The sequence below is a fragment of the Monodelphis domestica genome, chromosome 2 (genome assembly GCF_027887165.1).
Source record: "Monodelphis domestica isolate mMonDom1 chromosome 2, mMonDom1.pri, whole genome shotgun sequence".
In the NCBI taxonomy this organism is placed as follows: Eukaryota; Metazoa; Chordata; class Mammalia; order Didelphimorphia; family Didelphidae; genus Monodelphis; species Monodelphis domestica.
Genome location: NC_077228.1, coordinates 17,203,752 through 17,275,840, shown reverse-complemented (window position 1 = coordinate 17,275,840; position 72,089 = coordinate 17,203,752). Strand labels below are relative to the sequence as shown.

At 37.7% G+C, this 72,089-nt stretch overlaps 1 protein-coding gene across 2 annotated transcripts; it reads right to left on the bottom strand.

Annotated features, from left to right (window-relative positions):
• Positions 1-20,506: 20,506 nt before the first annotated feature.
• Positions 20,507-61,449, bottom strand: LOC100031902 (cytochrome P450 2J2-like). Of its 2 annotated transcripts, XM_056815031.1 has the most exons (9): positions 60,871-61,449; positions 58,680-58,842; positions 43,194-43,343; positions 41,062-41,222; positions 38,844-39,020; positions 33,793-33,928; positions 29,063-29,250; positions 23,449-23,587; positions 20,507-21,934 (listed from the first exon to the last, which is right to left on the bottom strand). In XM_056815031.1, the coding sequence occupies exons 1-9, from the start codon at positions 61,081-61,083 to the stop codon at positions 21,735-21,737; spliced, it is 1,527 nt and encodes a 508-aa protein (XP_056671009.1). In that variant the 5' UTR covers positions 61,084-61,449; the 3' UTR covers positions 20,507-21,734. The 2 variants fall into 2 exon arrangements, with proteins under 2 accessions (XP_056671009.1, XP_056671010.1); XM_056815032.1 differs by lacking the exon at positions 58,680-58,842 and having other exon boundaries at positions 60,871-60,991.
• Between the last annotated feature and the right edge of the window lie 10,640 nt (positions 61,450-72,089).

Sequence of the window (72,089 nt, the reverse complement as noted above, 5' to 3'; positions counted from 1 at the left end):
GTTCTCTAGTGTTTTTGTTAGAAATTGGTGTTATTTTGTGACAAAAGCTTTTTTTTCCATCCATTGAGGCAATAATATAATTTCTGTTAGTTTTCTTATTGACATGATCAAGTATACTGATAATTTTCCTAATATCAGACCAGTACTACATTCCTGGTATAAATCTTACCTGTTCATATTGAATGATCTTTGTGATATATTGCTGGAGTCTCCTTCTTGGTATTGTATTTAAATTTTTGACATCTATATTCCTTAAGGAAATTGGCGTATACTTTTCTTTCTTTTGTTTTTGCTATTCCTGGCTTGGATGTTAGCACCATACTTGTGCCATAAAAGTTTGGTAGAACTCTTTCTTTGCCTGTTTTTCAAAATAATTTATGTATTATTATAATTAATTGTTCTTTAAATATTTGGTAGAATTTACTTATGAATTCATGTTACCCTGAGTATTTGTTTTCTAGGGAGTTCATTAATGACTTAAGTATCCTACTTCCTCTTTTGTTAATCTGTGAAAGTTATATACATATATATACATATATATGTGTGTGTATTATATATAATGTAGATGGATATAAATAGATGATTATTTGTCATATATACATATATTGTAAATAAGTATCCATTTCATTTAGACTGTCAGATTTGCTGGCATATAATTGGGCAAAATAGCCCCTTATGATATTTTAAATTTTCTTTTCATTGGTGGTAGATTCACTCTTTTAATTTTTATACAGGTTTTTCATTTTCTTCTTTCCCTTTTTAAATAAAATTAACCAATGCTCTATTTTATTCATTTTTTTCTTATGTCAATTCTTAGTCTTATTTATTAGTTCAATAGTTTTATTAACTTCTCTCTTTTATTCAGGATTTCCAATTTGGTCTTTAATTGAATATTTTTAATCAGTTCTTTTACTAAAATTTTTTAGTTTCATGTCCAATTCATTGATCTGCTTTTATCTATGCTATTCGTGCAAACATTTAGAGAGATAAAATTTCCCCAAGTACTGCTTTTCCTATATTTCATAAAATTTTATATCCTGCCCCATTGTTGTCATTCTCTTGATTCTATGATTTGATCTTTGATACACCCCTTTTGTAGAATTAGAATCTTTAATTTGCAATTAATTTTTAATCTGTCTTTCCTTAGTCTCATTGATTATAATTCTTATTGAATTATGGTCTAAAAAGGATACATTTATTATTTTTTATTTTCTGTATTTGGTTTTGGGATTTTAAGCCCTAATACATGGTCAATATTTGTGCAAGTGCTATGTAGTGCTTAGAAGAAGGTAAATTCCTTTCTATTCCCATTCAATTTTCTCAAGAAATTTATTAAATCTAACTTGAAAAAAATATTCATTGTATTAACTTTTTTCTTGTTTATTTATTTGTTTAGATTTACCTAGGTCTGAGAGGGTAAAGTTGAAGTCTCCCACTTATATAGTTTTAGTATTTTTTCCTATTTCTTCTTTAATTTCTCCTTAAAAAGTTCTTCTTAATTTCTCCTTAAAAATTCTTCAGGCTATACAATTTGAGGTATAGATATTTCATATTGATATTGCTTCATTGTCTATAATAATGTTTATGAAGATGTAATTTCTTTCTTTACCCCTTTTACATGTGGTTGCTTGGATCTCATTGTCCCCTATTGACTTTGTGCTTCACTCATTTTCACTATAGAAATGTTCTGCCTTCACTGAGGGGTGGTGCCAGGGGTCTGGGACTTGCAATGGATGTTGGGTACTCTGTTGTTGATGTAGCCAGGGTCCCAGGATCCTAAAGTTGACCTATGCCCTAGGAACCTAATGCCATAGGTGGGGTGAAGGGTTGGGGAATGGTCAGCTGGCTCTCCTCTGTATGTAGTTTTGTTTCTTGTTCCCCCTTATCTGATGAAAATCAATTCTCTCTGTCTTTTCAGTTGTATTCAGCAGAAAAGCCCCTTCACTCCTTATTGTGGTTGGTTTTTTACTCTCCACATTTTGAGGCACTTTTTAAAGATGAGTATGTAAGGATTGTTGGAGTGGTTTCAGCTTTTGCTGCTACTAAGCCACCATCTTGGCTCCACTCCTGAAATGTTTATTCCTAACCTTTTTCAATTATCTCTATTTTTGCTTTAGATTGTCTGAGATTGTGATTACTCCTCCTGCTTTTTTCTTTTTTACTTCAGCTAAAGCACAATAAATTCTGTCCAAGACCCTTACCTTTATTCCGTGTGTATGTCTCCCTCCCTCAAATATGTTTCTTGTAAACAATATACCTTAGGATTCTGGTTTTTAACCTACTCTAGGGCACTAATGCAGTGTTAGTGGAAAGATGAATGAATACAACTGTTCTGGAATACAATATGGAACCTGGCTCAAAGAGCCATAAAATTATGCATATCTTTTAACACAGCAATACCACATCTGGGTCTATAACTCAAGGAAATCAGAGCTCAATGAGAGGGTAAGATTCACAAAAATCTAAATAGATTAAAATGTTTGGATGAACTTTTTCCCCCAACAGAATATAACCTTCTTCAAGGCAAGGTTTTTGTCTGAACAGGAACAGAACAGTTTGTTCTCTCTCTCTCTCTCTCTCTCTCTCTCTCTCTCTCTCTCTCTCTCTCTCTCTCTCTCTCTCTCTCTCTCTCTCTTTCCCCCTCCCTCTCTCTCTCTCCCTCTGTCTCTGTCCCTCTCTGTCTCTCTCCCTCTGTCTCTGTCTCCCCCCCTCCACACACACATTTCATATATATATATAATAAAATAAAATTCAAATAAATTTAATATGTCACACACAAGTCTAAAAACTCAATATAACAAACCCAAGATAGAAAAGGTATGACTAGAGCATTGGTTTGAAAAGAAAGAGCTGGAGATTAAGTGGAGTGCAAGGTCAATATTAGCTAGTCTTTTTCTATGACAGCCAAAAAATCTGAGACAATCCTATATAATATTAAGAGAGGCATGATGTCCTTAGCTCAGAAGGTGATGGCTGTCCTGGGTCCTCTATCCTGTATAGATTTACTCTAGGAATAGTTTTTATTTCTGAGCACCTACAGTTTCAAAAAGGACATTGGCAATCTGTAGAGGACATAAGAAAAGTTTATAGGCTTATAGTTTTAGAATTGGAAGATATATTAGTGATATCTCTTCTAAGCATTTCATTTTATAGATGAAGAACTGAGGCTCAATAAGAGAAGTGACTGGCCCAGACTTACAGGGTAACATCGGAGCAAATATTTGAACCCAGAGCCTTTGACTAAATCCAATGATATTTCTACTGCACCAATCAACCTCCAGATAATAAATAATCCTTCAGATCATGCTATAAGAGAAACTGTTAAAGGACTTAAAGATGCTTGGTCTGGTCAAGAATATCTGTATTTGAGGATAGAGATTTGGCCTTGGAGCCGCCTTCAATGAAGGATGGCCACATAGTAGAGGGATTAGCTTTGTCTTGGTGCCAGAGGGCAGAATTAGGAGCGATAAGGTATTTAACTTGATACAAAGCAGGAAAGTACAAGCATATGACTAGAGATGTCCAAACAGATAAACAAAACAAGGCAAAACTAAGTGATCACCACCACCAACTTCCTTGCTGTTTTCATTAAATCATGCTTCTGATTTTTTACTTGTGCTTTCCAGGTAAGAGAATTATTGAGCTAATTAGTTTCTATCTTCCTTTAAGTCAACCCATTGATCTAACATGCTGATTTGAAATTGCTATTAATCACACTGAAACCATTGAAAAAAATTAAAACAAATTAGAAAATCTGTACTTAAGCATTTTTATAAAATATTCAAATCTTAAAAAAATTTTTTTTGTTAGCCCCTAGGCTTCATTTTGGGAAAAAAAATCAACTTTCTTTTCAGATAACTGCTAATACAGATGGCTTCATATTTTCATTAGCTGATATTTCAAGGCATAATACAAATTATCATTAGCTATGATATAGAGTCTTACTTCAGATATTCTTAATAATTTCAAGTGTTTTGATGTCTTGTTAGATTAGACAAAAACCCAGTGAATTAGGCTGATGAAAAGCTTCTCTCTCTCTCTCTGTCTCTCTCTGTCTCTCTCTGTCTCTCTGTCTCTCTGTCTCTCTGTCTCTCTCTCTGTCTCTCTCTCTCTCTCTCTCTCTCTCTCTCTCTCTATATATATATATATATATATATATATATATATATTTAGTGAAGATTGGATCTGGCTATCCCCTGATTGTAAAAATGACTGTACTTAGCTCTTCCTTTATTGTGAAGATTAAATTGTAATCTCCTGATTGTAACAATGAAAGTATTTAGCGTTTCCTTTATAATGAAGATAGAATTGTAATCCCCAATCTATTTTTAGATTTTAATGCCCAAAAGGTGAACTAACCAAAAAAAGGTATTAACTAACCACAAAAAGGTGTGAACACTGATTTCATGCATTGAGTGGGAGGTCTGTGAGCCATGTGTGAATGAGTGGGCAGTCCTGGAGAGGAGTGTCTGCTGTGATTGGTAGACATGAAATTTAGGGGAGGTGACAGGAGAGGAAAAGATCTTTAAAAAGAGGACCACAGAAGGAATTGATGGACATCTCTGACTCGGAGTTGAACTAGAGGATCAGTCTCTCCAGCTTGGAGTGAAGAAGAGTCAAAGAGTCACCTGGAGGAGAGACTGGAAGACAGACACTTGGACTTGGAGTGAAGACACTTGGCTGTGGAACTGGACCCCTGGAGGAGCTCTTGCAGGAGACCTCAGACTGCTTTCTTTTTAGATGGTCACCATTGGTGAGTGAAAGGCTGACTTAGTGACCCTACCTTTCTCAAAGGTGTGAACCTCTGAGAAAGGCCCATTGTCTTGAGACTTTTTTACTCTGGCTGGGCCTTAGAATTTCTATAACTGGTATCAGAGGAAGCCAGAGCTCTATCTCTCTCTCTGTCTCTCTCCCCTTTTCTCTTTTCCTTAATATCTTTTCTCTACTGTAAATAAACTACCAAAAATTCCATTTAGTTTAATAATTCATTTAGGGATTTAGAAATTAAATCCCCGGTGACCACCAATTTAAATAATTCAAGTCCCAACCACAAAAAATATATAATATATATATATATATATATACATATATGTATGTATGTATATGTATATATATAAATCGACTTGGCTCTGATTTATTGGCAAATCGAGGTATTAGTGTGATCTTTGATCTGTGGAAAGTTTTTAAGTCTCCTGTCTATTATATGAGGCTCAGTTCAGTGAAAACTCAATAATGTTATCCTTAATGTCATGACTTAATCAGATCATTAACACTCAAACGTCCAACTCCCTGACTTTTTCCTCACTGTTCCTCTTGGCAAAAATGGTCTTTCTTCACCTCTTGGTTTCCAAGGATTTCTTTCAAGATTCAATTCAAACTATACCCTTTGTATGGGACTTTTCCCTGCCTCAATGATCACCCTTTCTACCCCCTACTGCCAGTGCCTTTCTTTCTGAGATTATTTCCCATTTACCTTGTATGTATCTTCTATAGACATCGTTGTTGGCATATTGTTTCCTCCTTTAAAATGTAAGCTCCTTGAGGACAGGGATTGTCTACCAGTGCTTAGCACAGAACCTGTCATCTAGTACATACTTAATTAGTGCTAGACATTTTTGAGGAAAATAATATACTGAAAGTGGTTGAATCTGTAATAACTTGACTATTCACTCCCTCTGGGTTGTGTAATCCTTACTCTTTGGCTGTGTGTCAAGAGAAGTTATCACAAAGTTATCAGCTCATATGTTAAATATCAGCAAAACTTAATTCCTTTCTGAAATTCAAGTAAAAATAAATAGAAGTTGGAATATCTTCTTTCCATCTCCCAACGGATCATCTAAGAAGCTTTGGGGAGGCATAGATCCCACTTTGCAGATTATTGCCTAGGGAGTGATATAGACAACCAACACTGCAGGCTCTTTCCAGTTGTGATTTTTATGCTAATCCCCATCAGCTCTTACAATGATTGCTACATAGAAGGGACTTAACAGATGCTTGTAGAATTAAACTAAATTACCTGAACTAAAAGGAATTGAATTGAATAAGTATTCAGAGAAAAATGAAGCCACTGTTACCTGGTATAGTTGGTTCTATCTCTAAAGATCAGCAGAGATGATTATCCCCATATTTTTCCTTTAATTTTACCCTTTGAATTAGGAAACTCCTTTCCCTTTCCTCATCTATAAACTGTTCCTGCCTCTACTTACCTCATGGGGTTGCCACTATGGTGGTTGAAATGTGTGAATAACAGTAACTGAGGCAACAGAGTTCTGAGTATGATCAGTTTATTTGCAATTTGCTGCTAAAATGGATCCAAGTCTACCTCCACTGTTACAAGGAACTTGATGTGGAATTACAGAGAATTTTTTTGGGTATAAATGAGGAACATTAGAAAAGGGAACATAAATCATTTCATCAACATATTGGTTAACATGAGCTTTTATGCTTCTGATGGCCTCAGGTTTCATAAAAGTCTCAATTTTCATCACAAATATATAACTTGTATAAGCATCTCTAACAAGAACTGAGAAATTATTGGAATGATGAACATTAAAGGATTAGTGATCAAATGGACTATTCCTATTCCTAAATGTTCCCCATTACTATATACTAATCTGATCATGCCCAGGACTTTTCGCCTCAGTTTCTCTTATTCACAGATTTCAACCATCAGTTATAATCACACAGAGCAGGAGATAAGCAACCTAAAACATGAACAAAATATCCTTTCTCTGGCCCGACTGCTCAAAGTAGGGTAAAAAAATAGTCCTTTCTCTTTTCATACTATCACAGAGTTTTAGATTTAGAGCTCAGGGGGACCTTACAGATCCTCCTCCTCATTTTACATATGAGGAAACTGAGGATGAGAGAGATTGAAGTGACTTGCTGCAGATCATTTGGTAATAAGTGGCAAAATTGGGATTTGAACCCATGTCCTCAGATTCCAAATTCATTGAAGACCATTTGTGCTTTCTTTTGGCTTATGTTAATGCTTTTAATTTTTCCAAGAAGGAAGGTTCAAATTTGGCCACAACTACCTTCCTTATTCTTTTTCTTCTCCTGTCCTTGACTTTCTTCCTTTTCCCCACCCAAGCAGTAAAGGGCAGGGTGGGTGACCAGGGAGGATGAGGATTGTATCAGGTCCTTCCCCCTGTCCTCATAAGGCTCCCCTAAAGGCCAAGCTTAGGCTGGGACTCTTGAGGAAGGGCACAGATTTTGTAGGGGACAGGAGAGATGGTCAGGCCAACTCGGAAGTCCAGACTCAGCTGGGTGTCTGGGGGAGCCTGGAATGTGAATCTCTGAAGCAGGCAAGTGAAGAAAATGAAGAGCTCAGTGCGAGCCAGCTGTTCTCCCAGGCAGACCCTCTTCCCTGAAAGGCAAAGAGATCAGGAAACAATCAATCCACCAAAGCTAGGCACAGTAGAGGGTGTAAAAAACCTTACCCACTACTACCCTGTCCTTAGCTGCTAAGATCGCAATGATTCCAAATGGTCCTCATTAGCTTAATTCATACTAATAAGGATCTCCAGGACCTATATTGGAGAGTGTCATCACCTGGACCTGAATCCTAGCATGGAGATGATCCTTCAAGGTCATCTGGCCCAACACCCTTATTGACCAATGAGGAAACCGAGCCAATTAAGTGACTTGCCTGTAGTAGCAACTTAATAAGACTAAGAGGTGGCATTTGAATCCCAGTCTTCTCCCCTCCAGGTCAGGCACCACATCTACCATGCCATGCTGCTGCCAATCTCAGACTCTTAGTACAGCTGAAATAATGCATCTGGAAGCAGAGGATCCCAGTAGAGACCCTCTGGAATGGAAACATTAGACAAGTCACTTCACCTGAATGAGCCCACGTTTCCTCAGGTGTGAAATGATGCAGGACCTTCCAGCTCTGGATCCAGGATCCTCTGACTTGTGACCTTAGGGAAGTCACACGCCTTCTCTCAAAATCAGCTGGACAGGGCAGTGGAGAGGTGTGGGCCCTGGGCTCAGGGAGAACCTTATTCAAATCCTACTCCTGATACTTAGAAGCTGTGTGACCCTGGACAAGTCAGCTAAATGCTCTCAGCCTCAGCCTTCCCATATGGAAAATAGGGATAAAATAGCCTCTACCTCATAGGGTTGTTGTAAGGCTAAAAAATGGAAAGGGCTGCAAACCTTAAAGGAGTATATACATTCTAGTTACTGTGATGACTATTATTAATATTATTATCTGAGAATACAGAGAATATTAATATCTCCCTCAGAGGGGTGCAGTGAATGCCAAGCAGGATGTCAGCATGACAGACCAGACCTGCCCTCGTCAGCCATCAGCATCCTGGGAAAGCTTCTTTTCTTGGCTTCAGAGCAACCAGGTCGAGTCTCAGCCTCTACCACTTAATAGGTGGGTGATGTCTGGCAAATCCCAACCTCTCGGGGCTTGGTATAGAAGCAGAGAAGGTGCTGATCTGCCTCAGGAGGACCTCAGGTTTGGCAAGTTTTCCCAAGGAGAAAGACCATGATGGGTATTGAGTCTGCCATATCAGAGCCAGCTTGACTCAAAGCTATTGACTTTTAATGAAGGAGGAGGAAGAATCTGGATGGACCCCATGCACTTGTGCTCCCTCGTCAAGGGTCCCCTTCCCTCTGAGTGTGACTCACCTGCTAATAAAGGCAGAAAGGACTCTCTAATTGACCATTCTCCAGAAAATGTTCTGGGTTGAAGGTTTCTGGAGTATCCCATTCACTGGGGTCCCTGTGCAAGGCAGTCAGGTTGGTCACCAGTAAGGCTCCCTGGAAACAAAAGAACAGCACTGCATTCAAGAAATTTGGAGGTGGGAGGGATCTGGCCATGCTTTCATTTTACAGACTAAAGAACTCAGAGAAGGGAAGAATCTCCAGAGGTCACAGCATTTTAGTGGCCAAGAATTGTAGTACTCAAGACCTCTTAGAACTATGACTTTCAACCTATGTGGGGTAACAGACCCTCTGTGAAGGTCTATGGATCCCTTCTCAGAGCCATGGTTTTTGGAGGCATCTGAATGGCTCAGTGGATGGAGAGCCAGACCTAGAGAAAGGAGGTCCTGGGTTCAAAACTAACCTTAGACACTTCCTAGCTGTGTGACTCTGGGCAGGTAATTGCCCCATTGCCTAGCCACTACCATTCTTCTGCTTTACAACCTGTAGACCAATATCTTATACCATTCACTAAGGTAAGATAAAAATGGATACATGATCTATTCATAAAAGGATATATCATAAGCAAGAACAGAGAACATATTGAGTATATTTATAGACAGGATATATAAACAAGAGATGGAGAGGAGTGTGAGATATACAGTGGATGATTTTGAGTACATTAATTTGGAAACAAATGTTGCCAAGATTGGAAGGAAAGTAGAAAACTGGGGAGAAATTTTCATAGACAGTCTCCTGGATAGAAGAAGTGTCATATTGAAAATATTTAGATATCTTGGTTAAATGTAGGGGAATAAGAGTTACCCACCAATTGATAAATAGGCATAAGATATGGAGAGATAGTTTTCGTACAAAGAAATCGAAGCCATATATAGGTACATGAAAAAAAAAAACATTACTATAGATTAAGGAAATGCAAACCTAAACAATTCTGAGGTAGCATCTCATACCCATCAGATTGGTTAAAATAACAAAAGAAGAAAATGACAAATGTTGGAGGGGATGTAGAAAAGTGGGGATATCAATAGGTAATAGGTGGAACTGTGCACTGATGCAACCATTTTGGAGATGTGAATCTTAAAACTGCTCAGACTCTACTTCAGAAGATCTGATTAAGGTATTCCCCATTTTCTACAATGGAGGTACTTGATCAGGAATGTAATGAGAACTTTTAAAATTTCTCCACCCTGTTCAGACAGTGCCTTAGGGGAAGATAAAGTTGTAAACTCCTGATGGAACAATGAAAGTCCCTAAATCATACTTATAGTGAAGAAAAAACCCTAAGCTAGGTGGTCTATTTTTAGATCTAATACAAAAAGGTGCTAAGTACCTATAAAGGTTAAATTAATCACTAAAAGGTCAAGCAACTTACAAAAGGCAAGGTTAACAAAAGAGGTGTGAAGTTTTAGTCTAATAAGAGAAGGTGAGAACCAAAGAAGATATGAACTAAGAATGGGAAGTCCTGGGAAAAAGCTTCTACTGTGATTGGTAGATGTGAAAATTTAGGGGAGGTGACTTAAGAGAAAATTTCTTTAAAGGAGAATTCAGCTTAGTTTGAGTTAGTTCAGTTTGGAAGCTGAATTAGAGACGGTTCAGTAGTTAAGAGGAGGGTCTCTGAACTCAGTTCAGGAGTTGAGGATTTCAGTGGAAGAACCCAGCTTGAAGACAATTTTGTGGTGAGTGATAAAGACTGACTCACTTTCTACTATTTTTCTTTCTCTCTCTCTCTATCTTCCCTTAAAATTCTTTCATTTGTATTAATTAAAATCTCCATAAACCCCAGCTGACTTGGGTATTTTTATATTTGGGAATTTTCCCATGGCGACCACTTATTTTTTATTTAAATCAAGACACTAAAAATTATCTTTACAGTTTGGCCAAAACCTTTACAGTTTTGGCAATTCACAGTCTTGAAAACCCACATTTTTTGCGGTTACATAGAGCAATTTGGAATTAGGCTTTGAAAGCTATAAAATTGTCCATATCCTTGGGTCTGTTTCTGAAGGAAATCAGGGAAAAAAGGAAAAGAATCTATATGTTCTAGAATATTTAGAGTAGTTCCCTTTGTGGTGGCAAAAATGAAAATAGAGACAATGTCCATCAATTGGGGAATGTCTAAACAAATTGTAGTATATGATTGTGACAGAATTGTACTATGCAATAAGAAATGATAAGCAGATTATTTTTTAAAAACAGTGAACACATGAGATAATGAAGGGTGAAATGAGTAGAACCCAGAGTACATTATATATAGCTACAAATTCAATATTTGAAGAAAAACTTCTGAATGTTTACCTCCAGAGAATGAATAGAGAGGTAGAAACACAAAAGACAAAATCTGTATTTTGTTGAATAATGCCTTCTATGAAATGGGGAGGGACGGGACAAGAGGAATAAAAATAACAAATTTTTAAAAGATACTAAGGATTCTTAGAAGTATGGAGGAAAGATATTGTCTTTGTAAAGGCCAAGACATAGGAGAAGAAATCTTAGGTATAAGAAATGACCAGTCGCCCAGTAATGCTGGAAAGTAAATCTTATGAAGAGGAAAAAAAAAGAAATATTTATTAAGCACTTTCCAAATATAATTTCTCTTGATTTTTATAATAACCCTATGAGGTAGGAACTATAATTATACCCATTTTACACCTGGGTGAACAGAGGCAGGCAGCAATGAAGAGTCTTGTCCATGGTCACACATCTATTAAAATGTTTGAGGCTAGAGTTCAACTCAATCAGATCTTCCAGATTTCAGGCTCTGTGTGCTCTGGTGCCACCTACCTGAAAAGAGAAATGTGTGATAAGCCACCACCTTTATCTTGCTCCCAACTATGGGTATAGCACAAAATTCTGTCTTGGGCCCTCTTGTCTTCTCCCACCACATCCCCACTAGGCAAAGGTATCAGCTCCCGGGGGCTTAGTTATCTTATCTGTGCAGATGACTCACTTATCTATAAATGCTGCACCAGGGTGTCTCCCATGAACTTCACTCCTAGATCACTAATTTCCTATTGGAAGTCTCAAAACTGAATGTCCTGTGGACAATTCCAATGTACTACTGTCTCAGAAATAAAATCCAGCATCTTCCTCCCCTGGTAGGCATCCCCTATTTCCAACTTTCCTTTTTCATCCAAAGGATTCATCATCCTTCCAGCAGTCACTGTTTACCCAGACTCAGAATCTCATTGCCATTTTTAACTTCTTGTGCACACTTATCTCACATACTTACCTCAAGTCAGGCAGTTAGGTGGTACAGTGTCTAGAGAGCACTGGATCAGGAGTTCAAATCCTGCCTCAGACACTTACTAGCTGTGTGGCTCTAGGCAAATTACCCAACTTCCCTATCTCTTCTTTATCTCCTCTATAAAAAAAATGGAAAATTGATTTGGGCTTTACAAAGTCCCTTAACTGTTCTTTGCTTCTGTTCCCTCCATTTAAAGTGTGAATAATGGTTGAATCTACTTTACAGGGTTGTTGTAAGGATCAAATGTAAAAATAATTGTAAAGTGCTTGGCATTGGGTCTGTGTAAATATTATTATTATTATTTTGCTGTTTTATGAGGATCAAAGGAGACAAGATTTTTAAAGCACTTTTCAGACCTTAAGGAGGGCTCTAAATATGGATCATTATTAATACACATATTTCCTTAGCAATATCTCTTGTATATGTCCCCTTCTCTATATTCCCATTGCTATCTACTTCATTCCCTTGTCAGCTCTCACCTGCACTGCTTGCCTCTCACTCCAGGCTCTCTTCCACTCAGCTGCCAAAGTGATTTCTCTAAAGTTCAAGTCTCAACATGTTATATCCTTGATGGGAGCAGTCAGTGGGCAGCAAGGGGCCATAATAGGAACGGGACCTTCATACTCTGAAAACCTGCATTACTCATGAGTTGGCAGTAGTTTAACATCAACTGCAACACCTGCAGTTCCAGCATTGATCAAACATGAATGGTCCATTGTTTAGTTATTCACACTTTGGACTATAGATTGGTAACATGCTATGGGAGGCATCTGCTTTGTTCCTCCTCTGTTTTATTAATTGCTTACATTGTTTTAGAAATAATCAATTACCTATAGTGGTCCTGCAGCATACCGTATCCCTTCTCTAGGTTCCCTCTCTGGAAGAGCATCAAGACCTCTCTGTGACCAATGATGACAAGGTGGACAATGGAGCAACATGGAACCTGCACACTGAGGCCCCCAATCTTGTGCTTGCTCCTTATTCCCTATGACATACGCCCACCTGAGTTTGGAAAGGGAAATGCTAAGCTACAAGACCCCAATAAATATATGAACTCTGATCCATAAGGTGTGGAAGCTGCCACTCCTCAGAGGAAGCTGCTACCCAATAGCAAAGCTGCTACTCCATACTGTCAGCTCCAAAGAGGCTAACCTACTAGCCTCCGAACTTACCCATCAACTGTAAGGCTACCTGAGTAGCCTGCAGACTATTCCTCCAAAAGTCACTTCTTAAAATAAAATTCTTTTCTTATTTCTGGACTGAACAGTTTGAGTCTCCCATTCTTGGGGCAAGACCCTGCCACAAACTTGGGTGTGTTTCTCCCACATCACCCTAAAATCCAGTGACTCTGTATTACCTCCAGGATCTCTTGTGTGGTGTTTACATCTCTCTACAACCTTGTCTTTTCCTGTCTTTCAGTTTTTCTTTTATATTTCTCTCCTTCACCTGCTTTGCTACCCAGCCATATTTGGCTGGTCTCCTTGCTTTTCTATGCACAAAACATTCTATTTGCTGTTTCTTTGTCTTTGAACTGGTCAACCCTGCTTCCTAGAGGGCTTTCTCCCCTTACCTTTGTATCTTAGACAAGTCTAGTCAACAAGAATTGACTAATTGCTTACCGTGTGCCAGGCTTTGTGATAAATGCTGGCAATACATACAAATGCAGAACAAAAGAAAGCCCCAAAATCCAGTACCTGACCTCTAGCAGCTTCCAGTCTAATGGAGAAGACAACATGCCAAAGACTTTGTACTCATGGGATACATACAAGATAAACTGGCAATAATCTAGAAAGGGAAATCCCTAGCAGTAAGGAAAATCAAAATAAGCCTTCTGCAAGAAGGCAAGGTCACAGAATAGACCTGAAGGCAGTAGGAAGATGGAGATGAGGAAGGAGAAACCTCTATGCATTGAAGGCAGCCAATGCATCTTGGGTAAGGAATAATCATTAAGGAGACCAGTGACATTGAGATAGAAAAGGAGGAAGGATCCAGGTTGTGAAGGGCTTTAACAGCCAAACAAAGCATTTAATATGTAATCCTGGGAATAATAGTTGAAGTTTATTAAATCTTATGTGTGTGTGTGTTTGTATGAGAGACAGAGACAGACACATTCAGCCCTAGTCTTAAATCATCCCTCCATTCTGCCTGAGATGAGAAGAGCTGCTCCCTCTTATCTGATGTGAAGAGGACTCTCCCGTGTGGCAATGATGTGCCATAACAGGCATTGTGGCTCCACTCCCAGACAAGACATTCTATCTACCGTTATCTCAATCCAATGATCTTTCATTAAGCACCTACTATGTGCACAATACCACAGTGGGAGCTGAGCACACAAAGAGAAGCAAGGCATTGCCCCCAGCTCTCAGGAGGCTTAGGGATTCCCCATGTTTTCTTTCAGCCAATCGGCTCTCCTGGGATTCATCTTCCTGCTGTCTGGCTAATCTCATGGATGAGACAGAACTGAATTCTAATTTTAGATTCCTGGAAGATTAAAGCTGAGAGAAACCTTAGACTTACCTGTAATAGATTCTTTTCTATTCATTTCCAAATTGCCACTCTCCCCTCTAGGGCCTGATATTGTGCTCTGAGCATAGCAGAGGCTTGGCCAATGAGCGCTGAGTCTTAAAAGAAATGCTGGAATATTGGATCTTGACTAGGGATCACCTATTCCTCACTATAGATGGGAAAACTGAGGTCCAGAATGGGAAAGTGACTTGTCTAAATTCATATAACAAGTTAGAGCCTGAGTCAGGAATCCAGGTCTTGATTTTCAGGAATAAGGCATCATTGTGAGGTATAAGCACATATATGCAGATGGGCGCTGGAGCAAGTTCAAACTGGTTTCAGAGAGACAGTTCTTTTTTTTAAGTTTATTTATTTAATTAATTAATTTAGAATATTTTTCAATGGATATATGAGTCATGTTTTTTTTCCTCCCCTCCTCTCTCCCTCCTTCCATAGCCAATGGGCAATTTCACTGGGTATTACTTGTGCCATTGATCAGAACCTATTTCCATATTATTGATATTTGCACTAGGGTGATCGTTTAGAGTCTACATCCCCAATCATATCCCCATCGACCCATGTAATCAAGCAGTTGTTTTTCTTCTGTGTTTCTGCTCCCACAGTTCTTCCTCTGATTGTGGTTATCGTTCTTTCTCATAGATCCCTCACAATTGTCCTGGATTATTGCATTACTGCTAGTAGAGAAATCTATTGCATTTGAACCTCAGAAATTGGGACTTGATTTATTATTTCATGATTGTTTAAATTTAAGAGAGTGACAGTGAAAATGTGAATAATGCTCAACCATCCTGAGAGCCATACAAAATAGAAGAAGGTGGCTCTCAGTCCTTCAGAGTCCTGTCTTCTCTGGGCTATGTATAACAATATCTGGCATTTACATATCACTTTAAGATTTGCAAAACAATTTACACATGTCTTTTTTATCCCTGCAACAATCCTGGGAAGTAGAGAACCATTATAAACTCATTGTATATATGAGAAAAATAAGGCAGATAGAGGTTAAATGACTTGACTAGGGTCACATACATAGTAAGTGCCTGAGACCAGATCTGAAAAATATTAATAAACACTCTATAATTTTTAATGTGGAATTGAACAGCATCCCATAGGCTAAGACAAAATGGTACAATGGGCTTGGTGCTTGGTGTCAGGAAGACCTAGGTTCTATTTCTTTCTTGATCTTTTATGAGCTATATAACCCTTCATAAACTCTTAGCTTCCCAATTTCTCAGTGACTGCTCCTTATTATCTGTGGGTCTTTGGACAAATCACTTTTTTTCTTTGGGTCTGAACAAAAATTGGGATTGTACTAAATGGTCTCTAAGAGGCCTTCCAACTCCCAATCTATGTCTTATAATTGTGGGATAATTATTCAGCACTTAGTGGCAAACCTAACAATGATATGCATGTTTATATGAGCTGGGTTAGTCCTCAGGTCACAGATTCAGTTTACCAGTTGGATCCCACTGGAAATATTCCAATAACATTGACCATCCCAGAATTTACATGCCACTAGTATATCTCAGAACCCTACATGAAGCATGAGAACAAGACTTTGTGGAGGCAAAGAGATAAATAATAAGAATGACGCCCATTTCTGTAATCATTTCACATTTAGAGAATACTTGGCTAATCCCCCAGTCCAAGAATAGTACTCCTATGGCCTTTCAACACCACAGGCTACCAACCTTTGGCAATTCAGTAAGGTAGTTGGTGAAGAGTCTCATGTAATGGATTTAATCTGGAATGTGTCTTGGGGATTGTCTAATCCACTCCCTTAATTTTAAGAGGTGAAGATTCTGAGGCCCAGGAAGTGGGGATTTTTTGGCAATTTTTTTTTGTTTTGTGGGATTTGGGGTTGGGGAGTAGTTAAAATAGATGAAAGCTGCAAAGAGGGGGGTATCCTTTGACATTGTTATGGTCCAACAATACAATAAATTATCCTAGGAGACTTAGAGGTTTCCCCTTTAGAGGAATCCACTGAGCTGACATTGTGTGTCTATTTCCCAATTGGGTTATGGTGTAGATTCTTTTTGCAAGGGCAGATTTGACTCAATGACTTTTAAGATGCCTTCCAATAAAAGTCTGTGATCCTATCCTGAAAAGCTCCTAAAATGTGAAACTCTTATATATCTCCATTGAATGTTTAGTCATCCAGCTTCCACTTGAAGACCTCCAGTGACAGTGAACTCACTACCCCTTGATGCTTTCAATTCCATATTGGACAGCTCTCACTGTTAGATCATCTTCTCTCCTACTGAGATAGAATCGACCTCCCTTTAGATTCCAACCATTTGTCCTAGTTTTTCCTTCTGAGGCCAAGCACAATTGGTTTAATTCCTGTCTTGCATTAGGGCACAAGTTCAAATCCAATGAATATTCTTTATTACTTTTGTGACTTTGGACAAATCACTTATTCTCTTTAGGTCTGAGTTTCTACCTCTGTAACCCAAAGGGATTGGACTACTGTGGCTTTAGGCTATGCTCTTGACATTGACTAGCCCACATGCAGACCACCATCTTGGGAATGAATGTCATTAGTTCTGGGGTGTGGGGTGTATGCAGCAGTGGGTTGGAGAAGGAATGTTGATTTCCTACAGAGTCCAGAGCATTTTTCTAGCTGAGGATTGATTAGTGGTAACATCTTTTATGGAATCACAAAATGTCCTGATTTCATGATATGCTGTGTTTTTTCCTCCTCTGTTTACCTGTAACTTACTAATTCTTGGCAGCCCAATGAATCACTCAGGAGTTCCTTCCCCCAACTATTCCTTCCTTTATGGATTTCTCCTTTCTGTTCAGAGTAGTGGGAACAATGAAATATATTCATGGCAGCTCCAACGTTGAAGTAATACATATATGAATTTTGATGTTTTTCACTCTTGAGTGACCTCTAGACATCAGTTTCCCTTATCTGCATAGTAAGGTTCACAATTATGGAACTGCTTCTCCCCTTCCCAAGCTTGAACTGAGAATCAAAGTAGTTGATCAGTATGCAAATATGCAAGTAAACAGTTTATAGAAAGCATAACTAAAGTCACAAAATCTAGATTCAAATCCATTCTTCACCAGACTACTAACTTTAAAAAAAAGTTGTTTTTTATTCCAAACATGATGAATGCCAAATGCATTTCCATGTCCATTGTAGAAAACAAAAAGACATAAAACTGTAGATTTTCATTCGTAAGAGGGGAGATTTGAGCTCATTTTCTCTAACTCCAGAGTACTATGCCATACTTCCTCTAGAAAGGAGGGAATGCACAAAGGAGAAGAGGATAAGGAATGGAGTGAGCATTTATTCTTTTATTAAGTCCTCAGTGACTTAAACTCAAGACCCATGTTAATTAGGGGCAGCTATGTGGTGAAGTAGATAAAACACTGGGCTTGGAATCAAGCAAATTCTCCTTCAAATATAGCCTCAGATACTTATCAGTTTTCTACTCTGGGCAACTCACCTAACTCTGTTTGTCTGAGTTCCTCATTGGCAAAATGAGTTGGAGAAGGAAATAGAAACCATTTTGATAACTGCCAAGAAAACCCTAAAAGGGGGTCATGAAGAGTAGGATATGGCTAAAACTACTCAACAAAAAACATGTGAATTAGTGGAAGGCATGAAGGAATCTGAGTAGGAAAGGCAATTTAATTTTTGTTTTGGTATCTCCAATGCCTCTCCTGCATACTACGGATTGGATAAATGTTTAATCAACATATTAATTAGTTGGAACACAATAGCTATCTTCAAGTATCTGAAGAGACATGTGAGGAAGGATTAATTTTGTTCTGCTTATGCCCAGAGGGTGGAACTGGGAGCAATAGATAGAAGATGTGGATAGGCAAATTTGGGTTTGATGTTAGGAAAAGGAGCAAACAAGGAAGTGAAACTCTCTTTCCTAGAAGACTTTGTCATGAATCTTCTGAAATCCATCTCTATATCCTTTCAGGGTCTTGAATCCCAGGCTAAGAGCCTTTGGACAAGACAAGACGCCACTGAGATCCCTTCCAGCTCTAGGATTCTGTGATTCTATGAAACAAAGAGCCTTCATATCCCAGCTGGTGGAACATTTTTTTAAGGGATTAGAGAACTTTCCAGCCTTGGATTCCAAATGTTTACCAGCTCTTGAGGTTTTTGGCTACAAGTGACTCAACTTCTTAGTGGTTCCTGCGGTTATTTCAGTTTTCCTAATCACCTGCAGATGACTTCAACCACCAGTTCTCAGCTCCCCCAGGCTCAAAAGGAGGCATGGAACTGGTCTGGGGCATGGACTCCAGATGCTAATATCCAAAGGCTATGTGTATACTTGAAGTTGAAGTAAATTAACATATAGCATTCCAAGGGAACCTGAAAATAATCATAGAGAGAATTTTTCCTAGAGGGGGAAGATCAGTACTAAGGACATACCAAGTCTGGGAGAAGAAACAGAGGGCAAGTGGATTGTACCCTATTGGTGAAGAAAGTGTGAAAATGAGTTATTTTAGGGACATCAAAGGATAGGAAGGAGTAAATTGTACAAAAAGACTTGGGGTGGATTACAAAAACAAACAACAAAATAATTTTCCACTTTTAAAATTGTAAATAGAGATCCACAGAAAAACAGGAAGGATATCAGTTTAAAATGGACACTTTGGGGATTATTTTATGTTGTAGCAACCTCCAATTCCTCTGAGCATTGCTATCATTCATTAATGTTTCTCTCACTAATGTATCTTGTGCTCCCCCGTGTAAGATTAAAAATTAATATCCAAATACTCCATGTATTATTTTTATGAGATTTAATAATAATAAATTGAAGCAAAGAAAAGAATAGCTTCAGTAAAGAGAAATCTTCCCAGACCTTACACCTGGGAAAGAGCACAGAGCTGCCAGAGAATCCCCAAGGGTGGTTTCTCTAGCAAACTCATTTCCACATAAGGACATAAAGTCAGGACATAAAGGAAAGGGATGCTGTGTAATGTAGTTCATATATATAATTTTTTTTATTTATACACCTGAACTGTCTAATCTCTTTTTTGCTCTGTTCTTTATCCTCAAATGCTTTCTTTGAACTATCTATATCTATATTTGTCTCTATCTATCTATCTGTCTGTCTGTCTGTTATATAAGGAAGGAAGGAAGGAAGGAAGGAAGGAAGGAAGGAAGGAAGGAAAGAAGGAAGGAAGGAAGGAAGGAAGGAAGGAAGGAAGGAAGGAAGGAAGGAAGGAAGGAAGGAAAGAAGGAAGGAAGGAAGGAAGGAAGGAAGGAAGGAAGGAAGGAAGGAAGGAAGGAAGGAAGGAAGGAAGGAAGGAAGGAAGGAAGGAAGGAAGGAAGGAAGGAAGGGAGGAAGGAAGGGAGGGAGGGAGGGAGGGAGGGAGGGAAGGAAAAGGAAATGAGTATTTGTTAAGCAATGTGCTATATTTTATACCCTGTCCTTAGCACTGGAGATTCAAATACAAACAACAAGAAAGATGATTGTTGTGCTCAAGGAGAAGACATTTTAATGCAGGTGTTTCATACTTGGTAAGTGTTTAATAATGTTTCCAATGTTTTCTTTCCATGTCCCAAAGGATCATCTAGAGAAGCTCTTGGAATGTCTAGACTCCACTTTGTAGACTGTTGCCTAGGGAATGATATAGACAACCAATACCATGGAGTGTTTGCTACTTCTGGTTTTGATAATATATCCCTGTCAGCTCTCACAGGGATATATATATATATATATATATATATATATATATGTATATGTATATGTATATATATATATCAGCTTTCATATATAGTAGGTGCTTAATTTGTGCTTGTAGAATTGATCTCAATTAACTGGAATGAAATAAAGTGAATTGAATAGGTGTTCAGAGAAATACCAAGTCACTTTGGATGGGGATGGTTCTACATTTCAGGACTGGCAGGGATTGTTATCCCCATCCTCTACCCCAGGATTTTCATTTTCATTTTAACCTTTGATTTAGTAAACTCCTTTCAATTTCTCCATATGTTAAGTAGATCTTCCTCTTCTCAATTTACAGGGTTGCTGTTGCTGTGATTTAAATCTGTGAATAAGAGAAACTGAGGCAAAATAGTTCTGTGCTTGATTAGTTTATTTGTGATTTACCAATAAAATGGGTCCAAGACTACCTCAGATCAAGCAAGGACTTTAATTTTCACTTACATAAAAATTTTTATATTAATAAATTAATATTAGAAAGAATGTAAATGATTTGATCAACACGTTATTGGTTAATATGGACATTTATGTTTTCTAATTGGCTTTGGTATTATAAGAATTTCCACTATTGTTGTGGAAATCTATCTCATGTAAATCTCTCTAACAAGAACTGGAAACCTTTATCAAAAAAGGGGAATATTAACTCAGTACTCAAGGTGTGATCATTTCTAGCCCTTTGTGAGTATAATAAATAATTATGATTTATCATTCATAACAAGGCTTTTAATAGGAAAGGGGAATCTAGCTCACTTGTTGATTGATTCATATTTCACATGATGAAAGTCAAAGGAAATAATGAACATGAAAATGCTTGGATTTAGAGATGAAAAAAATGAGTAAGGATTCATTGGGCTCCTTCTCCATGCTGGGCACAGGGCTTGGTGCTGGAGAGCCCAGGACCTAAAGAAAACAGTCTCCACTCACAAGAAGTTGATAGTCTCTAAGGATTCTCCACATTAATCTATGGATGCCTCCTAGAACACACAGAAACCTCCCCTAAAGTCACTCCCATTGTATGAGCTCATAAAAGCAGGAAAAAAATAACCAAGCAAATGAACAAAAAAACCACATCTTCTGACCCCACTGTTCAAGGTAAGGAAAGAAAATCATTGGTCCTTTTTCTGTTTGTGCCATCACAGAGTTCTAGATTTAGAGTTAAGGGGGAACTTTACAGATATTGGCCCTATTTTTAAAATATTTTTTAAATTAGAATCAAAATCAAACATTTTAATGATAAGTGAAGCAGAGGGAGTTTTTTTTTAAGTGACTCACCCAAGGTCACCTAGTTAGTAAGTGCCTAATATAGATTCTATGCTTTCTTTTGGGGAATGTTAATACCTTTTCTTTTGCTGAGCAAGAAGCTTTCTCTCTCTCTCTCTCTCTCTCTCTCTCTCTCTCTCTCTCTCTCTCTCTCTCTCTCTCTCTCTCTCTCTCACACACACACACACACACACACACATGCTTTTCCTCATCGTCCCTCTTTGACTTTCCTCCCTTTCCCCACCCAAGTCCTAAGGGGCAGGGTGGGTGACCATGGAGGATAAAAATGGTTCCAGGTCCTTTTTTACCCTAGACAGGCTTCCCTACAAGCCAAAGTTGAGGTGGGTCTTCCGAGGAAGAGCACAGATTTTGTAGGGGACAGGAGAGATAGTCAAGCCAGCTCGGAAGTCCAGACTCAGCTGGGTGTCTGGGGGAGCCTGGAATGTGAATCTCTGAAGCAGGCAAGTGAAGAAAATGAAGAGCTCAGCCCGAGCCAGCTGTTCTCCCAGGCAGACCCTCTTCCCTGAAAGACAAGATCAGAAAACAATGAATCTACCAAAACTTGGCACAGATAGTGGTTCAAGGTACAGGTGTGGGCCCTGGAGTCAGCAAGATATCAGTTCAAAGTCTACCCCTGATACTTAGAAACTGAGTTACCCTGGGCAAGTCAGCTAATTGCTCTCAGCCTCTGTCTCCTTATCTGTAAAGTGGGAATAATAAAAGTCCCTACCTCATAGGATGTTTGTGAGGATAACATACATGTATCTATACATATGTACATTATTTTTATGAAAATAATTTTATAAGTGAAGGAAATAAATACAGTTTGATTCCTCAGTAGTCATCTACGTCCCCATGCAGGAGGGACTCCCTCAAATAACATACATGACAAGTAACCACCTCACCCCACCTCGTCTCTAGGATGAATGAATGGGGCAGCCTAGATTGTTAGGATGTTGTTGTTTCCATCTCCAATCATTTTGCACAGGCTGTGCTCCCTGCCTTGTTGGGCTCTCCTCCTCCTTCCTGCATATTAGAGCCCCCAGCTTCCTCCAAGGATCAGCTCAGAAGCCTCCTCAACTTGTGACTGCTTTCTTCTTGCTTAAATTCTTTGTATTTACTCAAGATCAGAGTATAACAAATTTAAGAGTAGAGGGCCACCTGATGCAAACGCCTCACTTATTAAAGATGAAAAAACAGGCTAAGGGAGGGTCTGAACCGCTGGACAGTATACAACTAACGGGAGGCATAATTAACATTCAGACCCTCTGAATTTTAAATCCTGGCATTCTTGGGTCATAGCTTCAGAAAGGGAAGAAACATTATGGACCATCTGGCCCAATCCCTTCATTTTATAGAAAGGAAAACTGAGACCCAGAAAGTTTAAATAACATTGTCCAAGGACTCCCAGTGATGAGTTCCAGAGCTTGTGGGTAGCTGAGCCTTGGGAATAATGAGTTTCTTTCGAAAGTTCTGTGACCTTCCTGTTTCAACTGCATTTGTATCGCTAAAAATGTAAAATAGCCCTCATTGTCTCCTTAGATGGCATAGTGTCAGAAATCAGTCAATATCCCTGATGGACTAATTGAAAAACACGAATACTTCATGAGCTTCACTTTCGAGCATATGTAGGCGCTCTTCCATTGAATAAAATAGAAATCTATTTCACAAGTTTTCTAAGTCCATAGAACCTTGGCACCTGGAAGGCAAAGTCTACAGAGGGCATGACCTGAGGTTGGGTCATCTCAGTTAGTTCTGAGTTGCACAACCTCCCTGAGATTTAATATCTTTATCGGTAAATCATATGGGGTGGACGTGAATCTCCAAGATGTTATCTGTCTTCCACGCTTATAAAAAGCTATCTAAAGATTTTTCATTTTGTTGTGATATATTTTCCTATCCATGAATAACACTAGTATGAGTGCTGCCATATGATCATCTGTAATTAACATATGATGGAGTCTGCAAAGATTTTTAATAGTAAAAATATTGGTGTCCTCTGGCTTGGGGCCCCTCTACCTACTGAGCATGGCTCACCTGCTGAGAAAGGCAGAAAGGCTTCTCTTTTCGTAAATTGACCATTTTCCAGAAAATGTTCTGGGTTGAAGGTTTCTGGAGTAGCCCACACTTTGGGGTCCCTGTGCAAGGCAGTCAGATTGGTCAGCAGCATGGTCCCCTGGAAATAAGAAGATGGAACTGAGTCCAAGAAACTTGGAGGTGGAATGGATATGGTCCACACTTTCATTTTGCAGATGAGAAAATTAAAGGACCAAAGAGGGCAAAGAAGCTCCAGATGTCGTGCAGCTTTTTAGAATTCAAACCCGTTGTAGAACTGAAGCTCTCTTAAAGCAGGAACTCTCAACTGTTTCGGGACATAAATCCCCTGGAAAGGCTGGTGAAGCCTACAGTTCCCTTGTAAGGATCATATTTTTAAATAAATCAAACATATAGAATTACAAAGCAAACCACTTACAAGGAAATGAAACCATCATAGGGGAGCAGCGCCAAGATGATGGAGAAGGTAAACAGATCCACTTAATCTCTACAAAATTATCCTCCAAACAGCAGTGAGAGAATCCTTTAAAATGAATTTTGAAGCAGCATATCCCACAAAAGATGGAGAGAAATGATTTTTATCCCAAAGCAACTGAGAAGGCTGCATGGATGATATATTGTACCAGAGTGGAAGTGGGGTACAAAGTAGCATGCCAAAGCTGGTCTTGCTGTGGTAACAGGCCTTGGGGTGCCTGAATCAACAGCAAAGTCTTGTGGGCTATCAGTCATAGCATTTAAGGCAGGTCAGAGAACTGCTCAGAAGGAGATTACAGGGGTCCCTTCTTTGGCTTTGGGTGCAAGACTCTTGCAGCATGGCCCATACACAGATCCAGGTCACAATCAAAGATTACAATCTCAGGGTGAGGAGAAGCACTAGCACACACTAACACTTGAGACCACCAGGGAGCACAGGACCCTGGTCACAGTTTAAAGACAGAAAAAATGTGATTGCTCAAGGCCAGAACAATACTAGGAGAGCATTAAACCCATCTCTTCTTAGAGCATGCCACCTTGGAAGAACGGAAAACTTATAAATCCCCTGGGCTAGCTCTGAAGGCAAGGACACAAAGAACCTGAAGCTTGCAACAATACTCCCTTCACCACAGCAAGAATCCATTTTTTAAATTAAAAGAAGAGAGAAAAGCTAGAAAATGAATAAATAACAAAAAAACCCAAAACTTAACTAAGTTATTTTGGTGGCAGGAAAGATCAAGAGAAAAACTCAGAAAAAGATAGCAAAGTTAATATTGCTGCTTCCAAAACCTCCAAGAAAAATATGAATTTGCCATCAAGCCCAGAAAGAACTAGTGGAGGAGGCAGGAGATAGGTGGCTCAGTGAATTGAGAGTCAAGCTTAGAAATGTAAGTCTGGCCTCATAGAACATTCTTCCTAGCTGTGTGACAGTGAGCAAGTCACTTCACCCCAATTCCTTACTTCTTTTTGACTTGGAGCCAATACACAGTATTGATTTTAAAACAGAAGGTAAATGTTTAAAAAAATAATTGATGGAAGAGCTCAAAAAGAACTTAAAGAATCAAATAAGAGAGATAGAAGAAAACTTGAGAAAAAGAAGTGAAAGTGATATAGGTTTTCATGAAAAAAATAAACAAATGGAAGCTAATGACCCCATGAGATCAAGAAACAGCCAAAAAAATAGACAAAAGAATGAACAAAAAAGGATAACATTTTAAATATCTCCTTGGAAAAACAACCAAGATGGAAAATAAATCTAGGAGAGAGAAACTAAGAATTCTTGGAATCCCTTCAAAACATGATAAAAAAACTAAATATTATATTTCAAAAAATAATTGAGGAAAATTGGCCTGATATTCTAGAACCAACAGGTAAAATAGAAATGAAAAAATTCACCAACCACCTCTTGAAAGAGATCCCAAAAGTATAACTTCTAATAATATTATAGCCAAATTCCAGGACTCCCATGTCAAGAAGAAAATAGTACAAGCATCCAAAAGGAAACAATTAAAATATGATTCAGTCATGGCGATAATAATGCAAAATTTAGCAGTTTCTCCATAAAAGGATAAGTTTTGGAGCTGGAGTGGTAGTCAAAAGATAAATATTTTTGATGCATGACAGGAGAGAGAAAAAGAGAAATAGGAGAAAATGGGATGGAAAGTAATACACAGTTATTATAATGGTGAAAAATTTTTTACAAGTTTCTCTAATAAAGACCTCGTTTCTCAAATACATATAAAATGGGTCTAATATATTAGAATATAAGTTACTCCTCAGTCAATAAATGGTCAAAAGATATGGTCAAGCAGTTCTCAAAAGTAATTACAGCTCTGTGAAAAAATTCTCCAAATTACGATTAATTAGAGAAATGTAAATTAAAACAACTAGAGGTACTACCCTATACCTATCAGATTTACTATGATGACAGAAAAGAAAAAAAGAACAAAAATTTGACGGGATGTGAGAAAATTGAGACACTAATGCACTTTTGGAATATTGTGAACTTACACATTCTGGAGAACAGTTTGTACCTATGTCGAAAGGGCCATAAAAGAATGCATGTCCTTTGATCCAGCAATACCATTACTAGGTTTGTATGCCAAAGAGATTAAGAAAGAAGGGAAATGCCACTATGTAAAAATAAAATTGAAGTATTCTTTTTGTGGGGACAAATAATTGGAAGGTGAGGAAATACCCATCAAATGGGGAATGATTGAGTAAAGATTGTAATGGAATATTTTAGTGCTATAAAAAATGACAAGAAAGATGATTTCAGAAAAAATCCTGAAAAGTCTTACATGAACTGAAGCTAAGTGAAGTAAGCAAAGCTAGGAGAACATTGTACACAGTGACAACAATATTGTTCTTTGAACAAGTGTGAATAATTTACCTATTCTCAGCAATAAAATGATCCAAAACTATCTGAAAGGATTCATGATAAAATATTCCATCTGCTTCCAGGGAAAGAACTTTTGGAGTCAGAATCCAGACAAAAACAAACTTTTCCATTTTCTTAATTATTTTGTTTCCTTCGACAAAAGAAATCGTATGGAAAAAATATTTTGCATGATTGCACACATAAAATCTATATCAGATAGGTTACCACATAGGAGGGGAAAAGGGAGGGAGGGAGAGATTTCAAGACTCAGAATTCTTTTTAAAATATTGGAAATTGTTTTTACATGTAATTGGGGGAAATTAAATTAAAAAGAGAGAAGTGTAATCAAGGTCAAAAAAAAAGAAAAATATGAACATCACATTCTAAACAAAAGATCATAAAAATAAAGTTCTTAGAGCCATAAATTTAGAATTGGATGGGATTGTACAGGTCATCTAGTCTGGCCCTCCCATTTTATAGATTAATAATCTGAGATCCAAAGAGGTAGCCTCATTGAAGTTCAACCAGGGAGTGTAAGAAGGGGAATGGGCACAAACTTCCACTTTGGGGTAAAGCTGGATGTTCGACAACACTGGATGATTTGTCTTCAAATTGGTTTCTTTGCTATGAGGGAACATATTGTTCATAACACCTACTTATTAATTAGCTTGTGAATGAGTGAGCTTCCCAGACAGCAATGTGTCTTCAATTAATAAGCTCCTTCAGAAGCTCTAAAAGAAATTATGGTTAGAAATGTCAGATATAATGAAACACCAAAGGGACTTAAAACAAGCAAGCCCATCCAAAATCTTTGGTGCAGGTTAATTAGATCATAGGATTATAAACTTGGGACTGGAAGTCATCTCATTTTTATAGATGAGGAAACCGTGGCTCAGAGGTTAAGTGACTTTCTGAAGGTCATACTGGTGGTAAATGACAAGAGCTTACAAATGAGAAAAAGTAGAATTTGAATCTAAGCCCAATAAGTCCAAATCCAATGCTCTTCCATGATCCTACTCCCCTTCATGTAGAGAGGCAGGAACAGCATCAGTGAATTATGAACATCCATGAGGATAGGTAAGACTTGACTCCAAGAGAAGAGTTTTACAGAGTGGTGGAATGAGGTGAGGGCTCAATTTGGAGTTGGAGAACCAGGGTTTGAGTCTCACATTTATCTTTCATGACCTGTGTGCCCTGAGGTTTAACGTAAGTTCCTCACTTTCTCTGGGCCTCATTTTCCCCATCTACAAGATGAGGTGATTGAACTATGGCTTCTGAGGTTCTCTTTCATCTCTAAATCTATGAGCATAGGAATTCTACTGGAATATCCAGGTGGCTCAGGGGCTAGAGTACTAGGCCTGGAATCAGGAAGATTCATCTCACTGAGTTCAAACTCAGCCTCAGACATTTATTAGCTGTGTGACCCTGGAGAAGTCACTTGACCCTGGTTGATTCAATTTCCTCACCTATAAAATGAGCTGGAGAAGGAAATGTTGAACCCCTCCAATATCCTTGCCAAGAAAACCTCAAATTGGGGTTTCAAAGAGTTGTAAATGATAAATGAACAACAAAAATGAAGTCTACTAACTATGGTGCATTCACATGTCCAACTTACTCATAATTAGAGTATCCAAAGCCCCTCAATAATAGTAACAGCTGATATTTGTATAGCTTTCAGGTTGAAAAAGTATTTTACCTCATTTGATTCCTAGAACATGCCTTGACATTTTCTAAGGCTACTCCCAGCTCTAATATTCTATTTTCTAACATTCTTGGTTTTAGAGTACATTCTACATCTAACTATCTGTGAAAAAAATAGCTTGACTTTATATAGTGCCTTATTTGTTAGATAAAAAAATTCAGTACCCGAGAGGGAATCCTTTCTTTTTTTTATTCTTATCTATCTATTCATTCATTTTTATTTTATTTAATTTTTCATTGGAAACTTTTATTTAATTGATTTAGAATTTCCCATGGACACAAGATTCAGGTTCTTTCTCTCCTCACGCCCAAACCACTCCTGTAGTTGATGGGCAATTCCACTGGGTTTTACATGTGTCATTGATCAAGACCTATTTCCATATTATTGACATGGGAATCCCTTTTTAGATACTACACATTGGGCACCTACACTGATATAAGTGATTTATTCTCAGAATTAAACTCAGGATTTAAATGTAGGCCCCCATCTCCAAGTCCAAGGCTCTTTCATGTATTGATGGTTAAAACTGATGAAATTTGAAAATTCAAGTCCAATGTCCTCTACCCTTGTTTTTCATGGCCCCTTTTGGCAGTGAGGTTGGTGAAGCTAAGGGATTTCTTCTCAGAATAATTTTTAAATATGTAAGGCAAAATACAAAGGGATACAAAGGAAACTAAATATATGAAAATAAATGAACTATATATACATATATCTATATCTATATCTATATATCTGCTGTCTATCTATCTATCTATCTATCTATCTATCTATCTATCTATCTATCCATCCATCCATCCATCCATCCATCTATCTGTCTGTCTGTCTGTCTGTCTGTCTATCTATCTATCTGTCTGTCTGTCTGTCTGTCTATATTTTAAGCCAAGCATCTCCTATGCTGAGAACCCTTGTTCTTCTACAGTCAATGCCTTTTGTTCCATCCTCTTCTACCCATCCCCAGGGCAGATGGAAGACATCTTCTACCCATCCCCAGGGCAGATGGAAGAGCTACTTCAGGTTCTTGGAAGAAAAAGCCATTTTACCTTTGGCACATAGTATCCTGCCACTGTGGTATCAACTCTGGCCACCCTTGGCACATTGACAGGAAGAATATTGCCCATTCTTAGGACTTCATGAATGGCTGCATTAGTGTAGGGCATATTCTCCCTATCGGCCATGGTGGGCTGGCGGGACTGGCCAATTACCCTGTCGATCTCAGCTTGTATTTTGTCTGGAAAGAAGGAGAATTTTTGTGAGTTTCAAATAATTGCTAATAATTTTAGACTGCTTTAAGGTTTGTAGAACATTTTACAAATATTATCTCATTTTGTCATTGCAACTATGTTAGGAGGGTTATTATTTTAGCTATTTTATAGAAGAGAAAACTGAGAAAGACAGGAGTAAGTTGAGAGACATAGAGCTAGTAAATATCTGAAGGTAGATTTGAATTCAGAGGTCTCTTTCCCCTCCTATCCAAACTTCTTTGTTTGTGAAGAACCATAGCCACACTTGATTAGACTGGAGAACAATTTGGCTTGATGCTTCACTAAAGTGCCAAATCCTCTCCCCTAGAAAGGTGGAGATATGACCTATTAATGGCCAAGAAGGATGTTTGTGAACCGGAAAGCAGTATCATGAAAAGAATGCTAGAGACAGAGGAAGAAGGCCTGGTTTTGAATGTCAACTCTACTATTTGAGAGACCTTAGGAATGTCACTGAATCTCTTGGGGCCTCATTTTCCATATCAGAAATGATTATATTGGATATATTGTATCTACCAGTCCACCTTCCAGCTTTCCATTTATAATTCCTGTCTTCCAAGTAAGCAGATTAAGGTGAAGGGTCTTCTTCATTGTCAGCAAGGGTGAGTATCACTGATTCAAAGAGTACGTGTCAGAGTAATGTGTAAGAAAACTGGAAAGGTAGGAGAAAGTCTGATTATGAAGGGCTTTGAATACCAAATAGAGTATGTTATATTTGATCCTGGAGGTGAAAAGGAGAAACTAGAGTTTGTTGAATAGTTATGTATGAGTGTGTAACTAGAATTTATTAATTGAGGGAAATCACTCAATGGTGTTTGAGTGGAGGATAGATTGGAGAGAGGAGAGACTTCAGGGAAGCAGACTCATTGGGAGGCTATTGCAATAGTTAAGGGGATGAGAGCTTGGACTAGAATGGGATCAGTGTCAAAAGAGTGAAGGGGATGCATTAAAGCCATACTTCAAAAGTGAAATCAGCAATCGGTTGAACATAGGTGAGGAGTGAGATAATGAGGAGTTAAGGCTGACTTCTAGGTTGCAAGCCTGAGGAATTGGGAGGATGATATTAACTTCTACAGAAATGGGAAATAAAGGGGGAAAGGAAAGTTTAGGGAAAAGATAATGAGTTTTTCTTTGTACATATTGAGTTTTACATCGTCTATAGGATGTCCATTTTGAGATATCCAATAGGTAGTAGGAGATGAGAGCCTCTAGGTTAGCAGAAATGTTAGGACCAGATAAATAAACTTGAGATTTACTTCATACATTATTCAGCATGCAGATTAAAATTGAATCTATGGGAGCTGATGAGATCACCAAGTTAAACAGTATAGAGGAATAGGAGAAGAGGAACTAGGACAGGGCTTGGTGTAATAACTCACAATATGACCTGACTGTCGTATGACCCAGTCTAAGATCCAGAAAAGGAGATTGATCTAGAGTGGTCAGACTCAGGCAGAGCAGTATCATGAAAACCCAGAGAGAAGAGGATGTCAGGGAAGACAAAGTGATCTACAGTGTCAAAGAGGAGAGATCAAAAAGGATGAAGAATTATATTTGGTATTTAAGAGATCATGAGTTACTTTAGAATGAGTAGTTTCAGTTGAATAATGAGGTCAGAAACCATTCAGAGAATTAATAAGAGTGAGATGAAAGGAAGCAGAGGCATCTATTGCATGTCATTCTTAAGGGTTTTAGCCACAAAAGAGAGGATCATTATGGGACAATGGCTGGTGGGGATGGATCAAGTGAGTATTTTATTCAGGAAAGAGAAGATGGATGTGGATGTGTTTTTAGATAATGAGGAAGCAACCATATGGTTGGAAGTGATTGAGGATAAAAGAGAGAGTAGGAGAGAGAGAGAGAGAGAGAGAGAGAGAGAGAGAGAGAGAGAGAGATGAGAGATGAGAGAGAGAGAGAGAGAGAGAACAACCAGCTAAAGAAGATGGGATGGAATTAAATCCTTTGTGCTTTTAGAGCAGTTGAATAAGGCAATGACAAGTGTCACTTCTTCATGGCAGACCAGGATAGGCAACCAAGAGTGGCAAAAGGCATCTGAGTGATGTAAGATGAGGAAGAGAGAAGAAGGAACTCATGGTGAATGGTTTAAATATCTGCAATAAAATATGAGACAAGTTTCTCAGCTGAAATGTTGGGGAAGATGGAGCCCTGGAAAATTTGAAAAAGGATGAGAACGTTTGGAAGGATGGCTCTGGGAAGAGAGAAATATTAGTCAAGGAAATAGCACCTTTGATTATGCCTTGGCTTCCGGAAGGGGGAGCTCTTGAGGAAGAGGCAGCTAAGTATCTGCTAGATTAAAGAGCTTAACTTACATTTATTTCAGTTATTTTTATATCATTTAATATAAAACTAATTCATCTTATATAATCTTTTAAATAGTATATGTAACTAGAATGTTAGAAATAATCCTTGTTGTTAATTAACTGGCATAAAAGTTGGCATAAGAGCTCCTATTATAAACCTTCTCTTAAGAACAGAACTTTACCATCTCCTGATTCTGAATAAAGATAACAGGAGAAATCATGAATTCATATGTAAAATTTTTTTTTTGCTTTTCTAGGAATTTATGTCATTAACAGAGTTCTTAGATTGTATGACTAAGACAATTGTTCATTTTTATGCCTTTTCTTAAGAGTTGTTGCCTGAGAGTATTAGGTATCAGATCAATAAATGTCTGGACCTCATACTAGAATTTATCAACTATTAGCTGACATACATTGAGTTTGTGGGTTTTGCTAATCAATTATTTGTTCCAACTATCAAACATCTATGAACATTGTGAACAAGAGATCTTTTATCACTGACTCAACCTATAAATAAAATCAATTTTAAGCTCAGAATTATAGTCTAGAAATTTCTTTATTTCTCACATGTTGGGCTGAGAGTCAGGATGGTCTGCTTTAAATCCTACCTCAGACACTCCCTACTGTATGACTCTGAACAAATCACTTAATTACTCTTGGTCTCAATGTACACATCTGTAAAATGAGAGGGTTATACTTTATGTCTTCTAAGATACCTTCCATTTCTAAAATTAAGGATCTTGCAACCTTCTATAGTCTGAATGAAGCATTTCTTTTTTGAAATTGAATGTGGATTTGTCATATTTAATAAGATATGAATACATGATCATATGTTTTTTTCATCACAGATCTTTTTGATCAAGAAATAGTTATAGTGCTGTTAAGATTAAAATTCTCAGGAGACTATATATTAATTTAGAATTATTCATTAAATGATGAAAAACAGGTTGGAGAGAAAAAGCACAGGATCACATGGCCAGTCACGTAGATAACCTGAGCTCACTGCTCATGTACCTGTAAACTATGCTGCTTGGTTATACCAGAGCCAACTTCCCTGAACTATAACGTATAACTCCCAAGGTATCACTTTTTGTGGTCACCCTCATTAGACAGACTTTGCCTCAGTCTGGGTCAGAGACTGGTCTTCTGGATGCCAGGAGTCAAGTGGGACAAGAGTCAAAGGTCTTCTAGGAGCCAGGAGGCTTCAACCTGGCATCCTTATACAGATAAGCTTCAGACCTTGTTCTTAATCCAATGAAAAAGTAGGACTGAATGGAAATCCAACTCACTAGAGAAACACCCAAGTCTGATATTAGAGTTAAAAGAAAAGGGATGCATACTGGTATTCAGTTCTTAGAGTACAACTAAACTAACAATAATGTCTAGTGTTTATATAGCACACTAAGAAGGCTTACAAAATGCTTTAAATATATGAATTTGTTTGATTGTTGGAACAACCCTATGAGGCAAAGGCTATTATAATCCTCATTTTATTTTTATTTTTTTAGTTTTGGAAAATTTTATTTAAATAATTAATTCAGAATATTTTTCCATGGTTATAAGATTCATGTTCTTGGTGATTTAGAGGCAGCAAAAGTTCAGACCTCTGAAAACCCTTCCTTACTAATCACAAACTGAATGCTCGTAGGACACCAAAATTCAAATTGAACAACAGGACAGACCCAGGGAACCCTCCTCCTGGAAGAGAAGATGCACAATTCCTCTGAGTTTTACATGTGTCCTTGTATAATCCTCATTTTAAAGATGAGGAAACTGAAGGTGGGAGAAATTACATGATTTGCTCAGGGTCACATAGTTAGAAATTAAAAAGACAAGGATCACTTGAGTAATCTAAAAAATAATTCTGGCTCTCAGCTTCCCTTTAACTCCTAAAATATGGAAAGTGCTCATAAGTATGTACCTGAGTTATGATTTGAATTCACATCTTCCTGACTCCAAAATCTTTTATTCTCTCTGCTGTAATGACCAGCAACTGCCATAATATGGTAAAGAACAAGTTTTTCTATTAAAATCTTAATTATGGTAATCACTGCCTTATTCCAATGAGAACTAAAAGAAGAAAATATATGTTGATTGGTTTGCAAATTTTATATAAATGGAAGCTTTTCTCTCCTGGGCAGTATCCTATAAAAATTGTATTTTTTTCCTGGTCTAGCACCATCACTGTACCTTGGATCTCGGGATAAAGGGCCATATATAGCAGAGCCCACCGCAGAATTGTCGAAGTTGTCTCTGTTCCAGCAAAGAAGAGGTCCAGGGTGCAGCAGACTAAATTGTCTTCATTAAAACTAGAACTGATATTATCCTTAAATTAGAAAAGCAAAGATCATTGGTTAATCCCCCCAAAAAATTATGGCTCTTTCGAAACATGAGGAGTCAAATCCTAAATGGGGTCTTGGGAATGGTAAGAGTGTAAACTCTGGACTTTCCTTTAATCCCCCAGAATACAGTAAGGACTCATAAGAATGAGAGTTCCTATTTTTATTGTATTACATGTCTTACTGAATACTTCCTTCATGAAACTGTGCAGTTAGATAGTGTCTTGGTTTTATAGGCGAGAAAACCCAAATTCATAGACAACTGAGTGAATTATCCAGTTTTATAGTTGATAAATAATAAAACTGATGCCTGAATCCTGGCTCTCCAAATCTACTTCTCTTTGCTATATCCCACTGCTGCTCAACATGTGAGCTTATTCCATCAACCCCAGTTCCATAAGCAGAATTGACATGCACCAAGTTCAACTTTTTAGAAGATGATTATCAGGTAAAAGGAACCAATAGGATTCTGTTTTCAATTTGAACCTAGTTAAATTTGTTTTCATCTTCCTTCTAAACTTACTCCTTTTCTTCTTTCTCTTCCTTTTTCCTCCCCTCCTTCCTTTCTCCTCCTTCTCTTTTTCAGCCTTTCTTGTTTTCTCCCTCCTTTTCTGTGGCCTGTTTCTTCTTCTCCTCTTCCTCTTCTTCCTCCTCCACTTCCTCTTTTTCTTTATTTTCCTTCTCCTCATTATTATTCTCATTATTTTTATAACCCTTCTATTAAAGACATCTCGTTAGGCAATGGAGAACATAACTGATAGTGATTTTATAGCATCTTCTATGTGACAGGCACTGTGATGAGGGTTTCTTACTTGATCTTCAGAACAACCCAGTGATATAGGTGCTATTTTTATCCATCATTTTACAGTTAAAGAAATGGAGGCAAAGATTTAGTGACTTTCCTTGGATTATACACCTAGATTTGAAGTTTGTTCTTGTGAATTTTAGATTTATTCCACCCTGCTTAGTCTTAGAATTCTAGCAACCAGGAATGTATACACTCCTACTTAAGGATTAAATGTTGAGGAGGATGGCCTATGACTGACATGTGCTAGCAAGTGACAAATCAAAACAACTGACAGACCCCCTGGGCTGTCCTAAGTCAAGCTTAAGCTATCATTGGTACATGTGAGACACAGGAAGTGATGTAAAGAATGGTCTATATATTTCACATCACTTCTTCTCTCTCGCTTGGAGGTTGGAAACTCCTGGGGGTGGTTTGGCATTTGAGGCTGTGGAAAGGAAACAAGAATAATTCTGGACTTTCTGCCACTGGGTTGGAACAAGCAACAGTGGGAATATTAGAGAGAGAATAAAATGTCAAGACTGACAGTTGATGGGGGAGGGGCAACTGGGAGTGGCAGTTGGTCTTGTGACTAGAGCACTTCCTGCCTGGAGGGGGGAGGGGGGAACGTTGCTTCCCGGTCTCTGGACTGAGGTGCCTCTACTTGCTTCAGACCTAAGAGACAGGCCCAACCAGCTCTGAAAGTCAGAACTTTCTTTGTTGCTTGCTGTCTACTGCTAAGATTTTGAAATTAAGAAAACTAGCAAAGATATAGCATAGATAGGAATAGGAGAAACCTTCCACCAGTCTGTGAGGCCTAGCCTCAGCTCCAAATCTGAGAAAGACTACAACCTTATTTAGGGACATCCCTCTTCCCTTTTCCCTGATACCTCTCCAATCCAAACTGGTTATTAAAATTTATCTTATTTGAATATCACAGTCAGATAAGTGGACTATCTTTTCTGGGGCATAGAGGGAACTGAACCTCAGGACTGCCATTCCAACTACAAATAGTCCTTATTGGATCCCTATGGGGTGACCAAAGACTAGGGAAAGGCTTGTCCCTCAGGAGGGTCTGTGTTTACCTGCTCTGGGGCATCTTTGCTTCAATCCATAGAGAAGACAGCCCTACAGGCTATAATAATTTGCTCATTTCTTGGACATCCCATTTTGTTAAAAAAATAGCTTCTTGGCAGGGGGCATCTCTTGCCCTTTCTTCACCAGCAGCCATATTCCTACTCTCCCTTCAACTCCTCCATTCCCTGTTACAAACCTTCCATATCCCCTGTTCTTCTTATCCACCCATCTTTCCCTATAAATATTACACGGCTTGCCAGTGAGGTGACTGGAAGAAGCTCTGTAGCATAGGTTAGGTGAGGCATCTTCCCTGAGCAACCTTGGTGAGGTGACTGATTCCTCCTTTCCTCCTTTCCTTGACCTCCAACTCCTATCTGGCTTGCCAGAGCAGTCCAATTCCCTTTCCTCTCTCTCTCTTCTTCTTAATTTCTTCCTTCTATTTTAATTATACCACCATAAAAATTCCAAATTGATTTGAGTATTTTATTGGGATTGAATTTTAATCCCTGGCAAACACTAGTATATTCAGTCAACAACCCTAATTTTTACCCTTAACAGGCTCTCTGACTTTAAGACCAGTGTTCTATTTCTGGACCACCTCATTGTTTAGATAACCTTCCCTTAGTTAGAGATTCAATCCTCATCTGTATCATGATCTTAAAATAAAGCACTGAATCAAAAGAGCTGGGCTCATATATCCATGATCCATGTTCCCTGGACAAAGCTCTTAATCTCTTTTGTTTTATATTTCTTCAGCTGTGAAATGGAGATGGTATCTGTGCTAGCTAGTGCACAATTTCTCTCAGAAGGAAAAAAACAATAACAACCATTCTGTAATCCTGGAGGTGCCATATGCATTGACATTGTAGTTGTTATTGTTATTTCTAAACATTGTTATTTTTCTAAATGAGCATAACTATTTTACTCCATTGATTTATTCTTTTAATACCAAAAAATTAATAATATTTAAATGTATTCCAATTTGTCAGCAACTTTTTCCACATTCCTATGAAGTGTGCCAATAATATCTTCATTTTGCAAATGAAGAAACTGAAATTTAGATAAATGATTCATTCCCACATAAGCATGTCTAATGAATTCAGGATGAGGAAATCAAATATAGGTCCAGCATTCTTATATCATATAGGATATAACACAAAAGTTTGATTTTTAAGAGAATTCCAATGGTGCCAAAGTCAAATAGAAATGAGAGATTCCTGTGGGCTTCATATTGATTTAGAAAACTACATATTTACATTATCTATGTTCTATAATATTTTTATTTATTTAATTTGTCAAATATTTATTGAATACATTTTAATCTGTTCTTGCAGTACCCAAGAGTGTTGCCACATTGAGATGGTCCACTTATTTGACTGTTACACAAATTCCCAAAGGTGGTTATATTTTGATTTCCTATATAAATGAATTTAACTTATTTATATAATGTTTTGCTTTCAGGCTTGCACAAAATTGTTGTTCATTTTTTTTATTGTATCTATCTTTTTATGACCCTATTTGTTTTCTTGGTAAAGATAATGGAGTAGTTACCCATTTTCTCCTCTAGCTCATTTTACAGATTAGGCAACTAAGATAAACAGGGTTAAGTGTCTTGTCCAGGGTACAGCTAATAAGAGTCTGACCTCAGACTTTACCTTCAATTCTTTCTGACTGCAAGCCCAGAACATTATTCAATAGGTCACCTAGCTTCCCCTTTACAAAACTATACACTTAGAAGAACTACACTGGTCACATGTCTGACACCTCTGACCTAAGTCCAATTTATACCTCAAGAGGAAACTTCTAAAATAAGTCAAAATTTTCTCATTTGTCTTTAACCCATAATCTTCTGAGGCAGTTCGTTCTACTTTAAAGGGGGAATTTTTCCCTTTATTAGCAGCTTCTTCCTCTCTATCCTTTTACATTTGACTCATAATACCCACCATATTCTGCCTTCTGGGAATAAGCAGAGTCAATAAATTCCACCTCCTCAGGGCCAGTCTTGAAGCACATGCAGATAGCTAATATATCTCCTGAAGTCTTCTCTTCTCCAGTCTAAACATCCCCTGTTGCCTCATCAGAACCTCTTTGAGTTTGGATTATACAGCAGGGTTATCATCCTGCTGACTGCCTTCCTCTCAATAGTCTCCAGCTTATGAATGCCCTTCCCCAAAGTTGGCCCCCTGAAATAAACACAACTGATGTGTGGTCTTCTGAATGTTCTTGACTGGACATATGCATACTTGGGACAACATTCAGCTTTATGAATGATGTTCAACTATGGCATTAATAATGTCCAAAATGATGATGGGAAAATTGGCTAAAAACAGTTATCAATGGACTCTAGTCCCATCAGAGAACAACTTTTCAAAGGAATTTATGTTTTGATTGCATATATAAGATTGATATTTATTTTTATGAATTTTTATATTTCTAAATTGTTTATAAAGTTCACAGTTTACTAAGGATATACACAATAATTCTGTGTGACAGTGGGTACACAGGATTTCCTCATTTCAGGGATGAATTAATTGAGATGAAATATTGGGGCCAAGACATATTCCCAGTGAGAATAGGTTGTAATGTAAAGGGCACTGGATTTGGAGACAGAAAGACATAGGATCAAATCCCACCTCAGATTTCTACTAGATGTGACTTGGACAAATAAATTAATTTTGCTTTTCCTCCGATTTTTCATCAATAAAATCAGGGAGTTGAATTCAAAGAGCTGTACAATCTCTTCCAGCTCTAAATAAAAATCTTGAGCTCTCCCACCAGCAAACTCACTAACAATACACATAGGCACACCTGCACACACACACACACACACACACACACACACACACACACACAATGTAACATATAAAATTGAAATATTGCTCATTCTTAGGACAGCCCAGAGTTGTCATTGAAGAAAAATGTTTACATTATGAGGCAAATGTAAAGTTTTGATCCTATTAACCCACTTCCCCCTTTCCCCCAACCCCCCCCCTTTTTTGGTTTTGAATACACAATGAACATTGTTTGTGCTGCTTTATTACCTTGGACAGCTCCTTCAGGTAAGCATCAATGAAGTCCTGGGCCTCCTCTGAATTCTGGTCTTCCTTGTGTTGTTTGATCACATTCACTACAAAAGACTCTAGCTTCTTCCATTCTCTAAAAAACTTCTGATGAGGTCCTGGCAGGAATCTCATTATCCAAGGAAATGTATCAAAGAGCTAAAATGTAAAGGGATAGAGAGGAAGTAGGGATGAGTGCTGATTCCTATTAGACTGTCCTATCCTTTTATATTTCTCACCCTAAGTCTGGATAGAGATTTGCCATTTTTTTAAACCCTTACCTTCTGTCTTAGAATCAATACTGGGTATTGGTTCTAAGGAAAAAGTGTAGTAAGGGCTAAGCAATGGGGGTTAAGTGACTTGTCCAGGGTCACACAGCTAGGAAGTGTCTGAGGCCTACTTTGAGCCTAGGACCTCCCATCTCTGGGTCTGACTCTCAATCCACTGAGCCATCTAACTGCCCCCAGATTTACCCTTTTTGTGTCATATTCTAACTTCCTGTTTGACTACAGTTCACCCTCCCTGTAACTACTGTCTCTCCTCCCAAGCTTGTGTACAACCATATCTTCTCTTACACACCAGCCCTTTGGCCATGTCCTGATTTACCTAAACATCTCTCTCAAAAGTGTCATCTGTCATTCACCCTTTTTAATCAGTCTCACAACTGTCAAGGATGGAAGGAAAGATTCCTAACAATTGAACTGGTGTTTTCTCCTCAGCCCCTAATTTTCTTGAATTTCTATTTTGTTCCTCTTTGGGGAATGAGAGCTAATGTTATTCACCATTCTTCCTCATTTTCTTCCATAGCCAGACTCCTGAAGAGTCAAATGAAGTCTTGAGCAAGTAAATCCTTATGTGAGGCTTATTCATTGATCAACTATGAGGCAGGGTAGATTGAGTATTGGAGTAAGATTTAGGAATATCTAAGTTAGATTCTGACTCCAACATTTATTAGCTGTGGGAGAAGCCATTAATTTCCTTTTACCTCAGTTTCCTTTTTTGTGCAAAATGAGAGTAATAATAGTAACTAGCATAAAGGGTTGATGTGAGGGTGTAAAGAAATCAGTCAGTCAACAAGAATTTATTAAGAATTTAGAATGTGTAACACCTACTATGTGCCAGGGACTGGGCTAAGTGCAAGGAATACAAAGGGAGGAAAAAGCAATACCAATCCCTGCCTTCAAGGTGCTCACATTATAATGGGAGACATAATATAGAAATATCCACCTCCTAGTTATTCTTAGCAATGTAATGATTTAAGGTATGATTATACATGTATAATCCATATCAGATTGCTTACAACTTCAGGAAGTGGGGGTAAGAGAGGAGGGAAGGAATAAAAGTCATAAGAAAGGGAGAGAATCTGGAACTCAGGACTTTTAAAAAATAAATGTTAAAATTATATTGACATAAATAGAGTAAAAATAAAATATTTTTAAAAGAAATATCTAGAACTTTGGAAGATTCATGCAGAATAGTAGAAAAGCAATCTTAGAGGGAAAGGCACTAGCATCTGGAGAATATGGGAAAGATATCCTGTGGCAAAGGGTGAAACATTGGTGGTTATTCCTCAAGGAAGCCAAGAGGTGGGGGTGAGAAGGGAGAACCTTCCAGACTTGAGGGACAGCAAGAGCAAAGGCACCAAACTGGAAGATAATGTATGTAAGGTTCTTTCCAAGCCTTAAAAATCAACACAATAAGTTATCTGCCTATTTCTGACTGTTTCTTCTTTCTCTCTCTCTCTCATTCTGTTTCTCTAGCTGTCTGGGTCTGTGTTTCTTGTCTGTCTCTTTGAAGCTGTTTTTGTCTCTATCTTTCTCTCTGTCCCCCATCCCCATGTCCTGTAGCAATGAAGATAAAATCTCTAATTATAATAAAATCCAAACTCTATTTAAATCACAGTTTCTACATGAAGCCTTTCCTGGTCCTCCTGCCTCCTAATGCTGACTCTACCAAAACTTTTCCTTTTTGTATTTATTTATTTGCATTTATACCAATGTCACTGTTAACATAAAACAATCTTCCTGCTTCTTCCCTTTCCCTTCCTGATCACTTTCTCTGCTTAGAGGAGCTTGGGAAAACAGTGGGCTTAACTCCTGCCATTGTCTCGCTGCCTTGCTTGTTTCTTTTCTGGTGAAGGAAGGGCACTGTCCAATGGAGGCTGAGCTGGCTCAGTCTAGCAAGGCTGATGATCTTTTACCTGACACTCCCACCTGGCTTCAAGCACTGTGACTTCATCCAGACTCATCAGCAGCTCCCGAAACTGAGAATCATGGTACTCAAAGCGATGCCCAAAAGTAATGGAACAGATAATATTGGAAACAGCATTGTTGATCTGCAAGTGGGGGTCAAAGGGCTGTCCTGCACACAGGAAGAAAAAGGGAACAGGTTATTCTTCATGTCACTTCTGTTCATTAAAGGAGTGCAGAATTGCTTTCTATCATTTACTCTTAAAATTTTTTCCCCATGCTCTCCTCCCCAACACACAATAGCTTTCTTTTATTGTCCATAACAAGCAATTGCTTTAAATGATATGAGAAAGAAAGAAAAGAGCATGCCCTTTTTTTAGTTTTCAATCAAGACTTTGGATTGAATTGGCATGTGTTGTTCCAACATAGGTTACTGTTATTTTATGTCTCTTTACTTACATTTACTCATCAGGAAATGAAGGGGTTGAACTAGATGAGCTCAAAGGGAGGTCTAACTATCTATGATTATGTTTAATATATCACATGCATAGGTATGCCAAAGTGTGCCCACCTGTGTGCAATAGGTATGGGGACACATATGCATTAATATCCACACCTGCATGTGTACATATATAAATACCCATGAACCTATGCCCCTGTGGGTTACTTGAAGGCATGTGAGCAACAGTGCTGAAATTACAGTTGGAAATATTGGAATGAAAAGAAAAGATATGAGGTAAATCAGCAAAGGAGGTCATAATGATGTTGGATGTAGGCTACTCGACTTGGAGCCAGGGAGATTTGTGTTTAACTCTTTCCTCAGATATTTACAAGAGTTCCAGTACCTTCTCCTGTTCATTATTTCCAGGTTCTCCTGTGTAAATCTTGTTTGTGCCTAGCTGTTTTTTTTGTTGTTGTATTTCTCCTCAGCCTGGAAGTTCTGTGAGGACATTGCCTAACTCATTATTTTTTCCCTTTATTTATAGCATAGAGTACACACTTAACATTTATTACCCAAGGTTGACCTTGGGTAAGTGACTCAGTTACTCTACTCCTCAGTTTACTTTTCTGAAGAATGGGAGAGAGGGTTGAACTTGATGTTCTTTAAAATCCATTCTTTCTCTAAATTGATGATAATAAGTGCACACAGCAGAAGAGAAGGAGCAAAGGTAAAATGGATGAGGGTGTGGGATAGGAAGATAAATAAAAAGAATTAGAGAAATAAAAGGAAAAGTAGATGGATATACAATATCTTCATTGTGAAAAGAAAGACAACTTTGATAAACTTATGAATATGGATCAATGTAATCCAAACCATGATTCCAGAGAACCAATGATAGTGTATGTTCCCCACTTCTTGACTAGGAGGTGATAGACTTAGGCTATATAATGAGATGTGTTTCTGGATATGGCCAATGTAAGAATTATTTTGCTTGACTATATATTTGTTATAAGGTTTTTGTTGTTCCAATGGGAGGAGAAAGTAGAAGAGAGAAAAAGAAATTTTTAGTTAAAAATAATCAATTTTTTAAAAATAAATGCAGCAATATATATATATATATATATATATATATATATATATGTCTGTGTGTGTGTGTGTGTGTGTGTGTGTAGATGTAGAAGGAGAAGAGGAGAGGAAAGCAGAAAGGAAAGGGGAGTAATGAAAAGGAAGAATACAGAGCAGAAAATAGATGAATCAGTAGTTGGAAAAGAAAGAAGATGAGGAAAAAGAAAAAAAAGAGGGAGATATGGGAAGCAGGGAAAAAATAGAGGCAGAAGTACAGTGGTATATATGTGTGGGTAGGAATTTCTCCAAGTGGCTGGTTAAGGCAGGACTCTATGAGTGTTACTTCAAGAAGAGAGGCATCCAGAAGTCTCTGTACTTGATATCAGAAGATGATTATAATGACATTAAGGAGAATAGATTCTAAAGGGGTTTCTTTGCTTACTGCCTCATTTCTTCTTATAACAGTTTTTTTTAAACCTTTCACTAGGTAAGGACACTTATCTGTCTCTAGTCTAGGAGTGATATGCCCACCCATCCCACTTCTCCCACCCCCAGGAACAGATACCTTTTAATGACCATTTGGCCAAAAGGACAATTGGAAGCAATTGAAAATCTGTCTGTCTGACCAGCCCTTACCTTTTTCTTCCCTGATAGCCTCAGTGAGGTACATGGCCTCCTCCTGGATCCGATGTTCCAGGGTCCTCTTTCCTAAGCCAAAATTCTTTAGGGTCATTAAGGTAAATCTTCTTTGATGTTTCCATGCTTGACCTTCAGACATGATTAAACCTAAATTATAATAAAAATCTGTATCAATATTTCAAAATATCAATATTTCAAAAGATCTTTAATTTAATGATGTGATTATTCCCTCTTCCAGCAATTCCAGGAATTCAATTCAACAAGAGAAAGAAAAAAGACAGGAAAAGAGAGGAAGGAAGGAAGGAAGGAAGGAAGGAAGGAAGGAAGGAAGGAAGGAAGGAAGGAAGGAAGGAAGGAAGGAAGGAAGGAAGGAAGGAAGGAAGGAAGGAAGGAAGGAAGGAAAAGGTCTGTTATGTACCCAATGCTGTGCTGGGTATACACATAGAAAAGAGCTAGATAATCCCTGACCTAAAGAACTCACATGGTAATTGGCAGTATAACACTTAAAGTTCAAGTCTAGAGCACATGGAAAGATCTGGAAGTCCTAAAGATGATGCAGAGGAAAATGTCAAGTTCTAGAGGTACTAACGGTATATAAGCCGGCCAGGGGCCTTGGGAAACATAAGTGCGAGTCAGTTCCTCCTTTTGCACAAGGTATTAAATTCCACCTCATTTTCTTTAGCACTTAATAGATGTTTATCGACGATTGACTAAAAAGGCTTTGATTGACATTAGCTATGCTTCTGTTGACCAAAATACAACATGGCAATATGTAGAGGCTCAGTGCCAAAAGGCTGATAGGTCAATGGTAAACTCTTGGGGATCAAAGGAAGATCTACATAGTCATAAAGGGTTGTTGTGCTTCAATGTAGGAAGCAAAGAGTTGAACTCCATAACTCTTTTTAAAGCATTTAAGCAAATATTGAAGCACATTGGCTGAGTGGATAGAATGCTGGCCCTGGAGTCAAGAGCTTAAATCTGGCCACTAGCTATGTGATGCTAGGCAAGTTAAATAATCTCATTTGCCTCAGTTTCCTCATCTTACTATGACCTGGAGAAGGAAATGGCCAACTATTCCAATATCTTTGCCAAGAAATCTCCAAAAGAAGTCATGAAGTGTCAGTTGCCTTAGGCAGGGTATATAATAATGGTATAAAGCATGTAGACAGAATGTTGGATATAGAGACAGGAAGATCTGAATTCAAATCCTGCCTCAGTCTGATGCATAATATCTTTGTAATCCTGGGCTAGTCTCTCTTGGTTTTAGTTTTGTCAACTATAAAAGGGACATTCTTGTTCCTCACAGATTTAAATCAATAGTCTCAGGATCCCTGAAGTCTTTGCATAACAGTTGGACTTCTCCAGCAGACAGAGCTGATATAAATGTCTTCTTGTCCAAGTAGAGGATCTATAAATTGACCTGATTCATGAATGGATGACCTTCTTGTGGCACTAGTGTATTAGAAAAAAAGTAACACAGAGAGATTTACAAGAAGCAGAGTGAAAAGATGTTCTGACCAGTAGCTGGAAGAATAATGGTTTGGGATTCAGGAAGACCTGGGTTTAAATCCTTACTCTGACACCTACTGTGTCAACCTGGATGAGCTGCTCATCCTCTAAGGATACCAGATAACCCTCTATGTCTAGAAATCTGCAACAGTAAATGAAGGAAGGAGAATGCCTTAGGTGATGACTACAGCAGAAACAAGAAAGCAAGCAATCCTTAACCTCTAAGAGCCTCCACTTTAAAAATGGAAGACAACACCTATAGATCAGAAGAGGATGTCCAGGGAAAAGTGTTATGGACAGGGAAGTCAGAAAGATGATAATAGGACTCATAGAACAATTGATTACCCAATTCTTTCCAGGAATTGGATTCCATATAAATTTTATTTCAATAGAGGGATTTCTGTACTTTAATAAAATAAAAAATTTTGATTCCAGGAAAAAAAATCATTATTCTCTTGACTCCTAGAGTATTTGGTAGATTTCATATTATTGTGGAAAGAACTTTTGCCCTAGATACAGAGGACCTAGTTTAGACCCTGCCTCTGATATTTACTATCTATGTGGTTTATAGTAAATCTCTCAGACTAATTTTCCTCATTTGTACAAGGAGGGGTGTGGACTCTATTAATTCTAAGTGCATTCCCACTCCAGATTTTGATCCTTAAAATTTTCTTTATTATAAAAATCTGGGTTTTTTCATTGAGGTCAATGATTGCCTGCTTTATAATTTTGTCTTATCCAGGATCCAGCATAATAAATGTAATATATGTTATATTGTACTTGTAGCTCTATTTACTGAAGTCAGAGTAAATTCAGGACATACCCAAAGTTACAAGACCAAGAAGAGTAGAGACAGATCTATAACTCATAGGATCTGAGTCCAAATCCCTTGGTCTCACTTCTACTGTGCTCCTCAATAAACCATAGTTTCTCTCTCTCTCTCTCTCAATATATATATATAACAGTTTCACAAACACTTCTTTCACAATCCTCTAATACAAGTGATACTCCCATTTTACAGTAGAAGTACCTGAGGCAGATAAGTGTCTCAGATGGGATCAAAAATTGGGCCTCCTAATGTTCTTTTTTTTAAAAGAATGTTTTAAAAATAGTTTTATTGATAGATTTTGTTTTCACATTGCCTATGTTTCCTCCTATATCTTTCTCCTTTCTCCTTCCTCCCTCCCAGAGAGCCATCCCAAAGAAAAAAAAAGAATTTTCCATTCTCATTTATATCTCATGAATCAATGATAAGATATCTTAACGCAAAGCTGTACCTCTCACTCAGTATCATAATGCCTACTCTAAGAATAATGTATGGGTAAGATAATAGGATCCTTTATTTTTAGTCAGAAAGATTCTTAGAATTAGATAATTTAATCTGAAATCTTTGTTCTATATAGAGGAAAATTGGGGACTAAAGAGATTACAGGACTTACATAGGTAGAAATAGGAAGAGATGGGATTTGAACTAAAAATCAGTCTGTATTCTTTCTATTGCATTTTGCTCTCAAGACTCTTATTTCCACTCTAAAGCTTTCATCCTATACACATACCATAAAGTACCTCCATTTAGCTAGGGGTAGACCTCTTGGAATTCAGTAGTCATCATTCTCCCTTACGCAGCCTAGTGTTGCCCTGGCTAAGATGACTTTACCTCTTCACATCAAAGGCAGAAGGTCTACAAATTGACCTGATATGTGAATGATTGATCATCCCATACCACCAGAGCTCTGTTTCACCAGTTTTTTTTAGAAGGAGAGTAAATAACAGAGAAATAGTTTACAAAAATAGGTAGGCACTAAAGAGTAATGGTGGCATTGTCAAAACAAGACAATGAAATAAGAGATAGATTTGAGCCAGGATGTGTCACAGGAAATCCAGTGACTAGAGATTTCATATGCTACATCTGATAGAGAGGGTCACCCCAGTGTCTTACAGTAAGCCACAGGTTATTAATAGGATAAAAAGAGAGCAGAAGAACTAACCAAAAGCAAATTGTGTCTATATAGAGGAGAGGTTAACTTTTATGGTTACTGGTAAAACTAGCAGCAATCAATGAAAGATGTAAGAAAGAAGGTTTGTCCCTCTAACAAGTCAGAACTGCTACAAAGGAGAATGGGCTTCTTGGAGGGATGATGGACTCCCTATTTTTTCTAGGTCTTGAAACTGAGTTTGGATGATCATTTGTTGGAAATATTGAGAGGGAAATTCCAAGTTAGTCTCAGACAATCCAGTGAAGATTCTGAGGTGCCTTTTGACACAACAATTCTGTGATTTTCTCAAATATCTAAGTATCCTTCATCGACTCTTTCACTTATTAATGTAACAAACATTTATTAGGAGTTGAAAATAAGCAAAGTACTGCATTAAGGGACAATAGAGGTGTAGACGGTGTTAGGCTTCCTAAGCTCTCATGAAAATTAAAATTCTATCTAATTGGGAAAGCAAGACAGAAACCACTTTATAAATTTCAAAGTCTCAGTCAATCAGTCAACATTTGTCATTATGTATTATATACTGTTCTAAGTACTGCTGTGGATTATTTAATTTATTCATTTTTTTCAGTTACAGGTAGAATTAATTTTTGAAAATTGTTTACTGACATTTTAGAAATTCTGATTTTCTTTTTCCTTCCCTCCCTTCCTCCCCTGCCCCACCAAAGTGATAAATAATCTGGTAAAGATAATATCAGTACTTTAATGTAATACTTGTTTCCATATAGCTCATCATGATAAAAGTCCCAATAAAAATCTATGAAGGAAATGAAGTGGAGGATGGCAGGTTTTGATGTGTCTTAGACTCCAGCAGTTCTTTTTATTCACTGTGGATAGCACATTCATCATGAGTCTCTTGTGGATATCTTGCAAATTTTCTCTGCTGATAATGATTAAGTACTACATATTTGATCACCATATAATACTTCTGCTATTATATACATTATCTCTTGGTTCTGCTCAATTCACTTTGCATGAATTCATATAAGTCTCTCCAGGTTTTTCTGAACTCATCTTGTTCATGGTTTCTTATGGTGCAATAGTATTCCATTTAAATTATATACCACAAATTCTTTCTCTGTTCCCAAAGTTATGGACAATCCTTTGGTTTCCAATTTTTTTTCCATTACAAAAATAGCTGATAAAAATATTTTGGAACAGTCATGCCATTTTCCCTAATCTCTTTTATCTCTTTGGGATACAGGCCCAGCAGTAGATTTTCTGAATCAAAGGGAATACATAGTTTTCATTTTCCTACATCCTCTCCAACATTTTTCCTTTTCCTTTTCAGTCATGTTAGCCAACCTGATAGATGTGAGATGGTATCTCACGAGTTGTTTTAATGTGCATTTCTCTAATCAATAGTGATTTGGAGCATTTTTGTATGACTATAGATATGTTTAATTTATTCCTTTAAGAATTGCCTGTTCCAAACTTCTGGGTAAACATGGCTACAATCTAGATGCGAATCGCTTCCTCTCCCCTGGCACCAAAAGAAATAGACTACCTCAAAAGAGCATAAAAATCATCCTTGGAAGAAAGGAGGGACTCTCCATTATGCCACAGCAACGAAGGTACATGGGGTTTGAACATTTCCACACTATAAGAAGGAGGAAAAGCTTGCACACAAACATGAGTTGAGCTACTCCTCCCCCACCCCACGTACAGAACCAGAGTAGGAGCCAGCACGCTCACCAGAGACAGTAAGTGAGTGCGGAACATCACTGTCTAGGGGGGGGGGGCACACCAGGACCTTTGGGATCTAACGAGGACTGTCAGGGAACTACCCCTCAGAGCAGTTTTACTGGAGACCACTGCGTACTGGAGAGTGCTCAGACCGCGGGAGCTCTTGCAAACTGCGAACACTGTGGAGACTCTAGAAACTGTAGAAACTGCCTAAGGCAAAAGCTCCACTCCTCGCTGTAGTGAGGGGGGGCACACCAGGGTCCTAGGGAACTGACAAGGGCTACCAGGGAACTACCCCTCAGAGCGGTATTACAGGAGACTCCTGCGCACGGCAGAGAAGAGACCACAGACCACAGGGCGGGCATGCTAACAAACTGCAGAGGCTGGGAAGAATCAGTCTGAGGCAAAAGCACTGCCACCTAAATCCACAGAAAACCCACCCATCTCACCCAGACCTCTGACTAAAAGGGAAAGGGAAAACCACCAAAGGGATGGCTGACACTGCCCAAGATCAACCCTCCAAGAAGAAAGGGAAAAAATGACTATTGAAAACTTTTATGGAGGGAAAACCCAGGCTTCAGAGGAAAAAAGAGGATGAAATTTAAACAAAATCAAAATATTCCCCCCAAAATGGAAATTATCCACAAGCTCTGGAAAAACTCAAAATGGAGCTTATCCAAAAGATGGGAACCTTCTGGAAAGAAAAATGGGAAAAAAAAATTCAGAAAGAGGTCAGCAGCCTGACAGACAAGAACTCCCAACTGTAGAAACATCTGGAAGCCTCAAACAGAAGGGCAGGTCAAACTGAAAAGCAAAATCAGTCCTTAAAGATCAGAATTAAGCAACTGGAAGACAGTGATCCTGTAAAACAGCAAGAATTAATATAGCAAAGTCAAAAAATTAATTAATTAGAAGAAAATATAAAATATCTCACTGACAAGGTGACAGACCAGGAAAACAGAGGAAGGAGAGACAACTTAAGAACCATTGGTCTTCCTGAAAAAAAACAGAGATAAACAAAAATCTCGATGACATACTACAATAAATCATCAAAGAAAATTGCCCTGATGTTCTCAAGCAAGGGGGCAAAATAGAAAAAGAAAGGGCTCATAGAACACCCTCTATACTAAATCCCTAAAGGACAACCCCAGGAATGTAATCACCAAATTCAAGAGCTTCAGAGCTAAGGAGAAAATCTTACAAGAAGTTAAGAAAGGAAACTTCAGACACAGAGGAGCCACAATAAGGGTTACACAAGACCTAGCAGCGGACACGCTAAGAGAATGCAAAGCCTGCAACATGATATTCAGAAAGGCAAGAGAACGGGGTCTTCAACCAAGAATCAGATACCCATCAAAACTGACTATATACTTCCAGAGGGAAGTATGGGCATTCAACAAAATAGAAGATTTCCAAGTATTTGCAAAGAAAAGACTAGAACTCAGTGGAAGGTTTGACATCCAAACACAAAGAGCAAGAGAAGCATGAAAGGGTAAATATGAAAGAAAGGGAAAAGGAGAAGTGTTTTCTTTTTCCCTTTTATTCAAACTCTCTTCTATAAGTGCTACAATTAGATCAAATCATACATACTAACATATGGGGGAAATGTTATCTGTAACTTTCAAAAATTATATGCATTATTAGAGCAATCAAAAGAATCACTCATATGAAAAGATTGGGGCATTAACATGATTTGGAGGGGGAAAAAACAAAAAGAAAGAAACATGGAGGGGGAATCAATGACAGTACTAAGATATACTTGAAGAAATAGAAATAAATTAAATAGAATAATCTTTGTCACACGAAGATACACACGGGAAAGGGAGGGGAAGAATTCTCTTATAAGAAGGAGATGAAAAGAGTGATAACTGGTATTACTTAAACCTTAGCAAATACCCAGAGGAATCACACATTGCCATTGGGAGGAGTGGTGGGAAGGGAGGAGGAAAAGAAAATGATCTTTGTTTCTAATGAATAATGTTTGAAAATGACCAAATAAAATAATGTTTAAAAAAAAGAATTGATACTTAGATTTAATGACAGAAGGTAAGGGTTTAAAAAAAAGAAAATATGAACTTCTTAAGGGAAAAAAAAGAATTGTCTGTTTATGTCCTTTGAGCATTCTTTAATTAGATGATGCTTTCTACTCTTACAAATTTGACTCAATTCTTCATGCACTTGAGAAATGTGGCTTTTTTTTTATAAAAGATATTTCCTATTAATTTTTCCAACTTTGTTTCTCTTCTAATTTTAGTTGTATTTGTTTTGTTTATTTTGTTTAATGTATTTATAAATTTATTTCTCATTAATTTTGTTTAATTTATATAATTTTTCATAAATATATTTTTAAATTAATGTAATCAGAATAACCCATTTCATTTTTACAATGTTCTCTCTGATTTTGGTCATATATTTTCCCCTTCCCTATAAATTTGGCAAGTAAACTATTCCATGTTTCTTTAATTTGCTTGTGGTATCACTCTGTTTCTAGATCACATATACATTTTCATTTTATCCTGGTGTAACAAGTAGACCCTTGCTACTCTGGGTAATATTTCTACTCTGCCCTTAATGACTCCCTAATAAAGTCTTGACAATGACTTGACTTTTCCAATTTTTTTCTTCTTTTTTCCATTACTGAGGACAGATGCCTAAGCCTCCTATTTTTTAAATCCTCCTCCCATAGATTTCAGTTCTATGTCTTCATTCTTTCAGTCCTAGTAACACCAACTTGTGAATTTTAGATTTACTCCACCCTGCTTAGTCTTTAGAATTTTAGCAAATAGGAATGTATACATCCCCACTTAAGGATTAAGTGTTGGGGGAGGAAGGTCTATGACCCACGTGTGCTAGCAAGTGACAAATCACAAACCACTGACTTACCCCCTGGGCTGTCCTAAGCCAAGTTTAAGCCACCATTGGTACATGTGAGATACAGGAAGTGATGTAAAAGCCTGCCTTTATATTTTGTGTCACTTCCTGTGAGAGGGAACCTTTTGTGGACTTGGCCATAGAACTCGACTGGAGGAGCTCAGTGTGAGACCTCAGACTGCTTTCCTTTAGACAGTCATGTGGTGAGTTATAAGGCTGACTTCCCTTTTCCTTGGCTTTCTGGAGAGGCCCCGTGGCCCGAGACCTCTGAACTGCCTGGCTCAGATCAGGCCAGAGCAGATCAGTTCCCTTCTCTCTCTCTCTCTCTCTCTCTCTCTCTCTCTCTCTCTCTCTCTCTCTCTCTCTCTCTCTCTCTCTCTCTCTCTCTCTCTCTGTCTCTCTCTCTCTCTTTCTCTCTCTCTCTCTCTCTCTCTCATTATTAATTTCTTCTTTCTATTGTAAATAAACCACTATAAAAGTCCATTCTGACTTGAGTATTTCATTTGGATTTAGAATTTAAATCCCTGACAACCAACTAAAAATATAATCAGTCTCAACCCTAAATTTACCCCTAACAAACTCTCCTTCTTTCCTCTGAATAATAGAATTGGTATCACTAATCCACACAAACTCTTATCCACTCCCACCACCCTTCTTCAGTCACCTCTCATGACCTATAGCATTTAAGAATTTGACCTTGAACTTTGATCTTATTGATTTCCTCTAGATTTAAGTGGAACCAGAACCCACTATGAAAGTCAAAGGGCCTAAAGACAGAATCATAAACCCATAGAGTTTCAGAATTAGAAGGGATCTCAGAAACCATCCAGAATAATCTGTACTCAGTAAAAAAAATATTCCAAGCAGTTTTTGCTTAAAGATTTCCAATGAAGGGGAACCTTTAACCCCTGGAGGAAAACTATTTCATTTTTGGATGGTTCTTATTGTTATGAAGTTTTTCTTTGTATCTAGTCAATTTGTATTCCTTTGCAACTCTCACACTTTGCTGATGGTTCTGGGGCCATTAGAACAAATCTAATCTCTTTTCTGTCAAGATATCTTCAAACCCTTGAAGAAAGCTTATCAGACCTCTCTCTCTCTCCATTAAGTCTACTTATCCTTGAGTTGAACATCTCAACCTCCTTCAAAAATCCTACCACATGACTGATGTGGATGAAATGCACCCATGTTTGTAGTACGGTCTTCCCCCAACCATGGGAGACTCAAACACTATTAAATCCAGGAATAAGAAAATAATTTTATTTGAAATAAAAGTGGTTTTTATGGTGGTATAATAGCCCCTAATACCTAATGGAATAGTCTGGGGACTCATTAGTTCTAGGGCTTATAGATAAACCCAAGGGCTAGTAGAAAAGCCTCTTTGGAGCATGAGAGTATGGAATATCAGCTCCACTCTAGAGTGGCAGTTTACTTCATGGAGTTGAGCTTCCACATCCCCTAGATCAGGATTGGAATATTTATTGGGGTCTGGAAAGTTAGCATCTCCCTTCCAAAATTTAGGTGGAGGTATGTTTTGGGGTTTATTGCCATAGGAGCATGTGCAAGATTGGGAGATTCTTCTGGAATGCCAGAGTCCCCAGTGCTCAGGTTCCACATTCCTCCATTTTCCACTGTGTCATCATTTGTCAACACAGGAGAGGTCTTACTAACCCTTCTAGAGTGGGAACATAGTGGGGGTGGGGGTAGATGTGATACACTGTAGGACCACTATAAGTAATTCATTAAATCTAAGAACACAAAGTTGATGCCTAGTATAGAATGTGACAGATCCAGGGCACAAAGTCAATAATTGAACTGTGTCAAGGAAGCTCATCCCCTCCTCCTCCTGAGTAACTTCACCTGTATTTCAAACATTCCTGACATACCACAGTTGAGCCAGGGTTGCATCGGTGTATGTTCTTTATGTCAATAAAAGTTAAGGTTTGGGGAACCACAAGCCCCATGAGGAGATCCAAGGGAGAATTAAAAGGGAGAAGGGAGAGGAGATGGAGCAGGCAGGTGAGGGGGAATGAAGAAGATACATGCAGGCTAGGCACCATGCAGTCAAGTTAGTTATAGGAATGTTGTCTACCCTTCCAAAAAGCTTTATAAAACATAAATATACATATCTGGGTAGAAATATTTATTTGATTCTTACAGTTGGCAACCATATTGGTCTAAGAATAATGTTTAATTGTCATCTGAGAGAAGTTTTGAGTCTTAGGTAAAGTTTAGGTAAGATAGAAGCTGCTTCAGTTAGCTGGCCTGCTTTCATATGAGAAAGGAACTTTGGTGGAGAGAGGGAATAGGCTGCTGTTTTTTTCCCCAGATCAGATCATATTGGATTGGTGAGAAAAACTCCCTCCCCTAAGCTTCCCCACCCCATTCTCTTACTATAGAAGCCCAGCCCCAACCCCTGAGTTCCCTGGGTATGCAAAACTGCTGGCTCATGCTGCCGCTTTGCTCAGCCAGGTGCTGCACTGATCGTGGAGACACCCCCTTAAGTTAATCCTGGGGTATAGTTTAGGGGCTCCCTGGGGCAGTACAGAAGGGAAAGGAGGCTTTTGCCCAAAACAGAACTGGTGATACAGGCAGGGGGGTGGCTGCATTATATTAAAGGGCTGGATACCACAGGGGAGAAAGGCAGAGTCCTGCTTCTTCCCAGCATCTTCACTCTCCCCATGTGGCCACCCCGCAACCGACCTGACCCATTTTAAACTAAGGGGCACTAGGACCCAACAGATCTTTACCAGCTCAGTTTCTGCCTGACTTTCCCCTGAGCTGTTGGGGGAGGGGCCTGCTTTGCAAAATTAATTCTGAGGGTCCTTCCAGGCTGTGCACTAGGGGTAGGGGCTCCTTCCCCCCCCAACTTTGAAAAAAATGTGGCTACTGCCTAACCTTGGTGGGTGGGGAGACTGCATTTTTCTCTCTTCCTCCCCCACAGTCAAACTTTGCTTGTAGCTTCTTTAGCATTTCTAAAGTCACATTTTCCTTGGGAGTGCTGGCCTTCATTAGCATATTTAAAGCTACTCAAAGCTTTCCTGGAAGACTGTTTGCCTTTTTGAGTATATTAAAAGACATTTTTAAGTTTTTTTTTTCTTTCTCTTTATCAGACTGCTTACTTAGATAGGTCAATCCACAGGTGCCTCCACTCTACATGCATTTATAGCACCACCCACTGTCAAGAATTAAAACTGCAGGAAAATAAAAAGAATTTCTTTGCTGTTACTAGTTACTGTTACTAGTGATCTAAAATAATACTATTAAATTGAATACATTTAAATAAAGGGATTATTAATAGGAAATATTACTTACAACTATTGCAGGCTAGAAATTCATTTATAAAAGCTATTAGAGTCTGTTCTGATAGGCCTGGTACATGAACTAAATTTGAAAATCTTAAGCAAGAAGATAGCTAAAATCCCACCCAATTTATGGATAGTCTTATCGAGCTGGGAGGAAGATATATTGAGCTTGATCTGGATAGCAAACAGAACCTTAGACAAATCAGAATGCAATTTGTCAAAAACAGTTGTAAGGTAGTGAGGAATTATTTTATGTCTACCTGTCCAAATTGACCTACTATAGAACTTGAAGAATTGAAAAGAGTAGCAGTTTACGCTTTTGAGGGACATAAGGAAAAGGAGAAAGAGAACACTGATTTAGTGGAGGCATTAAGGAAGTTAATAAAGGAATCGACTTCTAAACAGGATGAGAAGGATAAGGAGAAAGCTACTTTAGTCAAGACTTTGAGGAAGGAAATAAAAGAATTAACTGTAACAGTTGTAAAGGCAAAGCAAGGAGAGATCCTCTACAATAATCCTCAAAGCAACCACTAACATGTTACTTTTGTGGAAAAGTCGTTCATGTGATTATGAATTGTAAGAAGAGAAATTAGGCAAATAGGAATAGAAGATTCAGGAATAGTAATGGTAATGGAAGAAATAGTTATTCTAGTGAAACTAATAAAAGCTCACACCCCAACACCTGTACTCAATGTGGGAACTCCCCTCAGCATGGGTGACTCCAGAAGTGTGGACAAAGTGATCATGATAAATTATGGTACTTGGGAGGGGAAGGAAACTCAGAGTCTGGAGGTGAATTTCAAATCTTTTCAGACCTCATTGCCTTATTGATGTTAACTGTTTCAGTTTGCTGCCCTCCCTAGAATGAAGAAGTTTCTGTAACTCAATTCTAAATAAAAGATGTATGTAATTCAATGTTAACTACTTCATAAGTTATCAAAATTGAAAATATTCTGTTAAATTGTCTTTATTTGTACCTCCCCCATGACTATGACTGTACTGAAGAATATCATTGTAAAACCCCATGAACAGCATTTTGTTCCTTTTTTCGCCTTTGTTAATTGTCACACAGAGATGATGGATGAACCCCATCACATTGGTTTCAACCTGTCTACAAATTTTGGAGAATTTAATTATATAATAATTTAAATTTATTTTAATGAGTATTCATACATGGTTTTCAGATATGTGGGACCATTCCTACCTCTGATCATTCATTTTCCTGCCTCTTGAGTTGTTTGTAATAAGAGGTAAGCATCTATTTGTAGTTGAAGTAGAGTGCAATGGCATTGTATTTTCCCATCTCTTCATTTATTGTAAATGTAATGGATGACACACCTGAAGTGATTTCTGCCTTTTACACCTCGACTCCACATAAAAATGGTTGGGACATATTGGAGACAAATATGTTACACTGTTACAGTCTCATAACAAGAGGGAGGGAGGTGTCCAAGTGGCTTAGTTAACCTGTGATGTAGGTGGGGGTGATTTTTTCCTGTGAAGCCCTGTAGCTTTTAAATAGATTTATTATATTTGTAATTCTTCATCACCAGTACAGAGGTTTTTCTGGGTTTTCTCTCCCACGAAATTTTAGAATTATGGTAATGATAGACTTTGTTAAAAATATCTTTGCCGAGGTTGAAAGATTGGCAACATCTGTAGAACTTGTGACAAGTATTCATGTGTTCATAAGTTTTTACATGTCATACAGCAAGTCATGTGAATCCTAATGATAGTTGGTTTGTTTGCAGTTATCCTTAAATGGGCTCTTATAATTTTGGGAATTTTGGTACTTTTTAGAATCTGCATTAGTTGTTGTACTACTGTTTTTAAAAGACTTTTACCTGGTGAAAAAATTATGTATACTCACACTGTGGATCCTGACCAAGTTAAAAGTGATATACATTTCAGTTTTGAGTGACCACCTTTTGTTTTGTGTCTCTGCTTGGCTAATACATTGTCACATGGAATGTGAACTGTGAAATTATGATTTTTAATTATTGTTTCCTTTATGTTTGAAATAGGATATTTGATTTTTTCTTTCTTTTTTCTTAACATTGGTGATGCTTGAAGTACATAGAATTAATATTATTTTTTTATTTGAAGAATAAAGTTTACAGTATAAGTTTACAGTATCTATTAACCCTAGTAATATGCATACCCAAAAGACTTTTGACTATGGAAACATGCCATTTATTGATAGTCATGGACTTTGTTTAATGATTATGTCTGATTCCAGGAGAAGGGAACAAAAATGTCAATATACAGTGCCAAGTAGCATGAGGTAAAAAAAAAAAAAAGACCAAATTCCAATCCAGGGAGGATTGTTGAACTTCTATGCAAATACAAAAGGACTTGAAGCTAGTGTGTGAATCAAGTTTATAGTGCTTGACATATGTTAAGATGCAGGACTCCTTGTACCACACTCCATGTGCAATATTCTGACTCAATTACCTCAGTTTGGCTATCATCCTGGCTCCCCCTATCTCTGATAGTGACAGTACAATCAGACCAGGGCATGATTTTTCCCATTTCCTGCTGTAACTGAGTCCTTTCTCTCTTATAGTTTGGCAATTTTCTGTAGTACTGGCGGCAAATGGGTAAAGTGCTGTATTTGTGTTTCTGCTCTTGTCCCACAGGATTGTGAGACATAAGTCACTTTAATATAGCCTTGCCTGTGATTCAAAAACCTGTTATAGTTTTACACGTAAGATTGTTATTTCATTTTTTTTATCATTTCTGTACTACTTATTGTTTTTATACAGAATATCATTTTTTACTCTTTTATTTGAGATTTTTGGGGTGTTTTTTTTGTTTTGTTTTACTTTTGACAATTGTTTCATATACCTCGTAACTCAGTCATGTATCCCAGTGTGATTCTGGTGTTGGTCAACACCCTCTTCAGGGGGGATTGTAGAATTATTCTAAAATTCAAGGTTTAAAATTTTTTGGAGAAATTTCAGGAAAAGAAACTTACCAACACTTCAAAATCAAGAAAGTGGATCCTTTTGGAGAAGGTGCTGTAAAGATGCCTGAAGAAGCTACACACTGCATCAAAAGATCCAGAATGAACTTTGGGATATAAAGAACTAAATTGAAGGGGTTGAATATACTTATTCTGAATATAAACTCTTATACCAAAGGGGACTGCCCCCTAATTGACATTTTGTCAACGTGTCTATCAATCAGTTTTTTTTTAAATTTTACTTCCTTCTCTTAACTATTGTGACTCCCTCTTAGAAAAATGCAATATTGTATGTACTCTTAGCTAGAAGGTATTTAGAGTTATAAGATAGTTATATTTAAATGATCCATTGGGGAGAAGGGTTTCCCAAAGGATCACAGGGGGGACCATGTCAAGGAAGCTCATACCCTCCCCCTCCTGAGTAACTTTATCTGTCTATTAAACATTCCTGACATACCACAGTTGAGCCAGGGTTGTGTCACTGTATGTTCTGTATGTCAATAAAAGTTAAGGTTTGGGTAACCACAAGGACCATGAGGAGATCCACAGGAAAATTGAAAGGGAGAAGGGAGAGGAGACAGAGGAGGCAAGTGAGGGGAAATGAAGAAGATACTTGCAGGCTAGGCACCATGCAGTCAGGTTACTTATAGGAACATTGTCTATCCTTCCAGTAAACTTTAGTGTGTGTGTGTGTGTGTGTGTGTGTGTGTGTGTGTGTGCGTGTGTGTGTATACATATGTAGAAATAAATATTTATTTTAATTCTTACAGAACAATCCACAATTCATGTTTGATTTATGCTGAAACTACAGATCTTCAGGTTAATGTCTAACTAATTCTAACATGAGAAATGCAAGATTTCAGAGTATGAAGGTCCCATTTACCCCTTACTGCCTACTGCCAGCCTACATCATGATGAATATGAACCCCTTCACCATCCAGATTACCTTCCCCTTCAACGTATTCTCCTCACCCCACTCTCAGGCATGAAGCAAAGAAACTTTAAAGGTCTATTTCTTCTACCATAATACTTTGAGTCACAAGTCTTCTATAATGGGTTGAAATTCTCCAAGAAGGAAGGACAGGGGTGAAATGTACCTTTCGAAGAGCACTGGAGATGTAAAATGTTTATCAAAATTCAAGGAACTCACCAGATGATTTAAAGGCGTAAGAACGCAAAACACTTTGGGGACGATCAATAAACACCTGATCTTGGTTGACCAGGACTTCCTTGATCAATGGCATTCCAGTTACAAATACAAAGGTAAAACTGCCCAGCTCCATGCAGAAAACATTTCCGTATTTCCTGACAAACTGAAAAAGAGTTAATTTGAGTCGCAAACCTCCATTGCCTTTTAGGCTATTTTTCAAATCTGTACTCTCATCAGAGGACATTCTACTAATCTGAAACATCAGTTCTAATGGGGTCAACCAATAAACAATGTGGCAAATGTTGTGGCTACAAAGATAAAAGTTACAAGGGTCCCTAAATGATTGTGTGTATGTATACATATATAAAGATATAGCTATGCTAATATGTGTTTATATAGAAATAATATATAATTGAACAGATGTAAAAGCTGGAGGATTGAAAAATGTTTCATATTTAAGATGATGATTTAGTTGAACTTTAATGGAAAACAAGGATTCTTAGAAGTAAAGATGAGGAAGGAGTGTATTCCAGGCAGGAGACACTGTCTGTCCCAAAGCATGGAAATGGGAAAGAGTGCCATGTCTGAGAAACATAATGAATACATCTTTGTCTGAACTCTATTGCCTAGGTGGGAGTGTATTTAAGGAAAATTTTAGTTCAATTACTCCAAACTTCTCATTTTACAGGTGAGAAAACCAAGGCCCAGAGTGATTAAATTATCTACCTAAGTTGAGACAGTTATTGTTTTGACATATCAGTATTATTTTATAAGGGCAAACCAAACAAGTATAAATTTTCAGGGCCAACACAGTTTAATGCACCTCTATTATCATCTCTATCAATATTGCCTGGGGATGAAACTATTTTTATTTTGAATATATATACTACATGCCAGAGAACCAAGGAATTGAAATAATAAACCTCTGCTTTGTTTTTTCCAAAATATTCTCACATCTGTTAACTCCCTTGATCTCTACATTATTATCAAAGGAAAAATATTTGTAACATATTTTGCAAATCATAAAACACTAAAATTCTAGTTACAATTATTATAACCAATTGTTAATTTATTTATCAACTTATGAATTTATAATTCATTTATTAATAATATTAATCATTGTAATTATTTGCTGAACTTAATTTGAAGAAACACTATTGGAATGGTGGCAGTGCCAATATTAATAGCCAGAATCGACAAATAAAGCCAGTGAATTTCAGACACACAACATGGCTTGTCCAAAGTTCTAAGATCAGAGTCTTAGTGCACAGATTTTTAACCTTTTTTGTGTGTTTTTGTCTCTTTGGTAGTCTAGGGAATCCCTTTTCAGAAGAAAGCTTTTAAATGCATAAAATAAAATATATAGGATTACAAAGGAAATCAAGCATATTAAAATACAGTTATCAAACATATCTTGAACAAATGTCCAATAGTCCCAGATTAAGAACCTCAGCTTCTAAAATTTGAAGGGACCTCAGAGGCTTCCTGGTTCAATTTCTGCTAGTCAGTCAATTAATGAACATTTATTAAGTGTCCTCTGTGTGCCAAGCACTCTGCTAAAGGCTGAGAATACACAAGGAAGGAAAAGATAGTCCCTGCTGTCAAGGAGGTCACCTCTCACTTCATAGATGATAATAATATTAGCAAACATTTATATAATGCTTAGTGTATTCCAAGTACTATGTTAAGCACGTTACAATTATGATCTCATTTGATCTTTTCTCTCATTTGATCCTGGGAAGGAGATGCTATCATTTTTCTTGATTTTCAGTCGAGTAGACTAAGGCAAACGGAGATTCATTGAGTATGCATAATAAAATTGATATAGCAATATCAATATTGCAAAACTGCCATTTTGCTTTAAGGTTTACAAAGCACTTTACATATTTAATTTCATTTAATGGGAATCGTAGGTCAGATGAGATTTCAATGTCCATCTGATCCTAAGCATATACAAAAGGATATTCCACAGTGACATCCCAGAAGTGATGAGCATCTGAGTTTCTCAAGATCCCACAGATAGCAAAACGTCAGATGAGGGATATGAAACCGGAGGTTCTTTCCATTGCAAGAGGCTGCTTCCCAGGTAGGGCCAGAGCAGAGATAATCACGCCCAAGCTTGTCTCAGGACCCCAGTTCCTTTGCCCCCCTCCCAACCCGTGCGTTCTGGCCCTCCCCTCTCACTCCTTACCTCCTGGAAGGCGACCTGAGGTTTTTTAAAGTCAATCTGAAAGAAGTTGCCCAATAAGGGCAGCGGAGAAGGACCTGGGGGATAGTTTGCCTGCCGCCGCTTCCTCTGCAGATAACTTGCGAGGATCAGGAGTATGGCAGAGAGGAGGAGGAGGGTCTGCAGGGGGGCTCCTTCCCAAAGGGATGGGAGCACGGTTCCCAGAGGGAGCTGCATCTTTCCCGAGCTCTGGCACAGGTAAGCCAAGCTCCTCCTCTTCCTGCAGCAGCAGCGGGAGGAGCAGCAGCAGCAGCAGTAGCAGAGATGGTTCCGCCGGAGAAACAAAGCTCCAGCTCTGTTTGTCACTCAGAACTGCTGATAGGGAGGACCATCAGCCAGCCTGTGAGAGCTCGGAAAACTGTGAGCTTCGCCATGCTCCACCCCCCCCTGCCTTTTCCCAGGGCTTGCCTCCTGGCAGCAAATACGCCTCCGCGGAAAAAGAAGACTGGGATTCTTTGTTGGAAACTGGAGAGATGACTTGGCCAGGGGAGTCAGGGAAGGCACCCACACAGAAGGATCCACCTTATAAGGCCCACATCAGAGCGTCAGAGCTTTACTACAGGAAGGGATCCAGGGAGCCAGTTCCTCTTTTAGGAAAGCCAAAAGCGAAAGTCCAGGGAAGTCAGGAAACTGGCAAGGTCAAGCAGCTCTCTCTGTGTAAGTTTCTGAGCTGGGATTGGACCCCAGTTCAGCTGGCTTCAAGGAAGCCCTCTTATCCCTATGACAAACTAAAACTAGGCTTGAGAACTAAGGTTAGTCTAAATCTGGGGTTCAGGGACCCCTAAGGGCTATGTGAATAGACTTCCAGGGTTCCATGATCTTGACTAGGAGAAAACAATTCCAAATTTATTCCAATAATTGGAATAAAATTGGATAACTTAAATAACATTCTAATATAGTTAATGTTAGAATAAAATTCAAATGTAATACGAACTGAAGTTAAATTCCATTATAATTGAAATAAATGGAATTCCAATATAATTGGAATGATTGGAATAAAATTGGAATATAATTAGAAGAATAGGATAACCAAAAGTCCCAATATAATAGAAATAAATGAGAATAATTGGAAAAAATTGGAATGATCCAGATAAAATTTGAATGTAATTCATCATAATTGGAATAACCTTACTAGTCTTATGTATACTATTTTATGAATTTAAAATGTCATTTTTTGCAAGAAAGGATCCATAGGCTTCAGCAGACTGCCAAGGGGTCCACGACACAAAGAAAGTGAAAAATACCCCCTTCAATAAGGAGGCACTTCTAAGTGCTTAGACTTGTTTTCCAAACCTTCCTCAATCTGTGAAGTTGGTACTTTCTGTGAGGAGCCAGGCAGGAATAGAAATCCTTGTGTTTTCTCTTTCCTTGTGTTAGCACTTCAAGCACTGTGTAGAAAGCTAGAATTGGAGTCAGAGGGACTGAGTTTCAATCATTAAGCATTTTGATGTCCCTTGAAAGGAGATCTCCAGTGGAGAGACCAATGATTTGTACTTGGTTCTACACTAAGGATCATATATCTGAATTGGATTCAAATAAATATCTGAATTTGCAATCAGATTCCAACTTTTTGTTTTGTTTTGTTCTTTTTGTTTTTTACTGTGGGTAGTATTTATTTTTTATCATGAGACCTTTTTGGATGTTTTGGGAAATTGCTTTGCTGATAATTATTCATATAAGTCTTCCCAGGTTTTTCTGAACTCAGCATTTTTGTTATTTCTTTTGACACACTAGCATTCCATTACAACTGTAGACCACATTTTTCATCCATTTGTGAAGTTATAGACATCCTCATTTTCCATACTCTCCAAGTTTATCATATGGTGTCAAGGATTATTGACTTCACCTTTGCAACATCTCTAAAATATATCCCCTTCTCTCCTCTCACACTGCCACCAATCTAGTGTAGACCCTTATATCCTCACAACTAGATTATTGCAATAGACTGATGGTAGATCTGCTGGTATCTATTCTCTTCCTACTTCTGTAAAGATTGTATTTATCTATCTCCTGATTGTAACAATGAAGATTACATAGTTGGTAAATAGGTGGCAGTTTGCTATTGGTGTGTCTATCACTTCTGCACTTATCTTACTTTGGCAGAAGCTCTCTAGGTCTCATCAGGCTACTGAAACAGTCAGTAAAGATCCATGAATCTTCTCTTTCAGAATCACTTTTTTCTACATAAAGGTTCTAGAAAGAGTATCTAAATAGGAGACAGGTGTAAACCTTAAAATTTCTTAGAGTTATGAATGTTGGAAATTTCCCCATTTCCAACATTAGGTAGGGAGGGTCCTTCTCCTCCCTACCTAAGACTACTTTAGGACAGAAACCTTTTGCTAAACAATGGAAAGGGTTTTGACCTATGCTTAAGCATAGAACAGGAAGTTCTTTGAGTCATGATTGATTTTAGAATTGATACAATAGAGATACTTGGAATGACAGAACCAGGTCTTGGAACTTACAATCTCCACCCTACTCAGTCCTAACAGGATTTAGGAAGGGCTTCAGCATAGATCAAAATTTAATTATTTGAGAATAGGACCTTCAACAGACATGTGCAAAGGGGCAGACCTCTGGGCGGTCCTGGGTTAAGCTAGAGCCACCATTGGCACAGGGAAGACATGGACAGTGATTGGTAGATGTGAGAACTGAGGGGAGGGAACTGAGATGGTTTCCTTAAAGAGAGAGGGGTCTGAGGACTGTGGTTGGTTGGAGAGGTTTTGCTCTGAGAGGTTGTGCTCTGAGAAGCTTGCTCTGAAGGAAGCTGGAGGTGGAGGCCCCTGAGATTGTTTCTCCATTTTGGTCACATGAGTGATAGGGACTGATCTCTTTTCTTTGCCTCAGCTATCTAAGGGCTTGGGCCTTTTGGCCCAGCCTAAACAGAGGGGGTATTTAAGCCCTATTCCCTTCTCTCCCCTTTCTCTCTCTCTCTCTCTCTCTCTCTCTCTCTCTCTCTCTCTCTCTCTCTCTCTCTCTCTCTCTCTATCTCTCTCTTTCTCTCTCTCTCTCTCTCTCTCTCTAATACCTTTCTTCCTCCTGTTTGTAATTAAAAACTCCATAAAAGGTTGACTGCTGACTTGAGTTTTCATTTAGGAATTACATAGCTGAATTCCTTGGTGACCTTAAATTAATATATATCAGTCTTTTAAAGTGATTTCCTTGTCACACAGGCTCTTCTGAAATATCAGTTTTTCCAAATAGAATGTACTGCTTTCTGATTTTTCTGCAAGAGTATTTTCCTCTGCTTATCAATGACCACATTCTTGCAAGGGCAATTTTATAATGAGAAATGAAGGTATTTCCAAAGTTGCTGGATACTACAATTCTCCAAGTTACCTAGCATTGCTACCTAGGACTTGTGATTGGTAGGTGTGGAAAATTAATATGTAGAATACATAAAGCAATATCTATCTACAACAAAAACTTGGCTACCCAGCATCTGGCCTTTATGAACCCTTTGCCTTCCAGAACATGAAGTGTGGGGAGCCATCATACCCCCGCTGTCTGACAGAGTTAGAGTCTGATGTAAATGGATACTGCAAAGCAGCCCCCAGAAAATAAGGCACCCAAGAAACTCCCTCTGTATGACTTCTCCCTCTGATTTCCCTTAATAATGGAATTGTTATGATTATTGTTCTCTCCCCAATACAAGAGAAATAATATGAGAGCAAATACTTATATGGTTAAAACATATAGATCCCACTTTAGTCCCCCAGATTATTACCCCAAAAGATTACATTCACAGAATTAAAACCCAAAGGTCACTACCCATTACCCCATCCTTTCTTTCTGTTAGCAGAGGTACATTCAGAGGCCCCACACCCATTGCAGGACAAGCATGACAGGTAAATCAATCATTCCTTTGAAACACAAGTTACAACATACTTCACTGATTTGTTATGTTTACCATAACCAGGCAACTTTGCCAAGTGCCTGAATCAAACACAAGAAAAATGTGACTTGGAAATTGAGGGAAATTCCAATTCTATTCTGTCTTAAATTACCCTCTAACCCTGTACCTAGCTACAAAATGTTTTGTTACCCATCTCCCAAGTAATTGTGATTGATTGTGAAAGCTGATCAAAGGCAACAATGATTCTCCTAGCTGGTCATCCCACAGGTTAGGTGGAACTAACCTCCAGATCACCCTATCCATGTTATTTATCTCCATCTATGTTTTAGCCACAATGTTTCATTGACTATCTCCTTAGGCTTCATGTCTGTTGTTAGGTTCAATGGAATCATGTATGTTGAAAAATGATTGTGTGCCAGAAAAGCATATACTCACTGAAGCTATATAATAAGCCAAACCCTGTTCATGGCAGAACACTGTGTGATGCGTAACAGAGGACTGAGCATACAGTGTCTCTCATCATTTATTGAACTGATCATCACACCTAGACAGAGGACCTTGAACCATGAGACCACTGGTTCAGCTCTCAAAGTTGAAGGAAAATTCCCAGAAATCTTTGGCAGTGAAATGGCCTAAGATCCCAGGAATAATGAGCAAACCTGAGAACTTATCAATCAAAATTTATACCTAGCAAGCAGTTTTTTGGTTATGGTCTTGCAGGAGCACGCCCACTCATGTTGATCTCCATCATTTCAGTCCCTCAGTTACCATATGGTGCCAAGGATTATTGGCTTCACCTTTGCAATATCTCTAAAATATATACTCCCGCCTCTCCTCTGACACTGTAACCACCCTAGTGTATACTATATTTTCCCATTTAAGTGATGTACCATTCAAATAGGCCACATCTCACAGGTCCCTTTTATTACTGTCCCCAAATTTTGGAGTCACTCATGAAGACAGCACTAAGACCCAGTAAGCATGGAGTCAATCTCATTGGAAACTACATGTTTGTTCTATCCTAATTCTCTATGCTCCAGATATATCCTAAGTCAAAATTTAAACTAGAGGTAAATAAAAATCCTCCAGTTATCTAGACCCAGTCTTGCCCCTCTCCTCAACTCAATACCCTCTGCATACCCACTATCCATACTCTTTCATATCCCCATAATCATATTTCCTATTATTCTCTTTTTCTCATGCTAATATTAAATTTCTGTTTTCCATAGACACTCAAGAATGTAAGTATACAAGCCTAGAAAATGTCCTGACTGTTTCTTAATGGATTGAGAGTAGGAGGGTATACAAAGTAATTAATTTCCTAAATGTTATACCCCAACAGAGGCTGTCATATGGTTGCACATTTTTTTGGACTAGATTTGTGATTTCATTTTTATAGGAAACTATTAAAAAATCAAATCTGAACTTGATCTACAGATTATATTGTTAGCAGGCAAAGAGAGACCTTAAATGTATAAGTGACTTACCCAGGGATAGGCAGCCAGTCTTCTTCTGTATATTCTTTCCTTTTCTCTTTTTCCTTTATCAGCTCCCATGGGTCCAATGTCCATCTTTAAGCTGACAGTTCTGCTATGATTAAAAGTATCTCAAAAGCTTTAATTTTGAGTAAGAATGTAAATTTGTTTATTATATCAGGTGTATTGGTTAGGCCAGCATCAGAGGTCTCCATGGCTCTCTCAGTATCAGGGATGACCCAAGCTGACCCAGAGTGTCTAATAAATAGACTTTTAGGAGCTTATTATTCAGTCCCTCTCTTGAACATTCCAAAACATTTTAAATTGGTGATAGCTATTTAAGAGGTTGTATGTCAACCTATCCACAACTGCCTGTCCCTACAAGCAAACAGGTCATATACCCAGGAAGAACTCTTCTCTCCTTCATTTATTAACCAAATTCTTTTTATAAAGGAAAATATTCATTGGGATTCCCAAGGACGCAGAAAATGCAAAAAGTAGCAGACTAGGCAGTGTCTCTGATCCAGCTCTCAAATAGAGAAATACATAGTAATTCTCTCTAACATATAAGAATTAATGGTATATGAAAAATAAATTTTCATTCTTTTTCCCTCTGCTTCTTGGGGAAACTGGCTCTCAATTTCCCCAATAAAGTATTCCAAATGTGATCACCATTCATTACATAGATGGCATGATGTCAAAAATGATTGATAGATGCATTGCCAGGGAGCCATTGGAGGCATTCCCCTTCCAACATGAGGATCTTACAAATAAAAAAATAGCACATGGGAGAGACATGAAAGGATAGGTGAACCCACCTCCACTGTCCAGTCCATTTTGTCCACTGTCCATGAGACTCAAAGTCGCATGATGTAGCATTCTGATTTCTGGGATCATCTCATGTTTTTATCACCTTCTTTGGTCTTCTAAAGATATGCTTGTCTTTAGAGCAGCTCCTTCCTATACTACTTACTTTCCCTCTAGATAAGGAATAGTTATAATGGTAAGAAATAGATAAGAATCTCAACCAATGTTATGTATTTTATTTTATTGTATTTTATTTTTAATCAAATTTATTTTTATTTATTTTTCATTTTTATTTAGAATATTTTTCCTTGGTTACATGATTCATGATCTCTCCTTCTCCTCCCCCCTCCCAAGGCCAACAAGAAGTTCCACTGGCTTTCACATGTATCATTGTTCAAAACCTATTTCCATGTCATTCATATTTGAAGTAGAGTGATCCTTTAACATCAAAACATTAATCACATCAATATTGCACAACGTGAATGATCATATTTTTTTTCTAATGAATTTCTGGTTCCACAGTTCTTTCTTTGGATGTGGATAGCATTCTTTCTCTTAACCATTGCATTCAATTGTGAGATAATGAATCAGTCTCTGAGTATCATGTTCTTCTGGTTCTGCTCTTTTTGCTCTGCATCAAATCCTGGAAGTCAATCCAGTTCACATGGAATTCTTCAGTATATCGTTCCTTTCAGCACAATAGTATTCCATCATCAACAGATACCACAATTTGTTCAACCATTTCCCAATCAAAGCGCATCCCCTCATTTTCCAATTTTTTGCCACCACAAAGAGTGCAGCTATAAATATTTTTGTAAAAGTCTTTTTCCTTATTATCTCTTTGGGGTACAAATGCAGCAGTAGTATGTTTGAGTCAAAGGGCAGGCACTCATTTCAAGTCCTTTGCACATAGTTCCAAATTGCCCTCCAGAATGGTTGGACCAATTCACAACTCCACTAGCAATGCATTAGTGTCCCAATTTTGCCACATCCCCTCCAACATTTATCACTTTCCTTTGATGTTATATTGACCAATCTGCTAAGTGTCATGTAGTACCTCACAGTTGTTTCAATTTGCATTTATCTAATCAGGAGGGATTTAGAACCCTTTTTCATGTGCTTATTGATAGTTTTAATTTCATCCTTTGAAAACTGCCTATTCATATCCCTTGACCAATTATCTATTGGCAAATGGCTTGATTTTTTGTAGATTTGACTTAGTTCCTTATACATTTGGGAAATTAAACCTCTGTCAGAGAGTTTTTCTATGAAATTGTTCTTCCAATTTGTTGTTTTCCTTCTAATTTTGGTTGCATTGGTTTTGTTTGTACAAAACCTTTTTGATTTGATATAAAGTCATTCATTTTACATTTTGCAATGTTTTCTGTCTCTTGCTTGGTCTTAAATTCCTTCCTTTCCCACAGATCTCACAGGTATACTAATTTATGTTTATCTAATTTATTTATGATTCCACTCTATATATTTAAGACATTTACTCATTTTGAATTTATCTTGGTATACAGTGTAAGATGTTGATCTAAACCTAAGTTTCCCAGCAGTTTTTGTAAAGTAGTGAGTTCTTGTCCCAAAAGCTGAGGTCTTTGGGTTTATCAAACACTAGCTTACTGAGGTCATTTACCCCAGTCTATTCCATTGATCCACCCTTCTGTTTCTTAGCCATTACCATATTATTTTGATGACCACTGCTTGATAGTACAGTTTAAGATCTGGTACTGCTAGGTACCATCCTTCACATTTTTTTCATTATTCCCCTTAATATACTTGATCTTTTGTATTTCCAGTTGAACTTTGTTATAATTTATTTTAATTATATAAAAAGTTTTTTTTTGGTAGTTCAATAGGTATGGTACTAAATAAGTAGATTAATTTGGGTAGGACATTTTTTTTATTATATTAGCTCATCCTACCCAAGAGAAGTTAATGTTTTTCCAATTATTTAGATCTAGTTTTAATTGTGTGAAAAGCGTTTTGTAGTTGTGTTCGTATAATTCCTATGTTTGTCTTGGCAGGTAGATTGCTAAAATATTTTATATTGTCTAGAGTTACTTTAAATGGAGTTTCTCTAACTCCTGCTGTGAGTTTTCTTGCAAATATATAAAAATGCTGATGATTTAAGTGGGTTTGTTTTGTACCCTGCAGTTTTACTAAAGTTGTTGATTATTTCCACTAGCCTTTTAGTTAATTTTCTGGGGATTCTTTCAGTATACCATCATATCATCTGCAAAGAGTGGTAGTTTAGTCTCCTCATTGTCTACTTTAATCCCTTCAATTTCTTTTTCTTCTCTAATTAGGACTGCTAGCATTTCTAGTACAATATCGAATAAAAGAGGTGATAATGGGCATGCTTGCTTCACTCCTGATCTTATTGGGAACTTCTAATTTGTTCCCATTGCAGATGATACTTATTGATGATTTTAAATGCATATTGTTTATTATTTTGAGGAATGGCCCTTCTATTCCTGTACTTTCTAGTGTTTTCAATAGGAATGAGTGTTTTATTTTGTCAAAAGCTTTTTCTGCATATATTGAGGTAATCATGTGGTTTCTGTTGGTTTGATTATTGATATGGTCAATTATATGGATGGTTTTCCTAATATTAAACCATCCTTGCATTCCTGGTATGAATCCCACCTGATCATAGTGAGTAATCCCCGTGATCATTTGCTGTAGTCTTTTTGTTAGTATTCTATTGAAGATTTTTGTATCTAAATCCATTAAGGAGATTGTTTTATAGTTTTCTTTCTTGGTTTTTGTTTTGCCAGCTTTGGAATCAGTAGCATATTTGTGTCATAAAAGGAATTTGGTAGAACTACTTCTTTGCTTATTTTGTTAAATAATTTGCATAATATTGGGATTAGTTGTTCTTTAAATGTTTGATAGAATTCATTTGTAAATCCATCTGTCCCTGGGTATCTTTTCTTAGGAAGTTCCTTGATAGTTTGCTCAATTTCTTTTTCTGAGTTGGGATTGCTTAAGAATTCTAATTCCTCTTTTGTTAATCTAGGCAATTTATACATACATACTTACATATATACTTAAACCCTTACCTTCTGTCTTGTAATCAATACTGTGTATTAGTTCCAAGGCAGAAGAGTGGTAAGGACTAGGCAATGGTAGTCAAGTGACTTGCCCAGTGTCACGGAGCTAGGAAGTGTTTAAGGCCAGATTTGTACCTAGGACCTCCTGTCTCTAGGCCTGGCTCTCAATCCATTGAGTCATTCAACTCCCCCCCACCCCCGCCAAAAAAAAATTATATTTTTTTAATATTCACCCATTTTCACCTAGATTGTCATGTTTATTGCCATATAATTGAGCAAAATAGTTCTTAATAAATTGCCTTAATTTCCTCTTCATTAGAGGTAAGATTGCCCCTTTCATCCTTGATATTGTTAATTGTATTTTCTTCTTTCTTTTTTATTAGACTGACTAGTACTTTATCTATTTTATGTGTTTTTTCAAAGTACCAGCTCATAGTCTTATGTATTAGTTTAATAGTTCTTTTACTTTCAATTTCATTAATTTCTCTTTTAATTTTTAAGATTTCCAAATTAGTTTTTATCTTGGGATTTATAATTTATTCTTTTTCTAATTTTTTATGTTGCAAGTACAATCATTCATCCCCACCCTCTCTATTTTGTTGGTATAAGCACTCAGTGATGTAAATTTTTCCCTGAGTAATTCTTTGACTATATCCCATAGGTTTTGATATATTTTTTCATTGTCATTCTCTTTAATCAAGTCTGTAATTGTTTTTATTATTTCTTGTTTGACTCACTTGTTTTGAAGACTTAGATTATTTATTTTCTAATTAACTTTAAATTTGCCATTCCATGGACCTCATTAATTATAATTTTTACCACATTATGATCTGGAAAAGTGGCATTTATTATTTCTACTTTACTTTTCTGCATTTGTTTGAAATATTTCTACGCTCTAGTACATGGTTGATCTTTGTATATATACCATGTACTGCTGAGAAGAAGGTATATTCCTTTTTTATCCCCATTCAGTTTTCTCCATATATCTATTAACTATATTTTTTCTAGCATTTCATTCACTTACCTTACTTCTTTCTTATTTATTTTTCAGTTTGATTTATACAGTTCTGAAAGGGGAAGGTTGAGATCCCCTACTAGTATAGTCTTACTATCTATTTCCTCCTTGAGCTCCTTCAATTTTTCCTTTAGTAATGTAAATGCTATACCATAAATGGTGCATAAATGGGTACATAAATGTTTAGTAATGATATTACTTCATTATTTATAGTACCTTTTAGCAAAATGTAATTTCCTTACTTATCTCATTTAATGAGATCAATTTCTACTTTGGCTTTATCTGGTATAATGTGTGAATATTGGATTTGGCTGTCCCCTGATTCTAACAAAGAAGGTACTTAGCTCTTCCTTGATTGTGAAGAATAAATTGTAATCTCCTATTTATTTTTAGATTTTAATCCCCAAAGTGTAAACCCAGTACTTAAGGTAGATCTACCCATTTTTAAAAAAGGTGTGAACTAACCACAAAAAAGCTATGAATACCCATTTCCTACATTGAGTGGAAGTTCTGTGACCCACGTGTGAAAGAGTGGGAAATCCTGGAGAAAAACATCTGCTGTGATTGGTAGGTGTAAAATTTAGGGGAGATGACATGAGAGAAAAAGGTCTTTAAATAATAGAAACAGAAACACACAGAGATCATTCAGTCAGTCATTCAGAGATGAAATGGAAGAACAGTCACTTGGGCTCAGAGTGAAGACAGGTGACTATGGACATGGACCCCTGGAGGAACTCATGATGGAGACCTTAGACTGCTTTCTTTTTAGATGGTCACTGTGGTGAGTTTAAAGGTTGACTTCGCTCCTTGCCCTTCCTGGAGGAGGTGTGAACCTCTGTGAAATGCCCATCATCTTGAAACTCCTTTCCCCTGACTGGTGCCTTAGAATTTTTTAACTGTTTCAGAGGAATCTGGAGATTTCTCTCTCTCTCTCTCTCTCTCTGTCTCTCTCTCTGTCTCTCTCTCTCCGT

Coding starts and splice junctions, on each gene's coding strand:
- LOC100031902 (XM_056815031.1), bottom strand. CDS start 61,083: ATGCAGCTCCCTCTGGGAACCGTGCTCCCATCCCTTTGGGAAGGAGCC. Junction 29,251..33,792: donor CCTTTATCCCGAGATCCAAG/GTACAGTGATGG, acceptor CCTTCTTTCCAG/ACAAAATACAAGCTGAGATC. Junction 23,588..29,062: donor CAGGATACTATGTGCCAAAG/GTAAAATGGCTT, acceptor TCTTATTTCCAG/GGGACCATGCTGCTGACCAA.